A 70,545-nucleotide genomic window follows, 5' to 3' on the forward strand; every position below is an offset into this window, starting at 1 on the left:
CAACCACTCTTGTGCCACTTGAGAGCATGAATCTGAGGGTAGGGAAGGGGTTGAGGTGAGAAGAAGGAAATGAAGATTAAAGGCATAAAGTTTATTAATAGCATCCCTTCTTCCCCATTCCCTAAAGAAACAAGCTGCTGCTGTACAATGTTGCTCTGCAAGCACAGCTTCTGCCACATCCCTTTGCTCTTGCAAATCATGATCTCTTTGGACATGAGGCTAATTGGCACTGGGCTTTGCCTGCTGAGGATGAAGGGCAACAGGGCATAAAAAAAAGGCAGATGAGTTCATGTTATATTACCATGTTGGGGTTTGCCTGTTCTCAGACACATTCAAAAACTTAAAATAACTTTAACAGTGAAAAAATGCTGTGAGGAGCACCTCAGTGAGTCTCAGGGAGCTCTGCTGAGCTCATGGTGCTGCAGTTACTGCAGGTCAGGCTGGGACAACTTCCTCTTCTTCAGGAGGCTCCAGACATGCTTTACTCATGATCTTTGATGGCTTGTTATTAAAACTGCAGAAATAATCCATTCTCCCTCCTATTAATCAAATCAGAAAGAAGGTCAGCTGAGTTCGTTTAGATCAATCTCGAGTGAGCGTTTCTGGTGGCTCCGTTTTCTCACCAAAACGAAAAAAATCTTGCCCCGAAGTCATTGTTTGAAGCCATCCAGGAGGGCTCCACTGTGCTTGGGTTTAGCCCTGCTGTCTGCAGGGCTGCTGGAGCTGTCTGCTGACTTAGGGTGGCATTTGCAAGCCTTCTTCTTTAAATCAAACCAACCTATTCATCACTGGATAAATGACTGAGCCCACCATGCCCTTGAGTGCTCTTCCCTTCCTAGCCAGGGATGCCCAAGTGTCACCCAGGGTCAGCATGTGACTTTGGCATCATGTGCTCTTGCCCCAGACAGGCAGAAAGGCAAATGGATGATTTCTAGACAGCTAGGAGAATTCTCTTCCAAAAATACATTAGAAAGTCTTCAGCTGCCACCCAGGTCTAACTTCTTGTGAGAGAGGAGGAGCAAGGGGTCAAGAACGTGAGTGAAGGTCTGGTTCTGGCCGCCTACGTTTCTGCCACTGTAATGTGAACCTTTCCATCTAGCCTGCCAAGAAGCAGGGCAGTTAGGGTGCCTTGTTGATTAAAAAAAGAAAATAAAGGTCCCATTAGACACATTTCAATTAGGGACTGGGTTAGGGATCTCACTAACCTTTGAAAGTCAGATGAACTGGAAAGGAAAACATGTTCTTCCTAGCAGCCTGCTCTGATTCCTCTCCACTAACAATATCCCCTGTGGCCAGACCCTTCACCCCAGGACTCCTGCCTAAGGGATCTTAAAATTCCTCTTGATTGATTTCAGCAGGATGAGGTTCAAGACCCTTAGCCCTTTGCCCAGTGGAGCAAGGAGCTGGTCCCTGAGCTGCTGCCGAACACTTGGGTGCTGCAGTGGGACTCATCAGGCCCCAGGACAGCATATTCCTAGCTGTACCCAAAGGAGAGGACATTGTGTTTTGTCCTTGCAAGAGGCTGTTATGAATGGTTTAGTTTCAAGAGAGCTCAATTAGATCTGAGAACTCTTACAAAGGCTTTGTTCCTAATTAAGGCTCAGAGACTTTGCGGCAGCCAAAAGACAAATGAATGCCGAAGAAAGAAGCAAACAGCAGTGGACGTTTCCTTGCTCTCCTCTCTGCTGCTTATTAGCTGTGCCCTGTCCTGTACCGAGTACTTCAAGTCCTTCACTCTATACTTCCAAGGCTGTCAGGTCTTTCGTGTCTCCGTGTCTTTCAGTGAGGAAGCCAAGTAGCCAAAGGCACTGTCCTGTTGCCTCTGGGAGCTGAGAAGTTCTCCAAACTTTGGAAAACAAAGGTTACTGCACCTGAAACTGCCTTGGGGGCCACCACCATGCTTTCAGTCTCCTTCCAAGGTCTGCAGGAGATCAATCCTTGCCAGTGACTTCTAGCTAAGCAAGATAATGAAACCCTCGGGACATCAGACTGGCAGATGCTTCTTAATGGGACCTGACTGTCCTGAGTCCTGAGAGTGGCCTGGTTTCTTGGGGATTACAGTCAGCCTTAAATCAACTTTCATCTCAGCTGAACGTGGTCACCAAACTCAGGTCAGCTCTTGGGATGGATGGACTCTGTGTGTGCCACTTGGGTGCTCTCTGCAAGTCCTCCTAGCTCCCAGCACTGGTACTGGCCCCAGGGCTGCCTTTCTGCAAGGCAAAGTAAGACATTTGACTTTCCTTCTCTCGTTTTCCCCAGCTATAAAAATAGACCTCTTGATGGGACAATCATTAACAAGGTAATTAAATCAGGCCTTGGTCTTTGCTGCTTTGTTTGCAGGGACTCAGACCATAATTCTTGCAAGTATGGGTCAAAGAGGAGCCAGTAATAAGCAACTGTGCTCTCCCCAGGCCTAAATGCTGGCCCCCCCAAGTCCCAAGGGAGGACTCTCCTGTTGATGAGTGAGTGATGTGAGGTTCCTGAGCTAAATCCTCTTTCCAGGCAAAGCAACAGCAAACTGGCTGCTGGTTCCCTTGCCAGCTGTAAGCAATGGTTTTTGCCCTTTGGGACCAGTCCCATGTCCTGTCTCAGCAGCCTATGTGCAGGTGCAAGGCTGGATCCAGTAAGGGGTTGGGTCGGTCTCCCCCCTCCTTGTCTTCCAAGCCCCTGTGCCACCTCCCTCACGTGTTGTTTGTCCCAGGAGCAGGTGACAGCTCACATAATGCCAACTGGCAGGTGACCACAGGAAATGCAGCGTGGGTCACGTCTCTGCAAGCCAGGCTCAGCCTAAGTCTCCCAAGATGCGTCACTAAGACTCTTAGGGCTAAATCCCTCAGGCCTGCTAAGTGCAGCAGGCAGCAGCCCTGCAGCAGGGATGTGCTCGGCCCCCAGCTCGCTGCATTTAGAGTCAGAGGATCACAGAAGGGTGGGGTTGGGTTGGAGAGGACATTTAGAAGTCACAGAATCACAGAATCAACCAGGTTGGAAGAGACCTCCAAGATCATCCAGTCCAAGCCATCACCCAACCCTAACTGATCAACCAGACCATGGCACTGAGTGCCTCATTCAGTCTTTTCTTAAACACCTCCAGGGACCTTGACCCCACCCCCTCCCTGGGCAGCCCATTCCAATCTCTCTCTCTGTGAAGAACTTCTTTCTAAGATCAAGCCTAAACTTCCCCCTGCACAGCTTCAGACTGTGTCTTCTTGTTGCTGGTTGCCTGGGAGAAGAGACCAACCCCCACCTGGCTACAACCTCCCTTCAAGTAGTTGTAGACAGCAACAAGGTCTCCCCTGAACCTCCTCTGCTCCAGGCTAAACACCCCCAGCTCCCTCAGCCTCTCCTCATGGGGCTTGTGCCCCAGACCCCTCACCAGCCTTGTTGCAAAGTCATCTAGTCCAACCCACCTTGCAGTGAGCAGGGACATCTGCAGCTAGAGCAGGTTGCTCACAGCCTTGTCCAACCTGACACTGAATGCTTCCAGGGATGGGGCATCCACCACCTCTCTGTGCAACCTGGGTCAGGGTCTCACCACTATAAGTGTAAAAATTTTCTTCCTTATACTGAGCCTAAATCTATCCTCCTTTGGTTTAAAACCATCACCTCTTGTCCTGTCACAACAGGCCCTGCTAAAAAGTCTGTTCCCAGCTTTCTTAGAGACCCCTTGGAGTACTGAAAGGCCACCAGAAGGTCTCCCTGGAGCTTTCTCTTCCCCAGGCTGAACAAGCCCAGTGCCCTCAACCTGTCCTCACACCAGGGGGATTCCAACACCCACACCCTCCTCTGGATCTGCTTTAACAGGTTCATGACCTTCTTGTGCTGAGGACTCCAGAGCTGGACACAGCCTACCAGAGTGGAGTAGAGGGGGAGAATCACCTGCTGGCCATGCTGCTTTTGATACAGCCCAGGCTACAGCTGGTCTTCTAGACCACTAGAAGGTGGTCTAGAAGCTGGGCTCATACCCAGCTTTTCACCTACCAGTACCCCCAGGTACTTCTCTGCAGGTCTGCTTTCAATCACATCATCCCCCATCCTGTAGTGCTACCCAGCTTGTCAAATCCCTCATCACAAGCTCCCCTTAATCAGGACTTTGACTTTTAGGAGCTCAGAGCAACGGGGAAGATTTTACCTTTCCATGCTTGAAAGCAAGGTGTGCAGGTAGGGAGCAAAACCCTGCCAGGCTGCCTGCTGTCGAGGGGATGCAACCACCCAGCAGCCTCAAGATGGTCATGATCTGAGGAGCCTGGCTTAGAAAAACTGCCTCTTGCCCAGCAGCAGGGCTTCACACTGCTCCAGAGGCAGTCAGAGGCAAGGAAAGGGAGAAGGGACAGGAACCTGGCCGGGTCCTGGGCAGGCGGGGAGGACAGCCTGCCTCCCTGTGCCTGTGCTGAAGGGAGGCACTCTGAGGGCGTCAGGCTGGCATTTCAGTGGTGGTTCTCCACAGCTCCTCATTTGCAAAAAGACCAAGCTCTACTCAGGTATCTCTCTCCCAGCCTGCCTGGTGTTTCAGGCCAATTGTCCCCGTGTGAACCCAGCCCTCTCCTAACTTCATGGTTCTCGTTTCTTGCCAGTCAGGTCCCAGCCACCAGGCCAGCTCATGCTTGTCTCTCTTCCTCTCCTGGGATCCTGTCTCACCGAAACTGGTCTCACCAGTCTCCCTCTGGATTTCCTGCCTGTCTGAGGCAGGCTGTCACACACGTCCTGGGCAGGCTTATTGTCTTTTCCCTTCCCTTGTACACAGCACCAGGGAGCTTTGCCTCCTCCCAGATCAGAGACAGGACACCACATCCCCTGGCAAGGCAAGCAATGTCACCTCTCTCCAAGGTGAGAGGGATGTCTTCTCCTTGCTTTCCCCATGAGAAAAAGACAGGAATAACATCCACACCCACCCGGGGCAGAGCAGACAGTGGCTGAGTATCGCCCTGCTGCCCACAGCAAGGTGGCTGTAACCAAGGGCGTTGGTGGATGGTGGCTTTGGAAACATTTAGTAATCGGTACCAGAGACAGCAAAGAGCTTTGAGGAAAGCTGAGAGCCCTCCTTGCACTGCTCATTGAAACTCCAGTTCCTGGGAGCCAAGCAGCTGCCCACTGGCTTTGCAGGCAGGGCAAGGGCAGGCAGGGGAACAGGCAGTGCCAGCCCCCTGCCCACCCTCCTGCAGACACCACACTCAGCCCCCCAGCTTGCAGTGGGGTGCCCTGTCCTGCTCTGAGGAGCTGTGGCCTTTTTGGGCCAGTGCCTGGTGGCTGCAGCACACCCAGCCAGGCTTTGCTCCTCTTCTCCCCAGCGCCCCGTGGCTTTGCGAGAGCAGCAGGCATCTTTGTGGGGTGGGCTGGAGACAGCATGGGAGGGTGTGACAAAAGTCATGCTTGCTTCTCTCCTGATGGCTCCTCTGTTACACACACTGCTGCTTTGCTGGGCCATGGCTTGGTTTCTGGGAAGGAGCTGGAGCAAAAAGGGTCACAGTATCACAGTACATTAGAGGTTGGAAGGGACTTCCAGAGATCACCGAGTCCACCCCCCCGCCAAAGCAGGATCACCTGGGGCAGTCTGCACAGGAGTGAATCCAGGTGGCTCTTGAAAGTCTCCAGAGAAGGAGACTTCACAACCTCTCTGGGCAGCCTGCCCCAGTGCTCCATCACACTGTAAAAAAGATTTTCCTCATGTTGAGCTGAAACCTTCTGTGTTCTAGCTTGTACCTTGTCTTGTTGTTTCTTGTCTTACTACTGTGCACCAGTGAAATGAGCTTGGCCCCCTCCACTTGACACCCACCCCTCAGATAGTGATAGACATTGATCAGATCCCCTCTCAGTCCTCTCTTCTCAAGACTAAACAGCCCCAGGGCTCTCAGTCTCTCTTCATATCAAATGCTCTTCCATTCTTGAAGCTGGCCTATAGAAGATAGAGCTGCAGGGTCCTGCTGAAATGTCCCTGCTTGAGACCAGCTGGGTGAATTTATTATTGTGATTAGGACATTGTTCACATACTTGGAGGTGAGTTTATCCCATCTGAAGAGGATGAAGCAGAGAGGAGATCTAATTACTGTGGGGGGCTGGTGAGAAGGTGGAGCCGGAGTTTTCTTGGAGGCACATAGTGAGAGGCAAAAGGTGGAAGTCACAATGAGGGAAGTCCTGGTTAGAGAGATAAAAGTGTTCACAGTGGGAAGGGTAAGGCCCTAGAACTGGTGCCTGGGGAGGCAGTGGGATCTCTGCTCTGGAAAGATCTCTAGCTCAGCTGGAGCAGCCCTCAGCAAAGGTCAGCCTGGTTCTGAGCAGGGGCTAGACAGGAGGCCATGGACCAGGTCCCTTCTGCCCAAAGCTGCTTTGTGTTTCTGTGATCCACATTGTCCCTGTCCATCAGATATTTCCAAGACTAACCTGTGGGTTTACTGATACACCACATCACTGAGGTTGCTACAGTGCTCATGCCAGTGGAGCAGTGTTGGAGTCAACCCCTAAAACAATGCCCTGAACCAATCTGCAGGATCTCAGCCTCCAGCACCTCCCACAAGTCCCCCAGGCAGCTGCAGCTCAGGGCAGCACTGGAAATGATGAGACTTTCAGGTAGGCTTGTCAGCCAAGGTGTCTAACATGCACCTTGAGCTGTGGTAGAGGCTCATCTCCCCCTTGCCAGAGAGGGAGATGACTGCAGAGAATTTTGGTGGCTTGAAGACTTTGCAGTTTGGTTTCTGTTCCCCAGATGAATATGGGAAACTGAAACCCAGGTGCTGCAGTGCTGGGCACAGCTGCACACAAACATAAACTGTTCCATCCATCTGCACATAACAAACCCATCCTAAAGAGAGGAGATGTGTCTCCAACCACATGGGCCAAGCTGTGGGTTGGTTGTTGTTTTTTGGGGTTTGTTTTGGTTTGGGTTTTTTTCCCCTTTTTACAACAAATGGAAGTAGAGCAGCAGGCTGATTTCAGGGGAGAGAAAGGAGTGGGAGGGAGAATATCACATCCTATTTCCTCTTTTAAGCACTTGGCAAGGGAGAGAACTTTCCATTCCCATCTGGCACAAGCAGACTAAACACAGGTTCCTTTCTGATAGCCATCTGCACTCTTCTGCTACCTTTTCCCATCAGTCTTCCGCAGGCAAAACACAAACCTGAGAACTATTTAAAGATCCTTGGACTTGGGGGAGGGTAACCAAATGATCCTTTTTAGTTACCTTCTTTCCAAGTCACCGCGCAGCGAGTGCCAAGCCAAACAATAAGCTGGGTTAATCAGCAGGCTCAGGACATGAAAGCATCTCCATTTCCTATTTGTGAATGCACAGATGTTGTTTATCTTGGATGGCCCTTTGTTGGTCCCCTGGGATTAAACCACAGACCTTTAGGTGAAGCCTGAGTGATTGCTTTTCCAATGAAGCAGCCTGCAGCAAGGCCTGGCCAACCTCATTGCTGTCCCAGCCTCCTCCCTATCTCTCTTTGCTGCTTTCTCTGCTGGTTCAGGGGCACCTTGCAAGAACTGGGGGAGTGCTGTGGTACTGCTGCAGACCTGGGTTATCTCTGCAAGGCCCTGCCCTAGGCACACCCTCAGCTTTGTGAGGCTGATAGCTCTCAAGACACAGGCACTAGCAAGGCTGGGCTAACCCAGGCACTGATAAAGGAGAGAAGCTTCCTTGCAGACACAGATGTGGTGCATGACTCCTCTGGAACTCTATGTTTATCCAGACAGTCCCACCTTGCAAGGCCAGCATGATATTGGCCAGGTGGGGAACACTACATTTCAAGCAAGATGCTGGTTTTGGTTATCTGGTACTGCCATGAAAGACCAGACCTGAGCCCTCTCCCATCCCTTGCTTCCAGGCACCACAGCTGAGTCACAGGTTTTGACTGGGACAAGGGGTAACAGGCATAAACTTGAACACAAGATGTTTCATGTAAACGTGAGGAAGAACTTGTTCAATTTAAGGGTGACAAAGCACTGAACAGGCTGCCCAGAGAGGTGGTGGTGGAGTTTCTGTCTCTGGAGATGTTCAAAACCCACCTGAGCATGTTCCTGCATGACCTCCCAAGGTGAACCTGCCTTAGCAGGGGGTTAGATGAGATGATCTCCAGAGGCCATGTCCAACCCCTTACCATTCTGTGATTGTGTGACTGTGTCCAACATACTCCTGTGAATCTGTTGGCTCCACCTGTGAGCAGACTTGGCCCCCACACGTCTTATGGTACTGAGAACCTGTGGTTCACAGACAAGTGAGTAGGATGATTGCTCCTCCATACAAACCAAGATGCTCTGAGGGCATCACCTGATGCCAGCTCCACTTAGCTTGATCAGCCCTGAGAAGGGTGGCTGTTAGTCCTCCTGCCTGCTTATGTAGGCTTTGATTTCAAGTGAAGAAGGCCATGCCTGACAAGATGGTAGAGAGTCCTGTTGAGCAAACCATCCCACAGGGGTGGTCATGCATCACAGAGGTGTTGGTGATCACAGAATAGTCAGGGTTGGAAGACATCTCAAGGATCATCTAGTTCCAACTCCCCTGCCATGGGCAGGGACACTCCACACTAGAGATCCTTGCACATGGGGCTTGCAGAGCATTTTAAGAAGCTGCTTGTGGGATGAGTGATGCTTCTTGTAAGGTTGGTTGTGACTGTGCTTGCAACCAGCTTCCTCGGCTGCCAAATGCTCTTTTTCTTTCTTTCTTTTTTTTTTTTTTTTTTTTGGGGGGGGGGGGTGGGGTGCAGGGGGGAGGGATAAGGGGGAGGGGGAGTGGGAACCGAGTCATGGTGATAGTTTTCCATATTGCAGAGACACCCCAACTGCAAGACAAAGCTGGTGGTGGCTGAGGCTGTGTTTGGGAAGACACCTTCCCACCCACAAACCCTCTGGTGCCGTCTGCTTACTAAACGGGAGTCCCCTCCCCAAAAGCTGCGTGCAGGCTTTCTGCATGAGCTGCGGCACAGCCAGCAGCTCTATGGCTGCTCTGTCCTGCACTCCACAGGAACCAGGTGCCCACAGCTAGGGCCAGGCTGCAGCTGCTTCCCGCAGTGATGCTGCAGGGCTGCGTGTTCCCGGCAGAGAGCGTGTCCCGCACACGCCAGCGAGCGCAGACTGCATCACACACAAAGGGGAGGAGGAGGAGAGTCATGGATCCAGACCTCGGCAGCCAGCTGCTTTGCCTGCTCGCCAGGGCTGCAGATGCAGCTTTAGTGCTCCTGACGCCAGCCCAGAGTGACTCAAGACCTGGGCAAGCGTCAGCCTGTGCCACTGGTGCAGCTCTGGAGGCAATTCCCTCCCCCCTTTCCCCCCAACATGCTTCCTGCAGGAGTTTGAGTGCTTAAGTTTCAGTGGCAGGTAGGGAGGCTGCTCCCACTTATGGACATGGGGTGGGATGGGGACCACCATGCATGCAGGGTACCCTCAGCAGCTGGGAGCAGTACCTGGACAGCAGGGCAAAGTCTGTGGAGGGGCTCCCTCGGTGCAGTTGTGCTGAGGTTGGTGAGCAGAGGATTTGTCTTCTCATTTGTGGCACGACTGAGCTGTATGATTACCATTTTACAATAGGAGTGGCAGGTTTAACACAAAGCCTGCCCCTTCCCCTGCAAGCTGACCAGATGATGCAGCCACCAGAAGACCACAGCATCACAGAATGTTAGGGGTTGGAAGGGACCTCTGAAGATCATTGAGTCCAACCCCCCTGCCAGAACAAGACTATAGAATCTAGCACAGGTCACACAGGAAAACATCCAGATAGGTCTTGAAAGTCTCCAGCCACTGGGCTGCTTCTTGGCCATGGGAAATACCCAGAGCCATGTAAAACCCACTGCAGTGGGGGGCCTTGGTGGAAGAAGGGGTTAAGCAGTGCAGACTGTCCCATCCCCATGTCTGTAACCTTATGGCATGTGAGAAGCTGAGGCCAGGGTCCTTTCCCTGCTGCTTTGGGAATGGAGGAGATATGTGGTTATTCTGGGCAGTGGGTCATGAAGCAGGGAGCAAGGTGCCTCACTGGGAGCAGGAACCCTTGACCCCATTGGGGCCAGGTTGGAAAGAAGGGAAGAGCTGCTGCTGAGCAGGCACAGGGCTGCAGGGCTGAGCCTCCTGAGCTATTCATTCCTCGAGTCTCCAAAGACACAATTGATCCCTGTCTCACTGAGCTCTGGGGGCAGAAGTCAGAGGGATAACTAGCCTCTGCTCTTAAGTAGGAAGCTGAGGATCTGATGGGATTAATTCTTGCTCCTTGACAAGATGTAGGTCTTTTTAGGTCAGAGGTAAGGTCAGTGCTGAGCATCGTGGTTTGATTTAACAGGCACCAGTAAGCAGCTTTCATCAAGACTAGGATGGGACAGACTGATGACCATGCAGGACCCCCCTGACTGTTGCACACAATTATGTGCAGGAGAGGGCATGGACACCAGCATCACAAAACATGTGCAGTCAGGGTCCCTCTCTCTCCAGCAACAGGAGCTGCTCCCTGAGCCCAGAGGTACCATCACCTCCGAGGAGCTGGATGTCAGAGAGGAGTCAGCACATCCTGGTTCAGGTGTTCTGTGCCCCTTACCTGCTCAGTGGCTGCAGCTCTTCCTGTTCTGCCTTTAAAAGGCTTTCATCCAACACAGTTTACAGTGAGGGTGGTGAGACACTGGAACATGTTGCTCAGGTTGGTCATGGATGCCCCCTCCCTGCATGTGTTCAGGGCCAGGCTGGATGAGGCCCTTGAGCAACCTGGTCTGGTGGAAAATGTTCCTGCCCATGGCGAGGGGTTGGAACGAGATGGTCTGCAAGGTTACTTCCAACCCAAACCATCTGTGAATCTATGAATGGCATCCTGGGCTGACCTCACCTGCAGTACTGAGTCCAGCTGTGGGACTGCAACCCAAGGGAGACAAGGACCTGCTGGAGTGGGTTCATAGGAGGGTCACAAAGATGATCAGAGGGCTGAAGAACCTGTGAAGACAGGCTGAAAGAATTTGAGCTGTTCAGCCTGGAGGAGAGAAGGCTCTGGGGAGACCTTAGAGCTGCATTTCAATATCTGAAGGGGACCTACAGGAAGGCTGGGGAGGGACTGTTCAGAAGGGCTTCAAGTGATAGGATGAGGGGCAATGGTTTGAAACTGGAGCAGGGCAGGTTTAGGTTGAAGATCAGGAAGAAGTTCTTTACAATGAGGGTGGTATAATATTGGAACAGGTTGCCCAGGGATGTGGCTGAGGCCCATTTCCCTGCAGACATTCAAGATCAGACTGGATGTGTCCCTGTGCAGCCTGATCCAGTTGGAGGTGTCCCTGCTGACTGCAGGGCTGTTGGACAAGATGACCTTTGAGGGTCTCTTCTAACCTGGTGCAATCTGTGAATCTGTGATGACTCACTGGAGTTTGGGGCTCAGTGCTGGCTAAGAAACTGTCCTTCTAACTTCACTAAACTTTCAGCACTGATTTTCTCTCCTCAGTCCTTTCAACTTTTCTTAACAAAGCTAACCCTACTGGATAAAGTCTTGGGGACTACCTTGCACCCACCATGCTTTATGATGGGGATGTGGTGGTTTACCTGCACTTAGAGCAGCCAAAGCCAGAGCATTGGCTCAGTTATATTGGGACAGATGTGTCTGACATGGATAAGTTAGTCCTCTTTCTGTGCAAAAATAGCATTACTGGTGTGAAAGCTGCTTTGTGCTATTAGAGCAGCAGTGGAAAGCTGTGTTGGTTAATTACTGCAGCAGAGCCCAACAAGTACCACAGCAGAGATGAGATCCTACAGAAGCAACGAACTCTCAGCTCCCCTGTGTTTTGGTGCCTTCTTGATGGTGGAGGTAACATGGTGCTTCTCTCCCTCTTGAGCAAAGGCCTCATATCTGCATTTCTAAGCCCCCACCCCCCACTGTCTTCTTAGTGCTAGCAAGTGACCTGTCAGAAGTTGGGAAGGGGTACTGTTACCTTGAAGGTCAACTCTTCTCAGGGAAATACTCATCTGACCATCAGACCTGAAAAAAGGGAAATAAATACCATGGGACACCGTGTTAAAAATAAATAAAAACCTAAACCTGCTAATAAATAAAGCCCCGGCATAATGCAAAAGTGAAATGCAGTGATTCAGTAAAGGACTCAATTTTTGAAATGAAAACATTTTTTTCCACAGACCAATCCCAGCCAAAATGCATTTCACTGCCCCTGACAGAATATAAATATCAACCCAGACACTCTTTGTTCCTAATGTGTCCTTTTGTATTGGCATGATCTGGAGACGTGCTGAGAGCTCGCATCTCCTGCTGGCTTCCTCACACTGCTGGGTCCTTGGTGCATCCCCAGAGCAGACCAGCAAGGACACCTTCTGCTCCCCTGAACGTGGGGCTCTGCTACGTACCCACTCTGCTACAGAGCAGATCTCCTGGGAGTCTTCTCAGGGTTCAGCAGGATGGAGATGAAGCTTCCTTTTGCAGGAAGCTGAAGGAGGTGCTAGCAGGACATCTAAGTGGTGTGAGATCCCCACCAAACCCCTATACTCGTGGGGGTTGGTTTGGAGCCGGATTCTCTGCTGCTCAGTGGACTTCACCTTATTGTAGAATGGCTGTGAAACTCTGCCCTTCTGATGGGAGCAGTGGGCAGAAAGGAGAAGGCTGGGGGTGAGTTAAGATGATGCTGTTTCAGCCCCTTACTTGTGGTCTTCAAGAAAGAAACCTCCCCAGGCAATTGCTAGTGTTTTAACAGCACAGAAAGCCAGGGAACGGATTGATTTCTACCCCCTTCCTCTGCCCCTTTTCCCATCCTCCAGGATTTTTCCGCTGTGTCCACACAGACAGTCAGGGAAGAGCTTTGCAGGTGTCGCCTTCCCCTTGTCCCCATCATGGAGACCAGCCCCGAGTGACAGACGTGCCTGGGAAGCCTGTAGACTACATGGGGGCACGTTCAGGACCAGGTGTTGGATGAAACACTGGCCAGGAGGGACGTGGAGCCAACGAGCCATGCTATCTTTAGCAGGCAGAAGAGAAGTGAGGACGGCTACGGAGAAAGCAGGGACATCAGATTTTAGCTTTCTCGAGCCAGAAATGTGACCATGTCCTCTGCCCTTTCCTCCCCTCCATCACCACCTTCCACTCTTCTCCCAGTTACCTCCAGCAGCTGTGTCAGCAGCAAAGGCCCCAGGTCAGTAAAGCCCTTAAGCACAAACTTAATTATTGGGACAAGCTTAAGGGCTTTGCTGAATTGGGCCTACAGAGCTGGATGGAAACCTGCAGAGCCACCCTGGGCCAGCCTGGCATGGCTCCTTCTTTCCTGGGGGTCAAAGAATCACAGAATTGTTAGGGTTGGAAGGGACCCCAAGGATCATCCAGTTCCAACCCCCCCCCCAACATGGGCAGGGATACCTCACACTAGAGCAGGTTGCTCACAGCCACATCCAGCCTGGCCTTAAAAACCTCCAGGGATGAGGCTTCTACCACCTCCCTGGGCAACCTGTTCCAGTGTCTCACCACCCTCATGGGGAAGAATTTCTTCCTGACATCCAATCTGAATCTACTAATTTCTATTTTTGCTCCATTCCCCCTAGTCCTATCACTACCTGACACCCAAAAAAGTCCCTCCCCAGCTTTTTCGTAGTCCCCTTCAGATACTGGAACTCCACAATAAGGTCAACTTGGAGCCTTCTCCAGACTGAACAGCCCCAACTCTCAGTCTCTTCTCATAGCAGAGGAGCTCCAGCCCTCTGATCATCCTCATGGCCCTTCTTTGGACACATTCCAGCATGTCCATATGTAATAGGGGCTCCAGAACTGGATGCAGTACTCCAGGTGGGGTCTCACCAGAGTGGAGTAGAGGGGGAGAATCACCTCCCTCGACCTGCTGGCCACACTTCTCTTGATGCAGCCCAGGTCAGTGTCAGATAAACCCAGAGGCAATACTGCAATAGCATATGGTTTGGACCATATAGCTTGGAGCAGCCCAGTCTAGTGGGAGGTGTCCCATGGTGAAGGTGTTGGAACTAGATGATCTTTAAGGTACATTCCAACTCAAGCCATTCTAGAATTTTTATGATTCCATATTTAATTCCCAGCTGGGTTTGTAGGATCAAACCCCTCTGCTCTGCCAGCCACATGCATCCTTTTGGCTTCTTGACACAGGACACTAGCCTCATTTTTCCTCTCCACTCCCCAGCCTGCCTTCTAACCAGGCATACAGGGCAGGGTGGCTGTGCCTCCAGTGGCTTTTTCTTCCAAGCACCATCTGGAAGTCACTGGGAAATGTGATGCTGTGTGGAAAGTGGCTGGAAAGTATGACACTGTGTGAGCCTATTTTTTTTTTCCCAAGGAAATAAATAGACCATGCACTGCAGGCACAGAGAGGAGAGGGTTCGTGCTGGGTCAGGCGCAGGTAGGGCCATGCAGGGCCAGCCTGGAGTTGATCTCAGTGGTACTCACTGCCTCTTAGGGAGCTGTTGGGCAGTTAGCTGTTGCTGGGCAGCACATAGGGCATCCTCTGGTGATGCTACAAAGATGGTGAGGGGACTGGATCATCTCTCTTAAGAGAATTGGGTCTCTTTAGTCTGGAAGTGAGAAGACTGATGGGGGGATCCCATAACTGCTTATAAATACTTAAAGGATAGATGTCAGGAGGATGGGGCCAGGCTTTTTTTGATGTGGCCAGTGACAGGACAAGGAGTAACTGACAAAAACTTGAACATAAAAAGTTCCATCTAAACGTGAGGAAGAACTGCTTTAATTTAAGTGGAACAGGCTGCACAGAGAGGTTGTGGAGTCTCCATCTCTGGAGAGCTTTAAAACCCACTGGATGCGTTCCTGCGTGACCTTCTCTAGGTGAACCTGCTTTGATGTGGGGTTTGGACTAGATGATCTCCAGAGGTCACTTCCAACTCCTACCATTCAATGATTCTGTGATTCTGTGCCACTACAAAGGTGTCAGGCTGTGGGGGGCAGTGGTTTCAACTTGTCCATGCGAAGTATTTATAAGGGGACTGTGAGAAATGGGGGAGCAAAGCAACTTACTCCATCCTGCACAGGAGCTCCTACACCTGCAGGTACCAGAGTTGGGGAGAGACTAACTTACCACTGCCCTCTTGGCTGAGGAGTGTGGGAGGGAGCTTTAATGTCATGGGTGCTGGCTTGGTGGGGGGTCAGAAGAGCTGGAGTTTGAGGCATGGTTGCGGCAATGGCCTGGATTCAACTATTTCAAAGGGTACCAGCTGGTCAAATCGAGCCCCAGATTTACATTTGTTAAAATAACTTCTTGCAACACATTAGGCTCGAGAGAAATGTTTCCATGGTTTTGTTTTTAAATTCCAAGTGGGAAGAGTTTATTTTTTCACTAGGAAACTTTCCCTGTAGGATTCGTGAGGCTGGCTGGGAGACAAGAGCCAACAACCTCCGCTCCCAAACGGAGCTGACCCCAGGGCTGACCCTGTGCTGGTCACGTCGCCTCCTGCAGCCTTATTTACCCCCTCCCTTGGCCACCAAAAAAAAAACAAAAAAAAGGAGGTGGCAACACACATGGCCCTGTGGCTCTCATGTCACTAGCCTCTGTGGCTGTGTGGATCCAAATCTGGACAAGAAGTATGGCCACATTTGCATGGTTGAGGGCAAATGCAATGAAAACTTTTACACTGTGAGCAGGTTAGGGGAAAACCTTGGGGAACAGCATCCTCCCCTCACCCCCTCCAGCAGTTTTATTTCTCTGGTCATGCTCAAGTGCCTTCTGTGGGGTTAGTGATGGTCTGTTCTTCACCAGCATATTGCTCCTGCCAGGTTGCTGCCAATTCATAATCATAGAATCATAGAATTGGCAGGGTTGGAAGGGACCTCAAGGATCATCCAAGTTCCAACCCCCCTGCCATGGGCAGGGACACCTCACACTAGAGCAGGTTGCTCACAGCCACATCCAGCCTGGCCTTAAAAACCTCCAGGACTGAGGCTTCTACCACCTCCCTGGGCAACCTGTTGCAGTGTCTCACCAACCTCTTCCTAACTTCTTCCTAACATCCAACCCAAGCTGTAAAACTTCTTCCTAACATCCAATCTGAATCTACCCAGTTCCAGTTTTGTTCCATTCCTCCTAGTCCTATCGCTACCTGACATCCTAAAAAGTCCCTCCCCAGCTTTCTTGTAGGCTCCCTTAAGATAATGTACAAAGGAACTGCTGCCATCTCTTGTTTGTCTTCTGCTGGTTTATAGAGACTCATAAAATTAACTTAAAAAAATAACAACAACAAAACCCCAAAAGTCATGAGGGCTCATCTGGTTTCAATCAGCTCAGCACCCTGGAAATGAGTTTACTGCAGCTGAGAGTCCAAGTGTGGCTGTTTCTGCTCCCAGGTCACCAGGTAGTCCCAAACATTTAATGAAAAAACAGAGCAAGTGAAACAGGGGTCTGGGGACAAGGTGAGATGAGGAAAGAAGTGGCAAGCAGGGCAGGCTAGGCTCCATTTATCAGGACTGGCTGAAAACCAAAGAAAAAAAAAAAGACAATTTGAAGTGCTTGCACCTTGATCCCCTCAGTGGAGCAGAGGAGGGGCAGAGTGAGTGGGTTCATTTTCACTTGCAATTAAATACTTCGATCTGATCCCATTTTACCCTCTCCTCTTGTGTGCTGCTTCATGGCTGTGGAGCCACAGACAGCAGGAAACTCCTCTTGCTTTGCCCCCTGAGAGGAGTGAGAATTTGACTTTCTAGGATCTGGGATGTAATGAAAACTGAGTGGTTTGACACAGGGATGAAACATTTCTAAGTCTCTAATGTAGTCATGCTCTTGGAGAAGAGTTTTCTGACCAGGAGTAGGCTGCCCAGGGAGGTGGTTGGAGTCCCCATCCCTGGATGCATTTAAAGGTGTTTTAGATGTGGAGCTTGGGGATATGGTTTAGGGGTGAACTTTGTAGAGTAGGGTCAGTGGTTGGACATGATGGTCCCAGAGGTCTTTTCCAACCTGAATGATTCTGTGATTCTATGGATTTCTAAGGCAGTGGCTCAAGGCTTAATGGAGCTCCCTCACTTTCAGCCCAGACATTGATTAAAGGCTTACCTACAAGGGAAAGCTTGTTCTTACTAAGAGCAGAAGCTACAACAGCTTCTCCTGCTCTGCTTCTGTGGCCCTTCCTTGGGGCACGCAAAGAAGGAGGTACAGCTCATTTCAGACAACTCCCCTGCATGGAGAACACCTCCCCAGGGGTTAAAAAGCATCTCCCTGTCCCTGGGATACCAGAATGCCTCCACAAAGGATGGCCCAAAGATGCAGCATTCCTGGTATGTGGTGCACACCTCACCCAAGAAACATTCCACTTCAGGAGAGGGGGCTGCAAGCTGCCTCTGATCCACCCCAGCAGAGTTGATGGAGACCCCAGGAGGGGTTGATGGAGACCCCAGGAGCTGTGCTGTCCCTTTCAAAAGGCCCTATTAACACACCAATGGTTAATCACAGGAATAAATCCCGTGGTGGCTTAGAGCCCAAGTGAGCAATAAAAGCACCGATCCCCAGGCCTCCCGACGGGAACTGGTCAGGAGCAGGACTGATGTTCTCACCAAGTCACTGGGAAGTGTACCACACCCTTGGCATATTCACATCCCAGGGATTTTTGTTCCTTCCCCCCTCCAAAAGGCCCTTCTCTAGGTAGAACCTCGACTATGCCAGCTGGGATGGCAAGGCAGGCATCCAGGCGAGATAGGTTGAGCTGAGCTGCTTTTTCTCAGCAGTGGCTTTCGGAGCCATGGAGGGTGGACAGAGGGGAGGGTGAGCCCCAGTCCTGGTCCCTAGATCTCTGTCAGGGACTTGGGTGTATCAAGAATTAAACAAGGAAGGGAAATCCTTGGACCTCAAGCCCTGCCAAGTGGAGGAGGGCATTTAGAGAGACAGCTTGGTGTACCTGGTGCAAGAAGGACTTGGTGGGCCACGTGGGTTTTCATTGGCTTTTATTTGGGTATGGAGAAGAGCAGGAAATCCAAATCTGCAGCAAGTCTGAGGGAGACAGGCAGGCTTCCTTCTGGTGAAACCACCCCAGCAAACTGAGCTATGGCCACATCTCATGCCCTGTGTTCCAGGGCACTTGGGGAAGGCTGTAACAATTGGATCAGTGTCACCCAAAGCAGCACCCTGCTCCCTCTCCTCCCAAAGTGCTCTCCCAGACCTGCCACATACTATCAGGCACTGACTTGGGCCATTCAGTTTCCAAAAAATCTTAGGGCAGAAATCAGCACAGCCAGCAAGGACAGGCACCTATGTGCAGGGTATGCAGCAGGTCATAGAATTGCTTTGGTTGGAAGAGACCTTTAAGGATGAGTAAAGTGATTTTGCCCCTCTATTCTGCTCTCATTAGACCCCTGGAGTCCTGCATCCAGTTCTGGTGCCCCCAACATAAGAAGGACATTGAACTGTTAGAGTAGGTCCAGAAGAGGGTCACAAAGCTGATCAGAGGGCTGGAGCACCTCCCCCATGGGGACAGGCTGAGGGAGTTGGGGATGTTCAGCCTGGAGGAGAAGGCTCTGGGGAGACCTTACAGCAGCCTTCTAGTATGTGAAAGGTGCTACAGGAAAGCTGGGGAGGGACTTTTTATAAGGGCTTGTAGTGATAGGGCAAGGGACAATGGCTTTGAGCTGGACGAAGGAAGATTTAGACTGGATATTAGGAGGAAATTCTTCATAGTGAGGGTGGTGGAACACTGGAACAGGTTGCCCAGAGAGGTTGTGGATGTCCCCTCCATGGTGCTGTTCAGGTTGGAACAGGCCTTGAGCAATGTGATTTAGTGGAAGGTGTCTCTGCACATGGAAGGCAGGTTGGAACCAGATGATCTTCAAGGTCCTTTCCAACCCAAATCATTCTATAAATCTATGAATCATTGAGTTCTACCTTCAACCACAGACCACCATGGCCATCAAACTCCACTCCAAAGTGCCCTGATGTTTCTTGAACACCTCCAGGGATGGTGACTCCACCACCACCCTGGGAAGCCTGTTCCAATGCCTGACCAATCTTACAGGAAGACATTTTTTTCCTGATGTCACAGAATCACAGAATGTTAGGGGCTGGAAGGGACCTTGAAAGCTCATCCAGTCCAACCCCCCTGCCAGAGCAGGAGCACCTAGGGCAGATCACACAGGAACACATCCAGACAGGTCTTGAATATCTCCAGAGAGGGAGACTCCACAACCCCCCTGGGCAGCCTGCTCCAGTGTTCTGTCACCCTCATAGTGAAATTTTTTTTCCTCATGTTTCCATGGAACTTCCTATGCCTCAACTTCCACCCATTGCCCCTTGTCCTGTCATTGGGCATCACCCAGCAGAGCCTGGCTCCATCCTCATGTCCCTGTGGCCAAGCCAGAGGAATGCAGGGGAGACATTTCCCCAACCCTTTGGAGACTTGGTTGTCTTCGTGCACCTCTCCCTTGCTCCAGACCTCATTGTCAGGAGGCTAGGTGGGAGCAAGAGGGCTGTGTGCAGAGTCCACCCTCGGAACGTGCAGCGTTACTGGTGGCCCTTTGCGACCAGCTCACCCACACCCACCTGAATTTCCAGGCATCTGCAGGGGCTAGCTCAGCTCCTTCAGATTCCTTTTAATCTGGCACAAAGCAGCAGCTTGCTGAAGCCTGCTGTAAAACACCCACAGAGGCTCCCATTATAGAGCATGAATCTAAGAAGATTAAATGACCCGGTCTGAGGAATCACATGCACGTATGGATGTACACACCGACACACAGTCTGGAGGTGGGAGTGGAGCTGAGGCCAAAGCTTCCCTGCAGAAATGCTGAACCTGCATTTGCTGGCACTTCAAGCACAGACATGGACACGAGGTGAGCAGCAACTACATGTTCAGTGCCAGAAGGTGCAGCACGGCGACTGCAAGAGGAGTTTGTAGCTTTGTGCCAGTTGATTAGCCTTGCTGGGAAAGCCACAGAATCAAGGAATTGGAAGGAACCTCCAGAGACCATCCAGTCCAACCCCCCTGCCAAAGCCAGATCACCTAGGGCAGGTTACACAGGAATGCATCCAGACAGGTCCTGAAAGTCTCCAGAGAAGGAGACTCCACAACCTCTCTGGGTAGCCTGCTCCAAGTGCTCCATCACCCTCACCATAACGAAGTTTCTCCTCATGCTGAGGTGAGACTTTCTGTGTTTCAGCTTGTACCTGTTGCCCCTTGTCCTATCACTGGGCAGCACTGAAAAGAGTCTGGCCCCTTCTTCTTGACACTCAACCTTTAGGTCTTTGTAAACATTGATCAAAACCCCTCTCAGCCTTCTATTCTCCAGTCTAAATAACCCCAGAGCTCTCAGCCTTTCCGCCTAAGATGGATGTTCCAGTCTCTTTCTCATCCTTGTAGCCCTCCCTTGGAGTCTTTCCAGTAGTTCCCTGTCCCTCTTGAACTGGGGAGCCCAGAACTGGAAAATGATATTCCAGATGAGGCGTCACCACGGCACAGCAGAGGGATAGGAGAACCTCCCTGGACCTGCTGGACACACTTTTCTTGAGGCACCCCAGGATGCCATTGGCCTTCCTGGCCAAAAGGGCACATCGCTGGCTCATGGTCAATTTGCTGTCTACCTGGACTCCAAGGCCATTTTCCATGGAGCTGCTTTCCAGCAGGTCAGCCCCATACCTGTACTGGTGTAGGGAGTTATTCTTGCCCAGGTGTAGGATTCTACACTTGTCCTTGTTGGATTTCATTCATTTTTTTTTTCTTTGCCCAACTCTCCAGTCTGTTCAAGTCTCACTGAATGGCAGCACAGCCACCCCTCCCAGTTTGGTATCATCAGCAAACTTGCTGAGGGAGCGCTCTGTCCCTTCATCCAGGTCCTTGATGAAGATGTCTAAGAAGTCTGAGCAGAAGCATGGAGCAAGAGGTGGCACAAACCCAGTCCCTGTGCTAAACTTTACCTGCCAGCGTTCAGCAAGGTTCTGCTCTCTGGGTGAGAAAGGAAGGGAATGCAGCCCCCAAAGCCACCAAGCACCTCGCAGCAGCCTTGGTGGGCCTGGCTTATCCCATGGCCAAGAGCAGTGCCCAGCAGGCACCTGCTCAGGATGGACCGCCTGGCCCTTTGGAGGCTGCATGAGCACCAGCAGGCAAGGCTTCAGCTGGGTTTGGGGTGCCCAGGCCTTTCTCCAGCCATTCAGTGTTGGAGGGGAAGGCAGGAGAGTGGCTTCACCTCCATCTTCACAGAGAGAGACTGACCATTGGAATGGGCTGCCCAGGGAGGTGTAGGGGTCAGCATCTCTGGAGGTCTTTAAGAAAAGACTGAATGAGGCACTTAGTGCCATGGTCTGGTTGATTAGTTAGGATTAGGTGATGGGCTGGGCTTGGTGATCTTGGAGGTCTCTTTCAACCTGATTGATTCTGTGATCCGCCCAGGCAGCAGATGGATTCACCTTCTCCTGCACCTCCCCATGACTGATTCACAGCCACTTTGCTAAATATAGCTCAGCCTCTTGAGGCTCCTCACTCCGCTTCCACTCCAGTTACAGCTGCTGGGCACAAAGGGGACTGGGAGGCCACTGCCCCCTCCCTGGGCCACAAGTGTGTGCGCCAGGTGTGTACCATGTGCGCGGCTGAGGGGCAGAGCCAGCCCCAGGCCTCCAGCGGCACCAGGCAAGGCTGACCGCCAGCCCCGGTCCGGGGGATGCTTGGGGGTGACACGGTCGGCCGTCAAGAAACGAATCCCCTCCGCGCACCGGGAGCGGCCGGTGTGAGCCGAACCGTGCTGTGCCGTGCCGTGCCGTGCCGTGCCGAGCCGAGCGCGAGGACACGCACCCCACCACCCCGCTCCCCCCGCAGGCGGCGCAGGACGAAGCCATTCATGAAAATGGTGACGTCAGGCGGGAGGGGGAAAGGAGGGGGAGGGGGGGCGAGGCCGGCACCCGGCACCGCCTCCCGGGGCCATTTAAGCGGCGCGGCGGCGGCCGCGGGTTTAGAGCGGGAGGAGGCGGCACTAAGAGCGGGAGGGGTAGGCAGCCTCGGGCAGCATCGCGACATCGTCCCGCAGCAGCATCCGCTGGTGCCGCTCCCCCCCAACCCTCCAGGGCGCGGGGTAGCCTCCGCCGCGACTTCATGTCTGTGCTGTGTCCCCTGCCCTGGTGAGTGGGCGCTGCCCCGGAGGGCCGGGGGTTGACGGAGGGGTTCGGTTGGGGAGGGTGAGCTGCGGATCGTGGCCCCTGGACTGCTGCCGTGGTGGGGCTGGAGCGGAGCTCCCGTGTTATCTATTGGGGTTTTAGACGCCCGGGTGTGTGCCCCGGGAGGGGAGCCTTGGGACGTGGTTGTTCGGAAAGCGAGGCAGCGGCGGTGCCCGGGATGGAGGAGCTGTGGGAATTGTTTTTTCCCGAACTGGAAGTGCCACCAAAGGTTGTAAAAGCATAGCGGGACCCGGTGCCCTGCGCTCCGCCACTGTGGCGATCCCGGAAGGTGGCAAACAAGCCGGCTGCAGCTGAAGCACAGCAGTCTACACAGAAAAGAAAGAAAGAAAAAAAATTCACGAGCAGTAGCTCCCCCCAGCCCACCGCCAGCTCTTGCATTTATTTACTCTTCTTTTATTTTTTTTTTTCATTTTCCCCCTTAGAGGGCAGAGCTGGGGGGACTTAAAAGTGAACTGGAGCTGCCGATGCCTCTGGAGGTGTTCCTGAGCTGTGTCCTCTTGGGGAGAAAGTCCGGGAGTTGCTCTTAGGGACAGGGATGCAGCGCTGCTTTAACGAGGTTTTTTTTTTTCCCACCCCTTTCCAGAGGGGGAGGGGGCAGGAAGGAAGGGACTAGAAATAGACGGCCGACAGCCTCTCCTGTTGGCTTCTCTTTCTCGGTGCTGCTCCAGCCTTGCCCAGCCCTCCTTGACCCCCTTGCATCTGTCCTTTGTTTCTAGCTCTGATTACCTGAGATCAGCTGAGATGACTGAAGTGATGATGAACACCCCAGCTATGGATGAGATTGGGCTAAGCCCCCGCAAGGACGTGCTGTCGTATCAGGTAAGTGCTCTTGCTGGCTGCTTAGGCTTAATGCCCGATGGAATTGCCTAGGCTGGACTTGGGAGCTCAGGCTGAGGTACCTTTCCATAAGCCTGACCTAATAGCAGGTCTTGCTGTAGTGAGAACTAGTCAACAGACTGGAATGCTTGCTTGGCAGGAGCTACCTGTCTAAAATATCCCTGGGTATCAGGCTGACTTAGCAGGGGGCTTGTTTGTGAAGGATTGAGCCCCTCACTCAGCATCCATGGAGGCTTAGTGGGAGACAGGAAGCTGGAAGAAGGGTTTGCACCACTCACCACATGAGAGGTCTCTGGATCTCTGTCATACAGCAGTCAAGTCCTCTACCTAGAGAAGGGAGCTATTTATACCTCTCTTCAATTCTTTCTGATCTATTTCTTGGTCCTTCCTGACCGAAGGGCCAGTTTGAGAGGGTTAACAGCCTTCTGTAAGGTAGAGTGAAGCAGAGACAGTTCAAACACACCTCGAAATGTCACTGGAGGTATCTGTCTGAAGGCATGGGATGCATTCATTCTGAAAGTTCTGGAAAATGTAATTGGTTGTTCATCTCCAGATCAATGACTGGAGCGACAAGGTGGTCTTAGAAACTAGCTTGAGCCTTAATCCTTTAGCCTCAATATCCCTTCACTTTTCTAGCTTACAGTTAATCAAAGGATGAGTTGTGCATCTTAGCCTGCTAGGTCCATGTTATTACTCTTCCAGGAGACTTGTTGATGAGATTTAACAAGGTGCTGAGCACATGCAGATGACTGGCATCTGGGCTGTGCATGGGCTCTCAGCAGCAGATCCCCATGCAGGGCTCTTCCTTTGCAGATGTTACACAACCTGCACTGAGGCAGTTGTTCTAAGTGTGCCTTCAGATGAGGTGTGCTGTTGTGTGCTTGTGTGTTTTCATCTGGGGAAAAAAAAGGAGCTACAAGGCAGTAAACGTGCACTGAAGCATGAAATCAGCTGAACTTCAGGCCAGATCCTAAAGCTGAGGAGAGGAAAAGGGGGATGGATGCGTTGCTGCTTTTTTGGGGTCAGAATTCTGCATCTGGTTGGTGCAAGATGTTTGGTTTACAGCCTGTGTGTGGAAATAGCTGTGCTGTGCTTCAGTGCCTGAGTTAGTGGAAAGCATGTGGCCTCTCTTTCCTCTCCTGTGGAGGTGGTGTACAGCAATAAGAGCAGTGGTTAAACCTGAAGCAATTCAACTAGCCTGCATGAGATGCCTTTTAAGGGTCACCATATGGAAAGCCTTAACCCAGTCAGGTCCAACACCTCTATTTGCCTATCCAAATTTTCCAGGGAGAAGCAGAATCTAGGTGCCTTGCCGGTTCTAACTGTTGCTTCAGGGAGGTTTATTCCCCAAGTGCTGATGACCTTGATAAGTCTTAGGCCAAGTAGGGAACAGGCCTGTTCAGTTTTGAGTGTATCATCTGAACCTGAAGGTGTGAGTCATAAACGCTGACGACTCATATCTATGCAGGGCTTCTGCATCCTGGATATCTTCTCTGTAGTCATCTAGTCATAGATGACTTTATTTTTTATTCAAATGCCTTGATGAAAGCCAAACTGGTGGCAGCAAGGGCTGAGATGTTGAAATGGAAGATCTTCATGAGGCACTAGTGGTGTGGGGGCTGTGTATGAGGTCTGCCTCTAAATCAGGTTAATGAAAAGAGGATTGTGGAGCAGGCTTCAGCCTTCCTCCTCTGGCTGCTGGGCAGAGAATGTCACAGTGTAGGTCAAGGTAAGCTGAAAGCATCCTTACAGGGTTGAAAACTGAAGTTTAGACCAGGAAGGACGCATTTGATGTGAATGACACTATAAACTCTTTGGTCTACCTCAGACTGGCACTTTGTGCTTCCTCTTGCTGATGGTGTGTGGGAAATTGCATGCTAGTTTGAGGGCTGGTGTGCAGTAACTTAGAAGCAGACAGGGCTAATGGAGCATGACTGCTCCTACACTGAGGCTCGTTGTTCTAAGCTTCAGCATCTTCCTCCACTCATCAGCAGAGCTGAGTAGCCATGATGTGAGTGTATCACCCCTTGGCTGGCTATGAGAGGCAAAAAGAAAAGGGGAGCCAGAACTGGGAGAGGCAAGCTCGTAGTTTCTCTTGTTCTGTACCCAAGTGGTACAACTTGGGATTTATTTTACTGCAGAGATGGCCTCAAACTGTTCCCTTCTGGCTGTGTAGAGCTGGGACTGCTTGCTAGTTGGTCCATGGGATGCTAGCTGTTAGCCTGAGGGCTTCACCTGCCTCTGTATGTGGACATGAAGCTGTCTGGACCAGAGGAGATGGTACAGCAGCATTGCTGGAACTGTACAGCACATGGGTATTTGCTGCAGACAAATGTCCTACCAACAGTACTGCTTCAAAATATTTTTGTCTTTGCTCAGTTTACTTCCAAGGAAGCAAATAAACTCATGCCCTGAGTATAAACTTCAGCAGTCTGATTCCTCTGGGCCATGGAGTTCACTGATCTTCAGGGTTCCCATCTGCCTTGCTGGTTATGGAGGGAACTTGGTTTGTCAACTTTCTCCTGCTGCCTCTTCCACCCCCATGCCTCTGCTCATGCTCTGGGGGGTCTGTCTAGCCACCAGCTGAAGGTGTGAAGCTTGCTGGCCTTTGGTGGGCAGGCCATCACTGCTGCCCTTTAAAGGACTGATGAGAAAGCTCAGGCTGCTGGAGTTGTGTTGGTGGTGACGGAGCTGCCCGTGTCGGCTGAGTGGTTTGTGCAGTTTCCCTGGGAAATGTGCTTCCTCAGCACAGAGCTGCTGCCCTTTCTCAGTTCAGCACTAGCAAGCTCCTCTGCTCATTTCAAAACCTTTCTATGCAAAGCAGCTTTGTCCTCCTGTGTTTACGACATGAAGCTGCTCTGAGCCTCCTGAAGATGGCTCAGCTGACAGATTTTTTTTTTTAAATTTTTTTCCCAAAAGGCCTGAGCAGAAGTGGAGGGTGAAATTCAGGCATGAATCTCAAAACAGGGTGGCATAGACAAAACAGAAGATGCAGCTGAAGGGATGATGTCATGCTGGGTCTTGTGCCTGCAGTGAAGAGCTATTTCTGGATCTTTAATAGATGTCCCATAATTCCCATGGGACTTACTAAACAAAAAACTCATTTATATGCAGCTGATGGCTCAAGATACCCCTGCTACAAACAGATGTGCCTTTGGAGGGCTTCTTGTGCTTCCTGCCTGCCAGTCTTCAGGGAGCCAGTCCCTTTTCCCCTGCCACTCAGAGCTAATGTACTGCTTTGTATCAGTGTGAGTGTACATGCTTGCTGCTTTCCAGCCCCTACATGTACCTGTTCTCATCAGCACTCAGCCACCTTGTCCTCTGATGCCATCTTGCAGCAGCATGAAAGGGGCTACTGAAACCAAGGCTGAATTCATCATTTCATGGAGCTTTTGTCAAAGCTGGACCTGAATCCTGCCTTGCTTCTTGGAAGTGGACTGGGGGCCTGAGTGCAACTGAAAACGCTTTGATGCCCCAAGTGCTTATTCTGAGCAAACAGTGTCCTGAGTTGAGCCTGCTCCCTGGCTGCAGACCAGCTCTCTGGCCAGCTTGCTGTGACCCTGGAGGACTTTGGGCTACCTTTTAGGACATATGGCTTGTGTGGAGGCTGAGCTTGCCTCATGCCATCAGCTGGAGTTTGGTTGTCATGGGGAGCTTGAGCTCTTTAAGTCATGATCACATCATGCTGGGATCTGTCTAGGTTAATCACAGCCACATCTAGCTGTGAATCATGTCAGGCTGACTGAGCCTGGGTAAACAGGCTTAATGCTCCCTCCAGTGACTGTCACAATCACAGAATGGCTTGAGTTTGAAAGCACCTTGAAGACCATCTAGTTCCAACCCCCTGCTGTAGGCAGAGACACCTCCCACTAGACCAGGTTGTCAAAGCCTGCTCTTAAACACTTCCAGGGACGGGGTGTCCACAACTTCTCTGGGCAATCTATTCCAGTGTTTCACCATCCTCACAGTCAAGAACTTCTTCCTAATGATTCACAGAATACATCTGGTTGGAAGAGACCTCCAACATCATCCAGTCCAACCCTTGACACAGCACTGAAGGGTCAATGCTAAACCATGTCCCTAATGTCCAGCCTAAATCTACCCTGTTCTAGTTTAAGTCCACTCTCCCTTGTCCTACCACCACACACAGTAGCCTAGGTTGTTTGTCTTGTTGGGATGTGTTTTGTTGAGTGCAATACCTTCACCAGCACCTTCTGAACCACCAAGGAGCTGTGGTGCTCTGTGCTGAGTGGTTTGAGCTGCGTTTGCTGTGTTCCCCCAACTAAACTGCAGGACCAATAAGTTATTGACCTGGGGCTGATGGCAAAGGATGGAAACTGAGCTTCCTCTTGTTGGCTTGTGAGGTGCTTCATGTCCATACAGCCTTCGTTTGTGCAAGGGAAGTCCTGTGTCAGACCTGGTGCTTGCTTGCTGCAGATCTTGAGACTGCAAAATGGTGGGAAGCAAGTTTAGGGTAAGTTGTTCACATAGCACATCTGCTGTAGGGTTAGTGGACAAGAGGAGTGTGCTGAGCTAAAGTGTGTTCCAGGGCCTGGGACCTCAAACGAAGGCATAAGCAGGATATGGGATAAACAGAGCCCAAACTAATTGTGCTTGCAGCTATGCTGTGCAAAAAGTGGCTTCCACTGAACCCAACCCAAGGTAGCAGCTAACTGGAACATCTCTCTGTGTGTTTTTCCTCCCTACCTGATGCCTTCTTATTCTGAATGGAAAACTGTTCACAGGCTCACAGGATGGTAGGGACCTTCACAGATCTTCAAGTCCAACCCCCCTGCCAGAGCAGGACCAGAGAATCCAGCACAGGTCACACAGGAACACATCCAAATGGGGCTGGAAAGTCTCCAGAGAAGGAGACTCCACAACCTCTCTGGGCAGCCTGTTCCAGTGCTCTGTGAGCCTCACAGTGAAGAAGTTCCTCCTCATGTTGAGGTGGAACCTCCTGTGCTGTAGTTTCTATCCACTGCCCCTTGTCCTATCCCAGGGTGCAAGTGAGCAGAGCCTGTCCCCTCCCTCTTGACCCCCAGCCCTCAGATATTTATAAACATTTCTTAAATCCCCTCTCAGTCTTCTCTTCTCCAGACTAACCAGCCCCAGGGCTCTCAGCCTCTCAATGTTATGATGTATGAAGTTCCCCTGCCACCATCCCCCAAGACAGGGCAATCTGTCTGTGCTTGGAGAGTTGTCATAGTTCAGAAACCTGAGTCACAGGCTGCTGTGTGCCATGCTAGCTAGAGCTGGGTTCCAAGTCATGCCTGCTGTGTGAGCAAATGTGTGTTAGCAGCTTAGAGCTGGTAAACTCCAGAGAGGCCACCAAGAGAGGATTGAAGTATTCCTAAACAGAGCTTTGCAATGGCACTAAAGTTTTATTTAAAGACTTTAAATGCTGGTTTGGGGGTTGGAATATTGGCTTGGTCCCACTAGTGTGGAAGGAGAAGTGATCCATGTACATCAAGGGGTGGACCTTGCACCTGAAGTGGTATTCCTCTCAGAGCAGACTTTCCAGCCATGTCTGGTATTACCACAGTGAAGCAAAACTTTCCACCAAACCACTAACTTAATTTGGAAAGCTCTCATTGCCTTGGTCTCTCTGTCATACAACTGAAATAGTTTTCAGCCCCATGAGAGAGGAGAGAGGCATTTTAACTATGGGTGTTGGTATGGAGTACAGATGTGGAAGTTGTTTTGAATTTGCAAGTGTCACTTGGATTGTGGTACTGCTGAGCTAATCCTCCTACTGGTCTGACATTTCTCTTGCTTTTGGTGTTACTCTCTGAATGCTGAGAGGGCTATAAGCCTTCCCCAGGGCAATGAAAACTTTCCATTCTTGTTGCCAAGACTTCATCCAAGGATGGCAGAGCAGAGCAGAGCATAGCATCTGAAACAGAGGCAAAACATCATCTTTCTGAAACCATTTCAAGCTTTTTGTTTCAAGTTCTGCTTTTCACTACCCCTTCCAGCTGCAAGGCAAGAGTTTGGTTGGTTTGTGTGTGACCTGGATCAGTCCTTGAGGAGAGCAGCTCTCAAAATATAATCTGGAGAGGCCTGTGTAAACCAGTCTTGCTGTGAGTGAGAAGCTGTGTTGAGTAGTGTAAGGAGTGACAGACATGTTCTCTGTGGGGTCTCAGGGTGTTGGATGTCTCTATGGGCCAGGAGCTGGGGCTCTGTGGAACCAGTTGCAGCCCCTTATGCTGTATCATGAGGGGGAGGAAATTGCCTTTGCAGGGCTACTAAGTTTGCCTTTAGGTAGCTTTCAAAACCTGTTGGTGGCTGTCACTTGTCCCCCATCAAATGACCAGGTCAGCCAGAAGTAGGCATCTGTTTCAGCTGTGTGTAAGGTGGGTCCCTCTGATAAACAGGGGGGAGAAGCCAGCTCCTTGCTGCTGGGCTCTTTGGGTGGTGGGCAAGTGCAGAGTCTTCTTTTCCCATGCCTGAGCTGGGTGATGTGAGCAGAAGGGCTTGCAAGCAGATTTCTGCCAGGCAAGCTGTCCTGACTGCTGTGCAAAGGGGTCTGGGCTGAGGAGCTGCATTTCTAATGGGAACCTTGCTGCAAATTTTTTTTTTAGAGTCTGGGGATTTGTTGTTTTTTTTTTTTTTTTTTTTTCTTCCCATTGTCTAAATCTGGAGTGGGACCAGATTTAGACAATATATGGGTCCAGCAAATGCAGTGTGGGACAGCAGCAAGTTGGTGTTTGCTTATCTTTCCCTTGAAGAGTCTAGCAGTGGAGCTGATTTGGGAGTGAGTGAGGAGGCCACTTGGGGTTAACTTTTCTACCTGGCTTCCCCAGATGTGCAAACAGCCTTAATCTGAAACTCTTTGTTTTTTTCTTTCTTTTTTTTTTTTTTTCCTTGGGTGTCTGTGCTCTGTGCCTGCTGTGTCACCCTGCTTGTCACATGTGAAGGAAATCTGCCTTTGTGTATTTTTTCCATCGACTGTCCACACCCCTTGAAAGTGCAGTTGCAACATCTTGCTTCATGCTGCCTCAACGATTAAAAAGCATGACTTAGTGGAAAAAAGCCTGACCTTCTTGGGTTTGGCCTGTCCTGCAGCTGTTTGGAGATAAGATTATGCTAGGGTGGTTTTTCTTTTTTATTATTATTATTAAAAAAAGCTGCACACCACATTTCAGGGATATTTGTTTGTAAGGAAATGACTACTACTTAGTTTCTGGGGGGGCGGAAAGAAAAAGAAAGCTTGGCAGGCTATTTTCAAAGAAATGGCTCCAATTTGACCTAATGTGCTTCAAATGATAGCAGCCAAAGGTTAGTTTAATTATTATACTTCTATTTTTCTTGCACAGGAGGCTATTTTCATGACATTATCAGCTTATGTAACCTCCTGAACTACACTTCTTTTTTTTTTTTCTTTTTTCTTTTTTTTCCATTGCAACCTTCTAAACCATGTAAGGGGGTATTTTTTTTCCTATCCTGGGTTTAGATAACGAGTTGATGCTTAAGAGGCACCAACTCTACTTCCAGTAATGCACCACGTGTCTGAAACTGCCATTGTTAGGCCAAGCAGAAGCCACAGCAGCAGTGGCTGGGAGTGACTAATAGCAAATAGCTCATACTGCACCATCTGCCTTCGTGGATGTGCTCAAAGACCTTGCTCCTCTGCATTTGAAAAGCCTCTGGATGGTGAGCACTGCTGTGGGAGCTGGGCTCCAGCTCCACTGTCCCCAGGACCAGATGGAGGAGTGCAAACAGCCCCTGTGTTGTTTCACAGTATCACAGTACATTAGAGGTTGGAAGGGACCTTCAGAGATCATCAAGTCCAGTTCCCCAGCCAAAGCATCACCTAGGGTAGTCCACACAGGGATGCATCCAGATGGGCCTTGAAAGTCTCCAGAGAAGGAGGCTCCACAACCTCTCTGGGCAGCCTGTTCCAGGGCTCTGTCACCCTCACTGCAAAGAAGTTTCTTCTCACGTTGAGCTGAAATCTTTTATGTTCAAGTTTGTATCCATTGTTCCTTGTCTTATCACTGTGTACCACCAAAAGAGCTTGGCCCCTTCCACTTGACACCTACCCCTCAGGTATTGATAGCCTTCAGTTACTTTGCCTGGCTTAGCATCAAGTTGCAACCTGATGGCTTTCTCAGGTTGGCAGCCTGGCTGCCACAGAGCTCTGGATGTGAGGGAGAAATCTCTTCAAATCACAGAATGCATTTAAAGTTCATCTAGTCTGTGCTGCTAAAGTTCATCTAGTCCCTGTGCTGAGCAGGGACCTCTGCAGCTAAATCAGGTTGCTCAAAGCCTAGTCCAGCCTGGGATGTTTCCAGGGATGGGTGTTTCTACCACCTCCCTGGGCAACCTGCTCACAGTGCTTCATCATGACCATTGTGAAATGTTTCTTCCTTATACCTGGCTTAACCTCTCTTCTACTTTAAAACCACCACTCCTTTTCCTATCACAACAGGCCCTGCTGAAAAGACTGTCCTCATCTTTCTTAGAAGCCCCATTAGAAGGGGTTAAGGCTGTGGTTAAGAGCTACTAGGCTGAAGAACAAGTTGGAAACATGTTCCACTTTGGCATTTGGGCCAGGGCTTCCCAAGGTAGTGGGTACCTGCACTATTGGCACGAGGAAAGCAATGCTTTTGAGCAACCTGGTCTAGTGGGAGGTGTTCCTGTTCATGGCAGGGCATTTGGAACAAGATGATCTTTAAATGTCCCTTCCAACTCAAGCCATTTTATGGTTAATGCTCAGGGCTCCTGGGTGGGGAACCTGCTTTTGTAACTGGAACCACAAGTATCCAAGCAGATCAGATTTTGCTCTCAAACTGAGGCTCCCATGAGCAGTGTGCCTCTCTGAGGATGGCAGTGCTGTTCCCTGCAAGGATGCTGTCAGGGCTCACTTGAATGCAGCTGGTGCTTCAGAAGCAGTGCCTGCCTCCTCACCCCTTCCCCAGCCTTGAGGGGAAAATGCATCTTGTTGTTATCTGTCTTCTTTGGGGTGTTTAAATGCAACTGCACTGCGAGATGGGACACTGATAAAAGTGTTTGAAAGGAACTAGTGGTAACTGGTTAAGCTTCTGGTTACCAACCAGAGGACCTGTTGTGGCAACTGATTCTTGTCACCCAGCAGCTCTTGTCTGCATGAGCTGGGGTTTGATGCTGTTCCCCTAGTAGGGTATCCCTACAGGTGACAGCAACCTGTCCTCTTCACATGGCAGTTGAGTCAGGCAGAGCTCCTGCTCACATTGCACTGGCAGCTTCTCCTGCAGCCATGCCTTTGCCTCAGCTGCCAGCAGGATCCAAGTGTGCATCCCGGTGGCACTGGCCTTGGGCCTCCTGTAGTGTGTGAGCTTGTGCATCCCCAAGGCAAGCTAGGAGTGGGAGGGAAGGGGTAAGGAGCTGTTCTGTACACCTTTAGGGGACTGGAGATAAGGAGGAGTCCTCCTGTTCCTTGTGTGAGGAATATGGTGCATAATTGATGGCTATGCCATAGGCTTCTCCAGCCCAAAGAAACAGAGTTCAGACTCCAACCCTTCCATCAAATGAGTGTCCTCCTGCAGAGTTTTGCTGTAGATGTATGGTAGCTGTAGCATGCAGAACACTGCCAAAATTCTCTCTCAAGTGCAGCTGAACTTATCCTTCACTCTGGTGCTGTGGCCCTAGAGTGATACCAGACACAGAGCCTTGCTTCAAGGATCTGGAGCTCTCTAGCACTGGGTTACCATGTGCCTCCTCTCCTTTCTAGCAGCAGAGCCTGGAGCACAAGCCTGTTCTTGACCAGTGGCAGGAAATGAGATCTCAGATTCTCTGCTTGAGGTGCTCATGAGTTTGCACACTGAGCTCAATGCAAAGAGGGGTGGTGGTAGGGGGGGTGAGGTGTTTGGATGAACATCCAGAAGGGCAGGTGCCTGTTCGCTGAGTGACGTCCAAGCAAGCATGTGCTTTGGAAGCCTCTTGGGCAGAGTGCTTAGTTCCAGTACCTAGACATTAGAGAAGCTTATTTTTAAGGTTGAGAGTCTTCCCATCACTCAGCAGTCTGCTCTTGTGTCCAGACTAGTCTGCCTTAAAGACCCAAGTGCTTTGAGGGGGGTGTTTTGGCCAAGACTGCTTCAAGTGAGCTTTACTGCATTGCGATCACTCGCTACAACTACCTGAAAGGACCTTGTGGAGAGGCTGGTGCTGGTCTCTTCTCCCAGGTAATTAGGGATAGAACAAGAGGGAATGGCCTCAAGCTATGACTGGGTAGGTTTAGACTGGACATAAAGAAAAAAGTTTTCCCAGCAAGAGTGGTCAGACATTGGAATGTGCTGTCCAGGGAGGTGGTGGAGTCCCCAAGCCTGGATGTGTTTAAAGGTGGTTTGGATGTGGTGCTTGGGGATCTGGTTTAGGGGTGAACCTTGCAGAGTAGGAGTTATTGGTTGGACTTGGTGATGCTGAGGGTCTTTTCCAACCTGAATGTTTCTGTGATTCTGTCAAGACAGCTCTTTTGACAGGCTGTTTCTTGGCTCTTTCAGATCTTCCCTGATCCCTCAGACTTCGACCGTTACTGTAAGCTGAAGGACCGCCTGCCCTCCATCGTGGTGGAGCCGACGGAGGGCGATGTGGAGAGCGGTGAGCTGAGATGGCCACCCGAAGAGTTCCTCGTGCAAGAGGAGGAGGAGGAGGAAGAGGAGGAAGAAAACTGTGAAGATGCAAAGAAGGACAACAAGGAGCAATAAATGGCATCTGAGGGAAAGGCAAGGGACTGCACCCTTCTGAAGGAAGAGCCACACTTCTTTTGAGAGTCTTTTTAAACAAACAAACAAAAAGACACGAGTTCAGTTTTGCACCTGCGAGATCTTAGTTTTTTTGTATTCTCTGTATTGAGGACTGAAGCCCTCCGGTGTCACCAGACCTCCTGAGGAAGGAAGTAACGCAGAGAAATGTTTGCTGTTCTCAAGATCATTATCTGTGTTTCTCTGAGGTGGAGGCAGCAGTGAAATTCCAAACACATGGCAGAGGGTGACCACAGGAGGACTTGCTGGAAGGGGAAGCTCGGGGAGGGGAAGGAAAGTTGGAGGCGGCAAGCGGGAGCTGCCTTCGGCTGCAAGCATGAGAACAGGGCTGTAATGTCTCAGATTTGCCTTTCTTACAGCTTCCATTTTGTGTGCTGGGAGGTGGAAAGGTGTCCATAGCAAAGCATGGCTGAATGCTCTACCAACCAGGGTCCTGTAGCACCTCCTAGTGTGACGTGAGTGTCCGTAGGAGCTAGTTGGGTTTCTTGCTCTCGCTGTTGAGCCTTGTTTGCCAGCCACTTTTCCCAGAGCTGTTTCCTTCCCTTCTGTTTGCCTTTAGACCCTTCAGTGCTGAACAGCTGTATTTGCAGGATAATGTTAGGCTGCTGCTTGTCATCTCTGCTGTCAGGCCCTAGTTTATCTTGCAGGTGGCTAGCATGAGGTAATGTCCATCAGATGTCAAGGCGCTTCTGTCTGCAGCAAGAGCTCATGTGGGTTTGAACACCTTTGGATTATTTCTCTCCTATTTGCCAGGCTTGCTGAGGTTGGTCTTGTCTTATACAGCACCTAAACCCAGGGGGTGGAGGTTCCACCTCTTACCTTGGTGTACTCGAGGTGTTAGGTTTTGTGTCTTCAACTCGCTGGTCAATGGAGCTTTAGAGGGCTGGGGTGGGGGAACTCCTCCAGCTTGGCACTGTGCATGAGAGGTTGGTAGGGGTTGTGCGTGGTGGGGAGTGCTGCCAGCCCTGGAGGCAATTTGAAGATGAAATGTCAGATCTAGTGTGGATCACCAGTGGCAAAGGGGTGTTTGCAGGAGGGAGAGAATGAGCCAGGTGTCCTGAGACAAGGTATGTTTTCTGCTTCGTAGCAAGGGTGAAACACTCATGGGTGTTTTAATGAGGTGCAGACTGGCTTGTGAAGCCTGTGGTTGTCTTCTTCACCATATCCTGCTTCAAGGAGAAGCCATCTGTCTCTGGGGAGGCCAGTCTGCTGCCAGACAGGCTATAACCCACTGCTTTCCTGGAGAGGGGTGATCTCGCAACTTTGGGGACCAGCTTGGGAGCCAGTCGATCTTGGGATAGGAAGAGAACAGTTACCATCTAAAACCAAATCTGGGATCATGGAAGAGAAAAAAGAAATGTCAAGGCCTTAACCAAACTTTCATAATAATCCCAATGCCACCCTCCCCCCCATTTGCTTACAACTGGTTCCATTTGTCAAGCCGACTCGGACATGTGTGTATTTGTATTTTTAATACCTCATGAGTAGCTCAACGCTGGTGGGGGGTTGGGAACTGCTTTTAACCTGTTGGCAAGGGTTGTTTCAGTCTTGTCTTGCTTGTGTTCAAACATAAGGGCAATAATTTATCAGCTCTGCATCACTGATGATCCAAGGCAGGTTGGAGTTGGGGGAAGAGGAGTTAGCACAGAGCAGGAGAAAATTCAGTGTTCCTCCGCTGTGGCTGGTCTCGAGGCCAGCAGCGCAGACCTGGCTATCCGCGCTCCCTGCCCATCTTGATGGACAGCTGATCACCCAACGGTGTCTTGATGTGGTGATACCATTTTCTGTAGTGCTGGATCCAGCTGTTGTACCTGTACCACTTGTTCTAGTCTTGCTGTCTTACTGGAATGAGCTTGTACACCTGCATACCAGCCACTCATCTTCTTTCTAAGTGTTAACTCTCTTGGTCTCTGTCTGTACCACCAAGTCAAAGCTCTCTGTCCAAGATATTACTGTGTGGGCAGCAACGAGATGGCAATCCTTGGACTTCAGACCTGCTGTCTTGCCCTAAAGACTTGCATATTTCTGTCTGCATCCTTTATTTTAATTTTTTTTTTTTTCTGGAAGTATTGTGTATATTTCTTATTTGTCGTTGAACGTATCTAAAGAACAAAGCACTCCAGTAAAAAAACAAAACCAACCCAAGACAAAACTCCTCTTGTTGTATGATATACATTCTATATTTCTGTAATTCTTTTTTGAGCCTCAGGGAGAAGCTAGCATTTTTTTCAAACTACATTTTTGTCACTGTGACAGTTGTAAATAAAGTTTGAAAATGCTTTCCAAATGCACTGGCCTTCTGTTCTTGCTGCCCAAGAGGCTCGGCGATGCCCTTGGGGTGTGTGGGTGACCACCTTGCCAGTGATGCCAAGTTAGGTGGAGTGTTGATCTTCATGAGGGTAGGGAGGCTCTCCAGAGGGACTTTGGATAGATTGGATCGATGGGCCAATGTTAATGACAGGTGGGAGTTGGTCTCTTCTTGCAGGCAACCGGTGGCAGAAGGAGAGGACACAGTCTCAAGCTGCACCAGGGGAGGTTTAGGCTTGAGGTGAGGAGAAAGTTCTTCACAGAAAGAGTAATTGGCCAGTGGAATGTGCTGCCCAGGGAGGTGGTGGAGTCACTGTCCCTGGAGGTGTCCAAAAAAAGATTGGATGTGGCACTTGGAGCCATGGTTTAGTTGTCAGGTGGTGTGAGGTAATAGGTTGGACTTGATGATCTCTGAGGTCTTTTCCAACCTGGTTGATTCTGTGATGGGATAAGCTTCAACAAGGCCAAATGCCAGGTCCTGCACTTGGGTCACAACAACTCCAAGCAACACTACAGGCTTGGGGCAGTGTGGCTGGGAAGCTGTCTGGGAGAAAAGGACCTGGGGGCTGTAATGGACAAGCAGCTGAATATGAGCCAGCAGTGTGCCCAGGTGGCCAAGAAAGCCAAAGGCATCCTGGCTGGGATTAGAAATGCTGTGTCCAGCAGGAGCAGGGAGGTGATTGTCTCCTTGTACTCAGCTCTGGTGAGGCCACACCTTGAGTGTTGTGTCCAATTTAGGGCACCTCAATATAAGAGAGAGGTGGAGGTGCTGGAGCCAGTGCAAAGGAGGGCAACGAAGCTGGGGAAGGGTCCAGAGAATAAATCTGATGAAGAGTAACTGAAGGAGCTGGGGATGGTTAGTTTGGGAAAGAGGAGGCTGAGGGGAGACCTCATTGCTCTCTACAACTATCTGAAAGGACCTTGTGGAGAGGTTGTTCTGGTCTCTTCTCACAGGTAATTGGAAGAAGAGGGAACAGCCTTAAGCTGTGACTGGGTAGGTTTAGACTGGACATTAGGAAGAATTTTTTCCCAGCAAGAGTGGTCAGGGATTGGAATGTGCTGGACAGGGAGGTGGTGGAGTCACCAAACCTGGATGTGTTTAAAGGTGGTTTGGATGTGGTGCATGGGGATCTGGTTTATGGGTGAACCTTGTAGAGTGAGGTTTTTGATTGGACTTAGTGATGCTGAGGGTCTTTTCCAATCTAAATGTTTCTGTGATTCTGTGAAAACTGAGCCCAGGATTCAAGATGTGGTCTCCCCAGTGCTGAGTGCATGGGCACAATCACTCCCCTGTTGTTGCTGGCCATACTATTGCTGATGCAGGCCAGCATGCTGTTGGCCTTTTTGGCTACCTGAGCACATGGCTGGCTCATGTCCAATTGTGCCAAGGGAGGTTTAGGTTGGATTTTAGTCAAAAATCTCTTTGCTGAACATTGGGACAGGCTCCCCAAGGAGGTGATGGAGTCACCATCCCTGAAGATGTTCAAGAAATGTGTGGCCATGGCACTTTGGGATGTGATCTAGTGGCCGTGGTGGTGGGTTGATGGTTGGACTGGGTGGTCTTAGAGGTCTTTTCCAACAGAAATGATTCTGTGGCTCTGTGATGGTAAGTCTGGCCCTGCTGTATGTTGTTAGAGTCTCAGCCAAGCTACCCAGGGTTGTCTGCTTTGTCCATTTTGTCTCTAGAGGTCAATCCTTTATGACCAGTTGGTCATCCTTTGCCACACACCAGTGGCTGCAATGCTACAAGTCTCTGTGCTACCAGAGGAAGCCCTGAAAAGAAAAGACCTGAGTGTGATTCTGATCCTGCTTGGTACCAAGGCAGTGTCCTGGGTACAAGATTCTGCTCACGCCAGGATTCAATCATTCATGTTGTGTACATAAGGTGATTAAATTTTCCCCTGAAACCAGGTGGTGAGAAGCCAGTGCCCTGGAATAGCCCTATCCCTCAGATACATGGAGAGAAGTTGCTGTGCTTTGGCAAGCAGCAGAGGCTAATCTTACCCAGGCAAACAAGCTGGGCTGCAGCTGGAGTGCTGTGTTTACACGAGACTGGCTTGGATACACCAACTAATGACCCTCAGCTTTCATGCTGGAGCTGAGGCCATGCTCAACCTTAGCCCCACAGTTCAAAGATGAATTATGTCCTGCTCAGCCTTTGTGCATGTTTTATGCCATAGAAACATAAATGCAATGTCCAAGCTTGGCCCTCCTCTTCCTCAACCAGCCTCTAGCTCAGGAGCCTTGATTTCTTTCCCTCCTTAGCCTCGGAGTTATTTCCCTTGTAGAAGCTGCTGTAGCATTTCTAGGGTGAAGTGCTGGTCTGAAATGGATGAAAGTGTTCAGTCCTGCCCCAGAATGTTTCTCATTGCAGTACAGCACTGGTGAGGGAAGCTGTAAACTTGTCTGCTACTTCCACATGCTTCTCCCAAACAGGTTTTTCAGGCTGGTGGCAGAGTGAAGCCTCTGGGTTTGTTTCCTGATGCACCTTGCTATTTTGGGGCCAGACCAGAAGGGCTGGCCTCTGAGCGGGGCTCACTCTGCCTGGGGGTCAGTCTTGTATCCTATCAGCCTGCAGCACTGCTGGCACCAGAGTGATTGTCCGTGGCTCAACCTGGAGCTTGGCATCAGAAATGAAAATGGGTTTCTGCTCAATGGGTGACTCTGAGTCACCCCAAGAACTTGATGTGTGGCATAAGGACCCCTTCCCTTTGCACCTTTAGCACTGCAAATGGGGAGCAACCATCCCCTGGGATACAGATTCCCTTAGTGCAGGTCCAAGTCCTGCTCTAGTATAACCATGCTCATCCTTTGTGCATGATCTTCCAGCTGCCAGGCAACCTGTTGCCTTCCCATTTTAGTCCCTGTAGGAAGCTCCCAGCAGCCATGGAAATTCATCCCTGTGATGCTGATATGCTTTGAGATGCCTTGAAGCACAATCAAAACCAAGTCCCCCGAATGAGAGCCTAGTTACCTGGAACAAAGAGGACAGCAAGGAGCAATGGCCTGGAATGCATGTGGGCTGAACTCTCAAAAAGCAATCCTGGGCACCAAGCATCTCTGTATGGCCAAGAGCAGTAAATATCCCTAAATCCTTGCTGGAGGAAAAAAGCTCTGGGCATTTCATGGCTCAAATGATGCAGAGATCGGGACCTGAGAGAGACATTACAGAATGTCTGTCCAATTCCCCCACAGCTGACAGCATCTTGGTCTCAGCTCTGGTGGGGCCACACCTTGAGTGTTGTGTCCAGTTTAGGGCACCTCAGTATAAGAGAGATGTGGAGGTGCTGGAGCCAGTGCAGAGGAGGGCAAGGAAGCTGGGGAAGGGCCTGGAGAATAAATCTGATGAAGAGAGACTGAAGGATCTGGGGCTGATTAGTCTGAAGAAGAGGAGGCTGAGGGGAGACCTCATTGCTGTCTACAGCTACCTGAAAGGACCTTGTAGAGAGGCTGGTGCTGGTCTCTTCTCACAGGTAATTAGTGATAGAACAAAAGGGAATGGCCTCAAGCTATGACTGGGTAGGTTTAGACTGGACATTGGGAACAAATTTTTCCCATCAAGAGTGGTCAGGCATTGGAATGTGCTGCCCAGGGAGGTGGTGGAGTCACCAAGCCTGGATGTGTTTAAAGGTGGTTTGGATGTGGTGCTTGGGGATCTGGTTTAGGGGTGAACCTTGTGGAGTAGGGTTCTGGGTTGGACTTGGTGATGTTGAGGGTCTTTTCCAACCTGAATGATTCTGTGATTCTGTGATCTGTGTAGATGCAGCTGTGCTTCCAGGATGTGTTGCAAGTGCCATGTCCACCCCTGTTTTTGGGGTCTCCAGGTGCAAAGCAGGATTAAAAGGTAGGCATGGGTGGATTCCATTGTGTGTTCAGGGTTTCTTTGCCTGAGCATGCTGGCACATGCTTGAAGTGTGCCAGGGCTCCCTGCAGCAGAAGGGCTGCTTGTGAAGGCAGGGAGCATCCCTTGAGCTGCAGCTCTACCCAGGCTCTCCTGGAGGCCAGCAGTGTCAATATCATAGTGGCATTTGCTTGTCCATCACTGTAGTTCAAAAGGTGTTTCTTTTCTACAGCTACAGCTATCATCCATCTTCAGGAAGGGCTGTGCAAGCCTGCCTGGAGAGCAGCTCTGCTGAGCCAAGCTCAAAACAGGTCACAGCAAAAAAAAAAAAAAAGTTTGTGAGTGTTGTTTTTAGGAGGGGAAGGAAGAGGTTGCAGGCCCAACACCTAGGCAGGAGCAGAGGACCTTGTTTCACCCAGGAAATGCCTAGGACTGGTGGTGGTGGTGGTGCCATGTGTGTGAAAATGAGGAAGGGCACCATGGGTGGCTGTCAGCCAGGGGCAGGAAGGTAAGGAGGGTGGGGATGGAGTTGCATGGTGTGATAGCAGGGGACTGTGCTGTCAAAGGTCCTTTGTGGCTCCATGGGTTTGTGCCTGAAGGGCTGCAGCCAGAACATGCCCTGGGGCACTGTCCCCCTATACAGCTCCTCCCACCGACCTGGGGGAAGTTCACCTGGAAGCAGGAGCGAGTGGGGCTCAGCTTTGTCATGCTCAGCTGCTGGCCATGGCACAAGCTGGAAGCCTGGGGTAGCTGCTAACAATGTCCTGCTGCAGTTTGGGTGGCAGAACTAGAGACAGACCAGCTGGGGAAGAGCTTCAGAGCTTAAAGAGCCTGAAATTGCCTTGCTAATGAAATGCCATCAACAGGAGTTATTTTGGTGGGGATGAAGCATGAATATAGCCACTCCTGAGGCTCTGGTTCCACCCCAGGAGACATGGGTCATTGCTATCTGGGGCTGGTGGGAAGTCCTGGGAGATGAACTGATCTCCAGGCTGTATGAGAGAGAGTTGCAGCCTTTACCCTTTGGTCCCAACTTCCCTAGAATGACGCTGAAGAGGAAAGGAGTAGGCTGAAGGCAAGAAAAGGGTTTCTTTTTATTATTGTTTCAAATCAGACTCTTATCCTGACAACAAGGAAGCTTTCTCCCTCAACCCCCTTTATCAGTCATAGGTGGTTTGTTTTGTGCTTTTTCCATGTTAAAACAGAAAGCCCAGCCCTGTACTTAGGGTCAGGGGCCTGGACTGTGCTCACTGAAGATAGCAAAAGTAGTTGTGCTGTTCAGCCTGGAGAGGAGAAGACTTACAGCAGCCTTTCAGTACCTGGAGGGGGCTACAGGACAGCTGGGGAGGGACTTTTTGCAAAGGCTTGTAGTGATAGGATGGGGGCAATGGATTGAAGCTTGAGGAGGGCAGATTTAGACTAGAGATTAGGAAGAAATTCTTTCCAGTGAGGGTGGTGAGACACTGGAACAGGTTGCCCAGGGAGGTCATGGAGGTGCTCAAGGCCAGGCTGGATGATGCCCTGAGCAACCTGATCTGGTGGAAGGTGTCCCTGCCAATGGCAGGGGGTTGGAATCAGATGATCTTGAAGGTCCCTTCCAGCCCCAACCATTCCATGAATCTATGGAAAGAATCATAGTCTAGAATCATAGAATGATGTAAGTTGAAGAAGCCCTTTAAGATCATCCAGTCCAAACATTCTCTATCAAGGCTGGTGCTAAACCATGCTCAACAGCACCACGTCTCTGCAGCTGTGAAACACCTCCAGGGATGGGGATTCAACCACCTCCCTGGGCAGCCCATTTGGGACTTTGAGAACCCTTTCAGTGAAGAAGTTTCTTCTAATCTCCCATCTAATCCTCCCCTGGAAGAGAAGCAGTGGCTGGTGGGCCAAGCCGGCAGAGCCCGAAGAGGTGAACCTCTGCTGACCGCAACAGGCAGCTCACAACAAGAGGCATAACAATGTCAAAGACAATGTTTTGAGAGCCCTGAGGGGTGGGAAGGCAGAGGGAGGAGGGAAGCCACAAAGGAAACATGCACTGAGCCCTCCTTCACTGCCAGAGCTGTAACCACACCGGGTTACCGTGGCAGCGACCATCAGCTTCATCTGATAAAAACAAGCAAGGAAGTCAAGTGTTCGAGAGGCAGAGGAGGTCAGGAGCCAAGCATGAAAATGTCACAGTAGCTTTGCTTTTATTGTCAATGTTGCCTTCTTTATTCTGTACCCAGCCAGCTCAGAGGCCCAGGTATTTCCTGCTCCAGCAGTCCCAGAGGGTGTCCTGCTGCTTAAGCACCTCTCTCGCACACATCCTCCTGACCCGGGTGGCCACAGGCTGCCCTGATGGGAGCCACACCACAGCCCACAGCTCTGCTGCGAGCTGCAGAGGGGGAGCAGCAGCAGCTGGAAGCACTGCTGGGCTCACATCATGGGGATCAAAGCCCAGAGTGGTCACTACCACCCAACAGCCTGCTCCTGTTGTGCTCTGTGCTGGGAGAAGCAGAGCTGGGGTGAGGAGATAGAATCATAGAATGCATCAGGTTGGAAAGGTCCCTTGAAGGTCATCTTGTCCAACCCCCCTGCAATGAGCAGGGAGGGTAGCCTTGTGGAGGAGAGAAGGTCCTGGGAATCCTGGTGGACAACATTATCCATGGGGCAGCAATGTGCCCTTGTGGCCAAGAGGACTGATGGGATCCTGGGGTGCATTAAGAGGAGTGTGTCCAGCAGAGCCAGGGAGGATCCTCCTCCTTCTCTACTCTGCCCTGGTGAGACTTCACCTGGAATATTACACCCAGTTTCGGGCTCCCCAGTTCAAGAGGGACTGGGATGCTGGAGAGAGTCCAACAGAGAGCTACCAGGATGCTGAAGGGACTGGAGCACTGCCCTGTGAGGAGAGGCTGAGAGCCCTGGGGCTGGTTAGTCTGGAGAGGAGAAGACTGAGAGGGGATTTAAGAAATGTCTATAAATATCTGAGGGCTGGGGGTCAAGAGGGAGGGGACAGGCTCTGCTCAATTGCACCCTGTGATAGGACAAGGGGCAGTGGATAGAAACTACAGCACAGGAGGTTCCACCTCAACATGAGGAGGAACTTCTTCACTGTGAGGGTCACAGAGCCCTGGAACAGGCTGCCCAGAGAGGTTGTGGAGTCTCCTTCTCTGGAGACTTTCCAAACCCATCAGGATGCATTCCTGTGTGACCTGTGCTGGATTCTCTGGTCCTGCTCTAGCAGGGGGGTTGGACTTGAGGATCTTCGGAGGTCCCTTCCAACCCCTAACATCCTATGAGCCTGTGATCTCCAACTACATCAGGTCACTCAGGGCTTCCCTCAGGATTGACCTTGAATGTCTCCAGATAGTTCAGGACTGCAGCTTTCTCCATGCAGTGCCAGGGTATGGGAGAAGTGTAGCTGTAGCACTGGGGTTTAAAACTCTTGCCCACAGGTTGTCTTGCAGGAGCATGAGCCAGGTAGGTTACAATCAGCTCAACAAATGTTTGTGAAGCACAAGTCTTCCTGAGCGGTGCCTGACGACTCTTTTCCACTGTGGTTGTTGCCAGTGCTGCGGTTGTCAGCTTCACAGAATCACAGAAGCTTCACAGAATCAACCAGGCTGGAAGAGACCTCCAAGATCCTCAAGACCCAACCCATCACCCAATCCTGACTAATCAACCAGACCATGGCACTGAGTGTCTCATTCAGGCTTTTCTTAAACACCTCCAGGGACCCCAACCTCACCCCCTCCCTGGGCAGCCCATTCCAATCTCTCTGTCTGTGAAGAACTTCTTTCTAAGATCAAGCCTAAACTTCCCCCTGCACAGCTTGAGACTGTGTCCTCTTGTTCTGCTGCTGGTTGCCTGGGAGAAGAGACCAACCCCCACCTGGCTACAGCCTCCCTTCAGGTAGTTGTATAGAGCAATGAGGTCTCCCCTGTTTGCTTGGGATGCTGCCTAGAAGGGTGAGGACCAACCCCTGCTTCAAGGAGAGCTGCAGTGGGATTTCCCCCACTTCAAATGGTGCCTGTTTGGTGGTCAGGGCTGCAACAGGCCTGACATCCACAGGTTGGAGATGAGTTGGCTGAAGTGGGATGGTTGGGCAAGCTGCAGAGGTGGAACTGCTCACCATGCACTTTCAGGTAGGGAATCTCAGCAAGATCCCAGCGTGGTGGGGATTGGAAGGGACCTCTGGAGATTATCCAGCCCTGCTAAAGCAGGGTCACCTAGATAACACATCTAGGTGGGTTTTGAAAGTCTCCAGAGAAGGTGACTCCACAACCTGCCTGGGCCACCTGGTCCAGCACTCTTCCACCCTCAGAGGGAAGAAGGAAACCCTTTCTGGTGTGGTGAGAGGGCATCTGTGTGCATGTGGGACTCACCTGCAGCCCCACTGCCCTCCTGTGCTCTGGCTGTGCCCTCTGCACATCCCTTTCCTTGCCACATCCTACCCACACTGGTGGGTTTCATTGGCTATGCTCCAGCCAGGATGCCCTCCCAGGAGGGGGAGGCAGAGAGGGTTTTAGAGCAGGGTGGTGAATGTAGAGCTGCTCCCAGGAGGGGAGGCTTGACAGGAGGTTATCAGTCCTCACCAGGCTCAGCTGCTCCGTGCTGGGCTTCTTATCCCCTGCACTCAAGGACAAAGGGACTTTGTAGTGTTGGATCTCATGACCTCTCTCTCCATGGGTGCTCAGCTGAGCTGAAAAGGGATTTGCCCAAATCCGCAGCACTCAGGTGCCAAGTCCTTCCTGTTCATTCACAGGGGGCAGGCAAAGGCCATGCTGTACCCACCCCACCCCACTGCACAGCCCAACCATGCTCCTGATGGACTCCCTGGCTGGCCTGGCCCTTCCAGAGCCTTTCTGAGCCATCCAACACATGGTTGCTGCAGTGCTTCACAGATCACATCGTGCCCATGTCCCTTCACTATGCAGCATCCTTTCTAGTTTTTCCCAGTGACAGTCCAAGGGATATCTCCAGGGCTTCCTCCTCTCTCTGCCTTGCTTAGTCTGAGCAGCTGAAGGTCTGTAACCATGACTGACCACTGCAAAATATGATTGGTCACAGGCTGCATGAACTACAATGCTTCAGTGAGGATTTAGTGCTTTATAGGGACTTGATAGTGCACCCTCAGCAAGTCTGCAGAGTGACACCAAGCTGAGTGGTGAGGTTGATGTGCCAGAAGGACAGGATGGCATCCAGAGGGACCTGGACAAGCTGCAGGAGTGGGCCCAGGTGAGCCTCATGAGAGTCAACAAAGCCTAATGCAAGGTCCTGCACCTGGGTCAGGGCAATCCTCCATGTCTGGGGGATGGTGAAATTGAGAGCAGCTCTGCAGAAAAGGACTTGGGGTTGCTGGTGGATGAGAAACTGGACATGAGGCAGCAATGGGCACTTGCAGCCCAGAAGGCCAGTGGCATCCTGGGCTGCATCAAAAGAAGCCTGGCCAGCAGACCCAGAGAGGTGGTTCTGCCACTCTGCTCTGCTCTGGTGAGACCTCATCTGGAGTACTGTGTCCAGCTGTGGGGCTCCCAGCACAAGAGAGACATGGAGTTGCTGGAGCTGGTCTGGAGGAGGGCCACAAAGATGATCAGAGGTCTGAAGCCCCTCTCCTAGGAGGACAAGCTGAGAGAGTTGGGATTGTTCAGCCTGGAGAAGAGAAGGCTCTGGGGACACCTGATAGCAGCCTTCCAGTACCTGAAGGGGGCTTCCAGGTAAGCTGGAGAAGAACTTTTTTATAGGGGCAAGGAGTGATAGGACAAGGGACAATGGTTTTAAACTAGAGCAGGGTAGATTTAGATTGGACATTAGGAAGCTCTCTACTATGAGGGTTCTAGAACACTGCCACAGGTTGCTCAGAGAGGTGGTGGAGGCCCCATCCTTGGAGGTATTGAAGGTCAGGCTTGATGTGGCTCTGAGCAACCTGCTCTAGTTGGGGATGTCTCTGCTTATTGGAGGGAGGTTGGACTAGATGAGCTTTAAAGGTCCCTTCCAACCCAGTGCATGATTCTATGACTTGCCATCAGTGATTCCAATACCTTTCTCTTCCCACAAACCTCAGACATTTGTCTATGGGGGAGGTTCCTGGTGTGATGAAACTGCAGTTTTAAGGAAGTGTGATCAGAAGAAATCTCCAGTGCCACTGCTGTTGGGAGAGATGATTTATTTGGCTGAATTTCACCCTGGGATCCACCAAAACTCTCCTAGTGACAGACCCTGGGATGCCACCTCCCATCCTGGTAATGGGCTGCTCATGCTGAGCTGCCTCCATCAAAATGCAAACCTGGGTGTCAAGCCTGAGAGAGTTGTTTAATCTCCCCTTGTACTCCAGAGAAGGAGGCCAGCACCTCCAGAAGGTGATTCATTTTAACAGCCTCTCTGGAAAGAATTACTTCATGGAGGTCCTTTGGCTATTACCTGCAAGAACTATGTAGATTTTACGCCTCACTGCCTGGTAGCTGAAGATACCATTTCACAACAGGGTGAACAAAAAATAACCACTGAGGAATGGGAAGAATGAGGAAAACAGGTCAAGAGTGTGCAATGGAGGTGGAAGGAGAGATTGCAGGGACAAGCTTGTGCCACCTGCCATGCTGCTTGAGCTGCTTTAACTCAAGAGAGGAGGTGAGGGAAGAAGACAGAACCAGCCTCTGCCTCCCAGCCAGCTCCAGTCCAGGAACACTTTCATTCCCACTCACAGCTGCCCAGCCTGTGGACATCCCACTGATTTCAATCATGCTGAAAGCCAGGCACATGCTGGAGATGCTACCTGGTGTAGGTGAGAGTTTTCCTGAAGTGTGACTACAGAGCACAGGGCTCCCCTTAGGCTGGAAAATGCGGTTCGAAAAGCATCACTCCCCCTTGGGTTTGCAGATTGTAGGGGGCCTGCCAGAAAGCTGGGGAGGGACTTTTTACAAGGGCTTGGGGTGATAGGATGAGAAGAAATGGATTGAAGCTGGAAAAGGAGAGATTTAAGGTGGGTATTAGGAAGAAATTCCTTACAGTGAGGGTGGTGAGACACTGGAACAGGTTGCCCAGGGAGGTGGTTGAGGCTCCATCCTTGGAGATACTCAAGGTGAGACTTGATGAGGTCCTGGGCAACCTGATCTAGTTGAGGATGTCTCTGCTGACTGCAGGGAGGTTGGACTGGATGAGCTTTGGAGGTCCCTTCTGGCCCGGACCACTGTATGACTCTGTATTTCCTCAGTGTTTTTCTGTTCCCTCACATGCCACTCCAGGTCCTACCAACAGTGCCTCACTGGGGCAGGTTGACTGGACAGATTTCAAGGGGATACTGATCTTTCAACCTCCTTTGGCAGGGTCCTGCAACCATTCCATCCCCTCAGGGAAGAAAGTATGGAGCCCACCAGCATGCTAGAAAATATCTCAGCTTCCCCTGTCCCCTCATGAAAAGCAGGCTTTGAAACCTTTTGGAGGCTGAACACTTATGAGCTAGCAAACTGCCATTCCCCCTCCATCTGGTTGGAAATGCAGCAGTGTGTGGCAATGCACAGGTAGTAAAATGCTTTGTGAGCAGAGGAGATGAAAGCCTCTGTGAAAGCAGGGCAGGAGAAGCCAGGAGGGCATTTGCACTTTGCATCTGTGAGTGCCTGCCCACCTGCAGCTAGTGAGGGAAGGGAGAAAATGCTGCCTCTCAAGTTTTATTTCATGTCTTACCTGCTATGATCAGAGGGCTGGAGCACCCCTCCTCTGAGGACAGGCTGAGAGAGTTGGGGCTGTTCAGCCTGGAGAGGAGAAGGCTCCAAGGAGACCTTAGTGCAGCCTTCCAGTACCTGAATGGGGCCTCCAGGAAAGCTGGGGAGGGACTTTTGATAAGGCCTTGCATTTATAGGATGAGGGGCAGTGGTTTGGAACTAGAGAAGAGTAGGTTTAGATTGGGCATTAGGAAGAAGTTCTTTACTCTGAGGGTGGTGAAACACTGGGATGGGTTGCCCAGAGAAGCTGCAGATGCATGCCCCTTCCCTGGAGGTATTCAAGAGCAGGCTGGATGAGGCTTTGAGCAGCCAGGTCTAGTGGAAGGTGTCCCTGCCCATGGCAGGGGGGTTGGAACTGGATGATCTCTAAGATCCCTTCCAACTCAAGCCACTCTATGATTCTGTGATTTACCATGCTATATAAGGACCCAATCTGGAGCTAATTCAGTGTTCAAGTGCTTCAAATGAATAATAGAATAATAGAATTGTTTTGGATGGAAAAAATCTCCAAGATCATCAAGTCCAACCACCAACCTATTTTCTAAGTGGCAAAAGGAGCAGGGGTCTTCTTAGTTAAAATCTGGTTATACAAGCAAGCATGTGTAAAAGCAAATTACAGCAGAATCACAGAACTGTTAGGATTGGAAGGGACCTCAAGGATCATCCAGTTCCAACCCCCCTGCCATGGGCAGGGACACCTCACACCAGAGCAGGTTGCTCACAGCCACATCCAGCCTGGCCTTCAAAACCTCCAGGGATGAGGCTTCCACCACCTCCCTGGGCAACCTGTGCCAGTGTCTCACCACCCTCATGGGGAAGAATTTCTTCCCAACATCCAATCTGAGTCAACCCATTTCTAGTTTTGGGCTTGCAGGTTTAGGACCTTTTCCTCACTTGGCTGCCTGGATCCTCTGGACAAAAGCAAGCCTTGGGCAGTGACTGCCAAAGCTTTGCCTGTAGCCAAAAGGCAGTGGAGGACTGGCAGGGGGGCAGGTTACAGAGAGGAGCTGATAACAAGCTGACTTTGCTAATTACTGCTTTTAAAGTCCAAAGGCACTGGAAAAAATGAGCAAAGTCCCACTCTGCCCAGTGAGGAGAAGGAGAAAGCATGCTGGAATGTCTGAGTCACTGCTCTGAGCACTCCTAATTACACACAGAGAGATTTTGTGTCCTGCCTTCTGTGTTACACACGTGGAGGGATGCTTGGGGAAGCCTGGTGCCTATCATTACCTGTGGTGTTTACCAAGGAGGTGTGAGGCTGGGGCAGATGACCCAGTGGGCTGTAGTTAGGAGGTTTGCTGTTGTTGTTGAGTTTTGGGGTTTTTTTTTTTGCCTTTCTTTTGTTGGTGATTTTCTTTTGTGGGTGGTTGGAGGCTGGGGCAGATGATCCAGTGGGCTGTTGTTAAAGGGTTTGTTGTTTTGCTTGTAAACCCAGTCTCATTTGCTTTCAACTGGGCTGGGCTGGGCTGGCAAACTCAATGTTGGGGGGAATTTTCAACCCACCACAAGCATCTGTATCAAAGGTTTGGATGAGGGGGTGGAGGGCAGCCTCAGTAAGTTTGCAGACCACACCAAGCTGGGTGGGTGTGACAATCTGCTGGAGGGCAGGAAGGCTCTGCAGAGAGAGCTGGACAGGCTGAATTGGTGGGCTGAGGCCAATGGTATGAGATGAAGCAAGATCAGGTGATGAGTGCTGCACTTGGGCCACAATGACCTCATGCAATGCTCCAGGCTTGGGGAAGAGTGGCTGAAGAGCTGCTCGCTGGAGAAGGACCTTGGGCTGTTGATGGATGGCAGGCAGAATATCAGCCAGTGTGTGCTCAGTTGGGCCAAGAAGGCCAACAGCATCCTGGCTTGCACCAGGAACAGTGTGGTCAGCAGGTCTGGAGATGTAATTGTCCACCTCTACTCAGCACTGGTGTGATTGTCCACCTCTACTCAGAACAGGTGTGATTGTCCACCTCTACTCAGCACTGGTGTGATTGTCCACCTCTACTCAGCACAGGTGTGATTGTCCACCTCTACTCAGCACGGGTGTGATTGTCCACCTCTCCTCAGCACGGGTGTGATTGTCCACCTCTCCTCAGCACTGGTGTGATTGTCCACCTCTACTCAGAACAGGTGTGATTGTCCACCTCTACTCAGCACTGGTGTGATTGTCCACCTCTCCTCAGCACGGGTGTGATTGTCCACCTCTACTCAGCACTGGTGTGATTGTCCACCTCTACTCAGCACTGGTGTGATTGTCCACCTCTACTCAGCACGGGTGTGATTGTCCACCTCTCCTCAGCACGGGTGTGATTGTCCACCTCTCCTCAGCACGGGTGTGATTGTCCACCTCTCCTCAGCACAGGTGTGATTGTCCACCTCTACTCAGCACTGGTGTGATTGTCCACCTCTACTCAGCACGGTGTGATTGTCCACCTCTACTCAGCACGGGTGTGATTGTCCACCTCTACTCAGCACTGGTGTGATTGTCCACCTCTACTCAGCACGGGTGTGATTGTCCACCTCTACTCAGCACTGGTGTGATTGTCCACCTCTACTCAGCACGGTGTGATTGTCCACCTCTACTCAGAACGGTGTGATTGTCCACCTCTACTCAGCACTGGTGTGATTGTCCACCTCTACTCAGAACAGGTGTGATTGTCCACCTCTACTCAGCACTGGTGTGATTGTCCACCTCTACTCAGCACGGGTGTGATTGTCCACCTCTACTCAGCACTGGTGTAATTGTCCACCTCTACTCAGCACGGGTGTGATTGTCCACCTCTACTCAGAACAGGTGTGATTGTCCACCTCTACTCAGCACGGGTGTGATTGTCCACCTCTACTCAGCACGGGTGTGATTGTCCACCTCTACTCAGCACTGGTGTGATTGTCCACCTCTACTCAGCACAGGTGTGATTGTCCACCTCTACTCAGCACGGGTGTGATTGTCCACCTCTCCTCAGCACGGGTGTGATTGTCCACCTCTCCTCAGCACGGTGTGATTGTCCACCTCTACTCAGCACTGGTGTGATTGTCCACCTCTACTCAGCACGGTGTGATTGTCCACCTCTACTCAGCACTGGTGTGATTGTCCACCTCTACTCAGCACAGGTGTGATTGTCCACCTCTACTCAGCACTGGTGTGATTGTCCACCTCTACTCAGCACGGGTGTGATTGTCCACCTCTCCTCAGCACTGGTGTGATTGTCCACCTCTACTCAGAACAGGTGTGATTGTCCACCTCTACTCAGCACGGGTGTGATTGTCCACCTCTACTCAGCACGGGTGTGATTGTCCACCTCTCCTCAGCACTGGTGTGATTGTCCACCTCTACTCAGCACTGGTGTGATTGTCCACCTCTACTCAGCACTGGTGTGATTGTCCACCTCTACTCAGAACAGGTGTGATTGTCCACCTCTACTCAGCACTGGTGTAATTGTCCACCTCTACTCAGCACTGGTGTGATTGTCCACCTCTCCTCAGCACGGGTGTGATTGTCCACCTCTCCTCAGCACGGGTGTGATTGTCCACCTCTCCTCAGCACTGGTGTGATTGTCCACCTCTACTCAGCACTGGTGTGATTGTCCACCTCTACTCAGCACGGTGTGATTGTCCACCTCTACTCAGCACAGGTGTGATTGTCCACCTCTACTCAGCACGGGTGTGATTGTCCACCTCTACTCAGCACTGGTGTGATTGTCCACCTCTACTCAACACTGGTGTGATTGTCCACCTCTACTCAGCACGGGTGTGATTGTCCAACTCTACTCAGCACAGGTGTGATTGTCCACCTCTACTCAGCACGGGTGTGATTGTCCACCTCTACTCAGCACTGGTGTGATTGTCCACCTCTACTCAGCACTGGTGTGATTGTCCACCTCTACTCAGCACGGGTGTGATTGTCCACCTCTACTCAGCACAGGTGTGATTGTCCACCTCTACTCAGCACTGGTGTGATTGTCCACCTCTACTCAGCACGGGTGTGATTGTCCACCTCTACTCAGCACTGGTGTGATTGTCCACCTCTACTCAGCACTGGTGTGATTGTCCACCTCTACTCAGCACGGGTGTGATTGTCCACCTCTACTCAGCACTGGTGTGATTGTCCACCTCTACTCAGCACGGGTGTGATTGTCCACCTCTACTCAGCACTGGTGTGATTGTCCACCTCTACTCAGCACGGGTGTGATTGTCCACCTCTACTCAGCACTGGTGTGATTGTCCAACTCTACTCAGCACTGGTGTGATTGTCCACCTCTACTCAGCACTGGTGTGATTGTCCACCTCTACTCAGCACTGGTGTGATTGTCCACCTCTACTCAGCACTGGTGTGATTGTCCACCTCTACTCAGCACGGGTGTGATTGTCCACCTCTACTCAGCACTGGTGTGATTGTCCACCTCTACTCAGCACGGGTGTGATTGTCCACCTCTACTCAGCACGGTGTGATTGTCCACCTCTACTCAGCACTGGTGTGATTGTCCACCTCTACTCAGCACGGGTGTGATTGTCCACCTCTACTCAGCACGGGTGTGATTGTCCACCTCTACTCAGCACGGGTGTGATTGTCCACCTCTACTCAGCACGGTGTGATTGTCCACCTCTACTCAGCACTGGTGTGATTGTCCACCTCTACTCAGCACGGGTGTGATTGTCCACCTCTACTCAGCACTGGTGTGATTGTCCACCTCTACTCAGCACGGTGTGATTGTCCACCTCTACTCAGCACGGGTGTGATTGTCCACCTCTACTCAGCACTGGTGTGATTGTCCACCTCTACTCAGCACGGGTGTGATTGTCCACCTCTACTCAGCACGGGTGTGATTGTCCACCTCTACTCAGCACTGGTGTGATTGTCCACCTCTACTCAGCACTGGTGTGATTGTCCACCTCTACTCAGCACGGGTGTGATTGTCCACCTCTACTCAGCACTGGTGTGATTGTCCACCTCTACTCAGCACTGGTGTGATTGTCCACCTCTACTCAGCACTGGTGTGATTGTCCACCTCTACTCAGCACTGGTGTGATTGTCCACCTCTACTCAGCACTGGTGTGATTGTCCACCTCTACTCAGCACGGGTGTGATTGTCCACCTCTACTCAGCACTGGTGTGATTGTCCACCTCTACTCAGCACGGGTGTGATTGTCCACCTCTACTCAGCACTGGTGTGATTGTCCACCTCTACTCAGCACGGGTGTGATTGTCCACCTCTACTCAGCACGGTGTGATTGTCCACCTCTACTCAGCACAGGTGTGATTGTCCACCTCTACTCAGCACTGGTGTGATTGTCCACCTCTACTCAGCACGGGTGTGATTGTCCACCTCTACTCAGCACGGGTGTGATTGTCCACCTCTACTCAGCACTGGTGTGATTGTCCACCTCTACTCAGCACGGGTGTGATTGTCCACCTCTACTCAGCACGGGTGTGATTGTCCACCTCTACTCAGCACGGGTGTGATTGTCCACCTCTACTCAGCACTGGTGTGATTGTCCACCTCTACCCAACACGGGTGTGGTTGTCCACCTCTACTCAGCACTGGTGTGATTGTCCACCTCTACTCAGCACTGGTGTGATTGTCCACCTCTACTCAGCACTGGTGTGATTGTCCACCTCTACTCAGCACGGGTGTGATTGTCCACCTCTACTCAGCACGGGTGTGATTGTCCACCTCTACTCAGCACTGGTGTGATTGTCCACCTCTACTCAGCACGGTGTGATTGTCCACCTCTACTCAGCACGGGTGTGATTGTCCACCTCTACTCAGCACGGGTGTGATTGTCCACCTCTACTCAGCACTGGTGTGATTGTCCACCTCTACTCAGCACTGGTGTGATTGTCCACCTCTACTCAGCACGGGTGTGATTGTCCACCTCTACTCAGCACTGGTGTGATTGTCCACCTCTACTCAGCACGGTGTGATTGTCCACCTCTACTCAGCACTGGTGTGATTGTCCACCTCTACTCAGCACGGGTGTGATTGTCCACCTCTACTCAGCACGGGTGTGATTGTCCACCTCTACTCAGCACTGGTGTGATTGTCCACCTCTACTCAGCACGGGTGTGATTGTCCACCTCTGCTCAGCACTGGTGTGATTGTCCACCTCTACTCAGCACGGTGTGATTGTCCACCTCTACTCAGCACTGGTGTGATTGTCCACCTCTACTCAGCACTGGTGTGATTGTCCACCTCTACTCAGCACGGGTGTGATTGTCCACCTCTACTCAGCACGGGTGTGATTGTCCACCTCTACTCAGCACTGGTGTGATTGTCCACCTCTACTCAGCACGGGTGTGATTGTCCACCTCTACTCAGCACGGGTGTGATTGTCCACCTCTACTCAGCACTGGTGTGATTGTCCACCTCTACTCAGCACGGGTGTGATTGTCCACCTCTACTCAGCACGGGTGTGATTGTCCACCTCTACTCAGCACTGGTGTGATTGTCCACCTCTACTCAGCACGGGTGTGATTGTCCACCTCTACTCAGCACGGGTGTGATTGTCCACCTCTACTCAGCACGGGTGTGATTGTCCACCTCTACTCAGCACTGGTGTGATTGTCCACCTCTACTCAGCACTGGTGTGATTGTCCACCTCTACTCAGCACTGGTGTGATTGTCCACCTCTACTCAGCACTGGTGTGATTGTCCACCTCTACTCAGCACGGGTGTGATTGTCCACCTCTACTCAGCACGGGTGTGATTGTCCACCTCTACTCAGCACGGGTGTGATTGTCCACCTCTACTCAGCACGGGTGTGATTGTCCACCTCTACTCAGCACTGGTGTGATTGTCCACCTCTACTCAACACTGGTGTGATTGTCCACCTCTACTCAGCACGGGTGTGATTGTCCACCTCTACTCAGCACTGGTGTGATTGTCCACCTCTACTCAGCACTGGTGTGATTGTCCACCTCTACTCAGCACGGGTGTGATTGTCCACCTCTACTCAGCACTGGTGTGATTGTCCACCTCTACTCAGCACTGGTGTGATTGTCCACCTCTACTCAGCGCTGGTGTGATTGTCCACCTCTACTCAGCACGGGTGTGATTGTCCACCTCTACTCAGCACTGGTGTGATTGTCCACCTCTACTCAGCACGGGTGTGATTGTCCACCTCTACTCAACGCTGGTGTGATTGTCCACCTCTACTCAGCACTGCTGAGGCCATGTCTCAAGTACTGTGTTCAGTTTTGGGCCCCTCACTACAAGAAAGACATTGAGGTGCTGCAGTGAGTCCAGAGAAAAGGAACTGATCTGGAGAAGGGTCTGGAACACAAGTCTTATGAGGAAGCACTGAGGGAAATGGGGTTGTTTAGTCTTCAGAAGAGGAGGCTGAGAGGAGGCCTCATTGCCCTCTACAACTACCCGAAAAGAAGTTGGAGCCAGGTGGGGGTTGGTCTCTTCTCACATGCCACAAGTGGCAGGACAAGAGAAAAGAGCCTCAAGTTGTGCCAAGGGAGGTTTAGGTTGGATATTAGGAACAATTTCCTTCCTGCAAGAATGGCCAGGTGTGGGAACAGGCTGCCCAGGGAGGTGGTGGAGTGACCATCCCTGGAGGTATTTAAAAGAGAAGTGGATGTGGTCCTGAAGGACGTGGTCTAGTGGTAGTGGCTTAGCAGTAGTGGTGGAATTGTGAGCTCTAGGTGAGCAGCTGGTTGTGGTGATCTCAAAGGTCTGTTCCAACCTCAGTGGTGTCATAGTTCCATGATTCCAAGACCAAATTCAGGTGACTGTATAAGTCAGAGCATGGCTGGTCCCTGCTGATGGTGAGCCCTTCGTGAGACCAAAGGAGGTCTGAGTGGGACTCTGGTGCATCTGGGTGGTGCATGCTGGAGGTATGGCCACCCCTCCAAGAGGCTGCTGCTCTGGTAGGTCCTGGTCCATATCTGCCAGCTCTCAGGTGCTCAAAGGCACTCAGAATGGCCTAGGCACAGGTTCCCATACACCTCCATGGACTTCCTGGGCAGTTCCAGGGTGACAAACAAAGAGGCTCTGCTATGAGCCAGGTTCCCTTGGAGGCACGTGGACCAGTCTGCACTGTGAGGTGTAAAGATGCCCTTTCACCAGGTGACCTCCTGGATGCTGGTCCCCAGGCTGTGGGTAGAGCTCAGTAGCAGAGGCAGTGCCAGCCCCCATCATGAGGCAGGCTGACAGCACTTTCCCTGGATTGCCCTTTGCACCCTTCTGAATGAGCTTTCCTTGCAAAGCAGCCAGAGCAATTAAGGAGCTGAGGCCTCACTGCCCAAAAGGAGCACACGACAGGGCTTGTGATAGGGAGCTGCTGCCTCCAGCACAGTCAGCAGGCACAGGCACCAGGCTCCTGCACAGTGTCAGGCTCTGGAAAGATCCAGCATGGAAAGAGTTAGCAGCTGGGTTGCATAACTCCTTTAACAACTTGTTTTGTCATAAGCCATGTCATAAACAGGCAGCAGCAGGGGGAGGAGGATGGGAAGGAGGAGGAGGATGGAATGCTCCTCATCACCTCTGCAGGCTGAGGAGGCTGTAGGTCATTTGCTGGATGGTGACTAATGTTGTTATCTAATTTTTTCCCCCCTTGAAGTGGCAATGCTTCATCTGTGCTTTGGCCTCTTCATCCTCTTGTTCAAAACATGCCTGATTGCCTTTTCCTTCACATCCTGCATCACCCTGAGATGGGAGGGAGCCATGGGGCAGCTCCCACGCTGCCCAAGGCTCTTTCTTTCATGGAAATCACCTGGTTGGAAAAGACCTGAAGGTCACTGAGTCCAAGGTAACCTAACATCTCCCTGCACACAGCTGTTAGACCATGAGCTTAAGCTCCTTACCCAAAGGTCTTTTAAACACCTCTAGGGATGGTGACTCCCTGGGCAGAGGATGTGCAGCCCCACAGGGGTGAGGGGAGGTATCTGTCTGGAAAAAAAAAAAAGGCACTTTGGGAGTTTAGGCCTCCAGGTTTGTATCCTCTCCAGCAAAGCTGGCAGCACCTACAGCAAGGCCCTCCACCCTCCTCCACCAAAATGCCCTCAGCCCACAGGCAGACACATCAAGAGAGGCCAATGCTGCCCTGCAAAAGGGTTTGGGTCTGTTCTAACACAACCTGTGAAAATCAAATCTGTTGGGTGGACTGGCTTTCTGTGGCCCAGGTCCCCAGCAAACAGCAGTGGGGACCCTGTGGCTGCCCAGCTCCTGGAGCAGAAAGTGGCTATTGACCAGAGCTGCTCCCTACTGCATGGGGGTGAAGAGACAGGCAATTAGTCACCTGTGCTCTGGCCAAGCTCTGTGGAACCTGTTTGGCAAACTGGTGTCCTAGGCTGCTTGGTCAGGCCTTGGAATGTGCTGCCCAGGGAGGTGGCTGAGTCCCCAAGCCTGGTTGTGTTCAAAGGTGGTTTGGATGTGGTGCTTGGGGATCTGGTTTAGGGGTGAGCCTTGTAGAGCAGGGTTCTGGGTTGGACTTGGTGGTGCTGAGGGTCTTTGCCAACCTGACTGTTTCTGTGATTCTGTGTGCGTAGACCTCCTCCTGGGCCTGGCTTTCCACTGCACCAGGCTATTTTTTTGTTTTTTTCAGAACATTCTTATTTTCCATCCTGTGATGGAGCTGGTAGCTGCTTATTAGTGTCACTGTCACCCTGAGAAGAAGAGATGCAGCCAGGCATGGGTATCAGCAGGAGGGCTGATGGTGCCTTGACTGAGCTTCTGCTTTCCAACAAAGTCCTAGGAGAGCAAGAGTCAAGGGGAGGGCAGCTTCACCCACTGGCAGTTACACATGCAGGGACATGCCTGTGCATGTAGGAGCACCTTGCCCTCTGGTGTCTGCACACACCTATGCTTGGGGATGGGTACCTGGGCAAGTTCAGTCAGCCCACTGCTAGCCATGATGTGTGAGCCCCTGCCTGCAGAGTCACTGGGTCTTCCTTCTCCTCCCCATGGTGTAGCAGAGCAAGGCAGGCCTGGTTTCTAATGCGAAAAAAAAACATCTAAGCAGTTTGAATTGCATTAGGAATGACCTGAAGTGTAGGAGCTGATACACAGGTAAGAATAAAAGAAAAAAATTAAGAGCTTTCTGGAAAGGGCACCCTAGGGCCATTTGGTAGATCAGAGAATCATAGAATTGTCAGGGTTGGAAGGGACCTCAAGGATCATCCAGTTCCAACCCCCCTGCCATGGGCAGGGACACCTCACACCAGAGCAGGTTGCTCACAGCCACATCCAGCCTGGCCTTAAAAACCTCCAGGGATGAGGCTTCTACCCTGGGCAACCTGTTCCAGTGTCTCACCACCCTCATGGGGAAGAATTTCTTCCTAACATCCAATCTGAATCTACCCACTTCTGGTTTTGCTCCACCTCCCCTAGTCCTATCACTACCTGACACCCTAAAAAGTCCCTCCCCAGCTTTCTTGTAGCCCCCTTCAGATACTGGGAGGGCACAATAAGGTCACCTCAGAGCCTTCTCTTCTCCAGACTGAACAGCCCCAACTCTCTCAATCTATCTTCATAGCAGAGGAGCTCCAGCCCTCTGAGCATCCTTGTGATCAGTGGCATGAGACAAGCAAGGAAGGGAGGGAAGGGGGTCCCTCTCCCAGCTCTTCCATGCTTTTTCCCTTTTGGGAAAGCATTGCTTTTTGTATTTTCCACCCAAACACTTTTCTCAGCTGCTACCCCAAGCTCTGAGCCTTTTACTCCTCTCTCTGAGGGGGCTCAAACTGTCAGCCTGGATGCAAAACAATGCTGAGGACACTGAAGGAGCTGCAGCTCCTCCTGCTTCTGGAGGGGTAAGGAATCCCAATGGGTGGCTGCTGCCTGCCCTTTTGGGGAATTACTTTACAAGTCAAGGAGTAGAGCTGCGAGAGGTGGGTGAGGGTGCAGGAAGGGAGGAAGCCTTCCTTTTAAATGAGCATTTGAAGCTTGGGGCTGTGCTTGTGGGAGGGGAATGGAAGTGTGTGTGGGGGGAATCTCATTTTTAAGTAAGTGCCATCCCACCTCTGCCTTGTGCCACTGTCCTGCACCCCTCAGTAACAGCCTCCTCACTACAAAGCAGAAGGGAAGGGAAAAAAAAAAAAAAACAAACCTCAAAGAAAGAATAAGAAGAGATGTGGGAAATTCTCCAGATTCTTTCCGATGGAAAAAATGTCTCCACTTATCACTGGGTGTCAACAGCAGCAGACACCTGTGTTTAAACACCCAGTGACAAAAGGGAACATGAAGCCTCTGCTGCCACCTCCCCACACGTACAGGGACACCTCTCCATCAGCCTGGGGGGTGGTGGCCAGCCTCTAAAAGCCAGGCTCAGAGGAGGCAAAGCTGGCAGCATCCAGCGGTCAGGAAACGCCTGCAGCCTGGCTGCCCTCTGCCACCCCTGCCTTGCTTACACTGTCACCTCCTTACCCCTCCTGCTCAGAGTCACAGCATAGTGGGGATTGGAAGGGACCTCCATCTAGTCCAACACCCCCCCCCAACCAGAGCAGGGTCACCTGGAGGAGGTTGCTCAGGATGGCGTCCAGGTGGGTTTTGAATGACTCCGGAGATGGAGATTCCACCACTGCCCTGGGCAGCCTGTCCCAGTGCTCCACCACCCTCACAGTAAGTTCCTACTCATGTTTAAATGGAACTTCCTATGTTCAAGTTGTACCAATTACTTCTTCTCCTGCCCCTGGGCACCACTGAAAAAAGCCTGGTCCCATCCTCCCAGCACCCACCCTTGAAATATTGGTAAGGGAGATTCCACCACCACCCTGGGCAGGCTGTCCCAGTGCTCTTCCACCCTCACAGTCAGTTCCTACTTATGTTTACATGGAGCTTCCTATGTTCAACTTGTGCCAATTACTTCTTCTCCTGCCCCTGGGCACCACTGAAAAAAGGCCTGTCCCATCCTCCCAGCACCCACCCCTGAAGTATTGATAAGCATTGATAAGCTCCCCATCTCAGTCTTCTCCTGGCCAAAAAGCCCTGGGTGTCTGAACCTTTCTTTGTTCTAGTCCCCTAATCATCTTTGTAGCCCTTTGCTGTATCCTCTCAAGCAGTTCCCTCTCTTTCTTGAACTGGGCAGCCCAGAACTGGGCACAATAATCCAGATGAGACCTCACCAGGGCAGAGCAGAGGGGCAGGAGAACCTCCCTCAACCTGTTGGACACTTTCCTCTGGATGCACTGCAGGATACCACTGACCTTTCTCAAACTCTTGCTTCATCACATGCAGGGGGAAACTCTGGCACTCACTATTCTCCCAGCTGGACAGCCTGCATGGGAAGGTCAGGGAGGAGGGTGAAGGATGTGGTGGTCAAGCAATGGGTACCCTTGCACGCTGGGGGTGCATGGACTCTAGATGCTAGGTCTGTGCTCTGGCAATGGCAGCTTATTTGCTCTTGTGGTGCCACATCGTGGCCCCTGGCTCTGGCACGCTTAAGCCATGTGCTGCCCATCTTCACCTGCTGGGAATGCCAGGCACTTCATGTAGTTGCCACATGGGGATTTCTTGGCCAAGCCAGCAAAGCTCCTGCGCTTCCCACTGGAGGGGGCCCAGCTCTTTTTGGTGGTGCACAGTAGTAAGACCAGAAACAACAGGTTTGAGCTTGAAGGGAGAAGATTTCACCTCAATATGAGGAGAAACTTCTTCATAGCGAGAGTGGTGGAGCCCTGCAGCAGGCTGCCCAGGGAGGTTGTGGAGTCTCCTTCTCTGGAGACACTCAAAACCCACCTGGATGCATTCCTGTATGGACTACCCTAAGTGATCCTGCTCTGGCAGGGGGGGGTGGACTTGATGATCTCCTGAGGTCCCTTCCAACCTCTAATGTACTGTGATGCTGTGATCCATCACTGTCTCTGGTAAGCTGTACCCATGAAGCAGCGATCAGAACCTAAACTCACTTTCTCCCATTCCCTTCCTTCCTTCTCACAAGCTCTTGTCCATGAAAAAACACCAAAGTTTTTTGGAGGGAAGAGGACCTCCAAACATTACAGAAGCCTTTTGTTTTCCAGATTCTATGCAATGCTAAGGTGTTGGGAGGAAGCTGCTACCACCTGACAGTCTTGTCAGGGGAACACCTACTTCCCTTCCTTGGGTCCTCACCCATTTCCTGGGTGATCATCAGCAAGCTGCTCATCTTCTGCAGTAACTGCTTAATTAATGCTTTGTTTCAGCTTGATTCCTACATGCGAGGAATGGAAATAGTAATAATGGTAATAATAATAATAGTAGTAGTAATAATAGTAACAAAACCACCACCATCACTACTACTACTACTACTACTACTACTACTACTACTACTACTACTACTAAATAACTTCTTCACTTCTTCACTGTGAGGGTCACAGAACACTGGAACAGGCTCCCCAGAGAGGTTGTGGAGTCTTCTTTGGAGACTTTCAAGCCCCATCTGGATGTGTTCCTGTGTGACCTGTGCTCAACTCTATGGTCCTGCTCTGGCAGGGGGGTTGGACTTGATGATCTCTGGAGGTCCCTTCCAACACCTGACATCCTCTGATTCTGTAATAATAATAAAAATGATAATAGTAAAGATGGTTAATAATAATAATGGTGATGATAAAGCAGCCTATTCATAGAGGATGCAGAAGCAGCCTGCACATGGCCACGCAGAGATGAGTGAACACCAATCACAGAAAGGTTTGGGTTGTAAGGGAACTTTAAAGGTCATCTTGCCCATCCCCCCTGCACTTGAACATACACCAGCAGGCACCATGCCCATCATGTTTGCTCCAGCATTTCTGTTGCTGCTGGGTTTCTCTTGGCTTTGTTAGTGGTAATGATACTAAGACGTTTTCTGAACAGTTTTTAAACAAAACAAACAAAAAAACCCCAAAGACAAAACCTCTCTCCTGCAGTCAAATTTTTCATGCTGGGAAGATGCATCTTGGTTAAGATCCGTGCATCCCACAGCACCTGAGCCACCAGAATGGAGACCTTTGGCTTTCATCTGCTTCCAAGACCTTGTTCATCCTGGTTGATGCTTGTTACCTAAAGGGTTTGGATTTGGTGTGCTGTCATTCTCAGAACCTCTTACAGCAATGCAGATGGTCCAGAGGGGGAAATGGATAAATGTGGTGGGTTGAAGGGTCTGGAGAACAGGTTTTATGAGAAGCAGCTGAGGGATAACTGGGATCATTTAGTCTGGAGAGGAGGAGGCTGAGGGGAGACCTCATTGCTCTCTACAGCTCCCTGAAAGGAGGTTGTAGTGAGGTGGGGCTTGGTCTCTTCTCCCTAGTATCAGGTGATAGAATGAGGGGAAATGGCCTGAAATTGTGCCAGGGGAGGTTTAGGTTGGAGATGAAGAAGAAAATTTCTTTCCTGAAAGAGTGGCCAGGCATTGAAACAGGCTGCCCAGGGAGCACCCTGGAGGAGTTAAAAAAAAATCTGTGGACATAGCACTTCTGGACTTGTTTTAATGCCCATGGTGGTGTGAGGTTGATGGCTGCTTTCAATGATCTCAGAGGTCTTTTCCAGGCAAAACAATTCTATGATTCTGTGAAATGTTCTCTGAAAGCAGAAGTTCTTCCCCAGCACAGGTTTCACTATTTAAAATGGAACTTCTTTGGTCCAGCCCCACCACACAAATGAAGAAGGAGTCCTGCTTTTGATAACAGAGTTGAAAACAGTGATAGATTTAGCTGTATCATTTAGAGAAGTGGGGTTTGTTGTTTTCTCACATTATCCAACATTCCCCCCCCCCAAATCAAGCCACTAAACAGCACCCTCTAAGCACTGCCTAATTCAGCATCATTTGGTGCCTGTAATGCTGCAATTACTCTTCAAGGCTCATTTGCTTCAAGGTCTTCAGGCTGCAAAGTTCTGGGAGCGTGGTTAGTTGACTTTCAGGAATGTCTGCTCTCTGGCAGGGGCTGGAGAAGGAAGGAACCCAAAAGAAATGCATGCAAATGCAGGGACAGAGCAGGAACTTGAGAGGAATTTCAACATAGAGATACCCACAGGCCAGGGAATCATAATTGTTCAGGGCAAACATGGCCTTGCCAACAACTATGATTTTTATCAGGAGTCTCCTCGTTTCCAGAGTGTCCTTAAAAGCCCAGCTGCTGGAGCCATCCTATTGGCAGGGAGTCTCAGCTCTCTTTTAAATGAAAGGAACATTTACATCCTTTGGGCTTTTGTTTTGTTTTGTTATGTTTTGCTTTGTTTTGTTTTGCTTTGCTTTGCTTTGCTTTTCTTCTCCCCAGCTTAAACCTTGAGAAAGTGAAGTATGCTGAAGGTTGATAAATGCAAAGAAAAGAGAACCCAAGTTGTATTAAAGCTGAGCAGGGAACCAACACCAAAAGAAAAGGTATGGAATGGTTTAGGCTGGAAGGGACCTTAAAGATCATCTAGTTCCAACCCCACTGCCAGGGCAGGGACACCTTCCACTAGGCCGAAAGATTCTTACTCAGTGGGTCCTTTGGAAACACCTCAATGTCAAACCCAAACCTATTGCCTATCTGGACACCTGATGTGCAGTCACTTGTGCTTGACCATCCCAGCTTCATGCTCTGGGCTTGCAAAGGCTCAGGCAGCCTCTGGTAGACCCAGCACAGGGCAGAAGGAGATGCTGAGGCTCTGCCCTTGTCCTTTTGCTTTCTTTTCTCCTGATTTTTACCTCTGACTTGTAGTTCTCCAGCTCTCAGAGGCATTGCCAGCCACAAAAGTGTGCTTGCCCTGGCACCATGCTTGTTGCTTTGCTACTGGCCATGTCAACCTGCTTAGGTTTTCATAGAATCACAGAAACATGAAATTGGTTATGTTGGAAAAGCCCTCTAAAATCACCCAGTCCAACCATCAACCTGGCACCACTATGGCCATTAAACCATGTCTCACAGTTCCACGTCCACACATTCTTGAATACCTCAAGGGAGGGTGACTCTACCACCTCCCTGGGCAGCCTGTTCCAAGGCCTGGCCACTCCTGCAGCAAAAAAAATTCTTCCTGATCTCCAACCTAAACTTCCCCTGGTACAATTTGAGGCCATTTCTTCTTGTTCTATCACTTTCTACTAGGGAGAAGAGACCCAGCCCCATCCCACTCCTATCCCACTCCAACCTCTATTGGGCAGCTGTAGAGAGCAATGAGACCTCCCCTCAGCCTCCCCCTCTCCAGACTAAACCATCCCAGTTCTATTCCCTGCTGTTGGGCACAGCAAGCCCTTACAGTACAGATGATGGTGGCACAGCTCACTGTCCTCCATCCTTTCCACCTCTCCATGCAGTGGCTTAGACCAGCTGGCACTGCTCTGCTGTTCCCATCCAAGTTCACACCTATAGGGATGTAGCTGGCACATGTGCTGCCTATGTTCCCTGGCCTCAGCTGGCACCTGGCTTCCCACTCAACCCTCCCCATCATGAGTATTGTCACAGCTGTTCTTCATAAGGCTTGTGTTCAAGGCCTTCCACCAGTTGCACATCTCTGGACATGCTCCAGCACCTCAGTGTCCTTCTTGTAGTCAGGGGCCCAAAACCTGGTACTTGAGGTGTGGCCTCACCAGTGCCAGCTCAAGTGGGAAAATCACATCTCTAGACCTGCTGGCCACTCTATTCTTGATCCAGGCCAGGATGCTTTCTTGGCCACCTGAGCACACTGCTGGCTCATGTTCAGCCAGCCATCAATCACCACCACCATCTCCTTCCTGTTGAGCAGCTCTCCAGCCACTCTTCCCCAAGCCTGTAGTGTTGCATGGGGTTGTTGAGGCACAAATCCCAAAGTTCCACACTGCATTTTGCTCTTTTTGCACGTGGAAGTAGGAAGTGTTCCAGTTCTGCAGGGCAGGGATGGAGCTGCAGCAGCTGCAATGTGAGGAGAAAGATGTTGAGTTGCTCAAATGTGTCCAGAGAAGGGCAACCAAGATGGGGAGGAATCTGGAGCACAAACCCTATGAGGAGAGGCTGAGGGAGCTGGGGGTGTTTAGCCTGGAGAAGAGGAGGCTCAGGGGAGACCTCATTGCTCTCTACAACTACCTGAAGGGAGGTTGTAGCCAGGTGGGGGTTGGTCTCTTCTCCCAGGCAACCAGCACCAGAACAAGAGGACACAGTCTGAAGCTGTGCAGGGGGAAGTTTAGGCTTGATCTTAGAAAGAAGTTCTTCACAGAAAGAGAGATTGCCCGTTGGAATGGAATCCCTGGAGGTGTTCAAGAAAAGCCTGAATGAGGCATTCAGTGCCATGGTCTGGTTGATTAGTTAGGGTTGGGTGATGGGCTGGACTTGATGATCTTGGAGGTCTCTTCCAACCTGGCTGATGCTGTGATTCTGTGCTGTTGAACATGACAGCAAAGTTTTGCAGTCTGGGCCCTTTTCTGCACTGCCAGGAGCTCTTTGGAGCACTGAATGCTGTGTGGGAAGGACTCCTATGACCTTCATGCAGCTCCGAGCTGTGACCCCCTTTTGGTTTTCATCTTTCAGTGAAGTCTCTCTTTCTGCCTGTCTGCCTGCACCATTCTGCCTAAGGTTTGGATTCCCAGCACTGCCAAAACGTCCTGCTGAAATCAAAGGGTGAAAAGAGTTCTCTTTCCAAAAGGATGCACGTTGCTGCTGAGGAGGGCTGAGCTCGCTCTTTCCACAGACAAAGCCCTCCCCACCCCCCACTGCCGGCCCCTCTTCTGGCTCTGAGTAGCTATTAGCCTCAGCCTAAGGAAAAACAGCAACAAATCAGGAAAGCAGAGCTTCCTGCAGAAAGCTCAGTGTTTGTCTGAGTGCTCATTCCAGGAATAAACCAGCTGCTATCCTTGCACACAGGCAGTCGTCTTGGAATTTCAAGAGGAAGTGAAATAGGGAAAGGAAACAGCAACCAAAAAAAAAAAAATTAAAACATCATGCATGACCCCACACCAAAAAGTGTAGAGAAGCAGAAGTTCTCATTCAACAATGTGATTGCTCACTGGGTCAGAAAGTACTGCAGGTGAAGTTCTGGGTCATAGAATCAGTCAGGGTTGGAAGGCACCACAAGGATCATCTAGTTCCCCCCCCCCCCTGCCATGGGCAGGGACACCTCACTCTAGATCAGGCTGGCCAGAGCCTTATCCAGCCTGGCCTGGGTCCTCTGAAGCTGGCTGTCAACATTTGGGGGCTGGATCTTTCTCAGACCAAGCTGTGTGTTGTCTGCCTGCCTCACTTTGCCTAAAACGCTGAGTCTGCTTTCCTGCTGTTCATGGCAGAGACTGAGTCCCAGTCTGTGGAAAAAGCAGTTCCTGGGATGCAAGCAGCACTAAGTCAAGGTGGTCCCACAAGGACCAATGCAGAGAGATTTCAAATTGCAGGGAACAGTGTGGGTACCAAGACATTTTCCACTACCAAGAGAGCTTGAAACAGGGAATTCCTCTTAGACAGGAACTTGCACAGCCCTCCATGCTTTATCATCTTTATTGGGTTCATTCTGGTGCAGCCCCAGGTGTCTCCTGGCACAGGTGAAGAGCATAATCAAGGTGATTTACTGACAGCCCTTAGCCTGGCTGGGCTTGCCTATAAAAGGCTTTCAGCAGCAGCTATGGCTTAGACCTTTTCCTGCTGCCAGGAGCACCATGGCTTCCTCTGGGTTTAGTAGGAATGCTGTGCAACACTGAAGAGCAACATCCTGAGGTAACCTTCCCCCCCAAAATGTTTTTTATTCCTGTTGTGATTCTTGCTGTGAGCTCCTGTGTGTGCGGAAGTTGTTCCTGACTTCCCTTTGCTCCATCTGTTTCACCTTCCAATCCAATAATTGCCTCTCCACCCCAAACTCCTTATGTGAAACTCTGGGTTTCCTCCCTTCTTCTGACCTCTGCTTTGCTCTTGTGGTAGTTCTAGGCTGTGCCTAGAAAATTTCCTCCCAGTTTCTTGAACAGAAAGTGATAGAATGTAAACAAATCACCATAGGGTGTAAAAAAGGAAAATAATAAGGTGGAAAGATGTTGAATTGCTGGAGCATGTCCAGAGAAGGGCAATGAGGCTGGTGAGAGGCCTTGAGCACAAGCCCTATGAGGAGAGGCTGAGGGAGCTGGGGCTGTTTAGCCTGGAGAAGAGGAGGCTCAGGGGAGACCTCATTGCTCTCTACAACTACCTGAAGGGAGGTTGTAGCCAGGAGGGGTTTGGTCTCTTCTCCCAGGCAACCAGCAGCAGAACAAGAGGACACAGTCTCAAGCTGCACCAGGGGAGGTTTAGGCTGGAGGTGAGGAGAAAGTTCTTCACAGAGAGTGGTTGGCCACTGGAATGGGCTGCCCAGGGAGGTGGTGGAGTCACCATCCCTGGAGGTGTTCAAGAGGGGATTGGACGTGGCACTTGGTGCCATGGTTTAGATAGGCATGAGGTTTAGGGTGACAGGTTGGACTCGATGATCTTTGAGGTCTCTTCCAACCTTCTTGATTCTATTCTATTCTAAATGATGCTATTGGAGAGATATCTAACATAAGGTTAGTAATGTGAACTAACTTTCTCTCTTTTTCACTTCCTTTGCTCTAGCAGACACTAGTTCTGGCTTTTGCTGGCTTTGCTGCCCTTGGCTGCATTGCTTTATTGTGGCTAAGTACTAACAAACAGCTCTCTGCTTTTGCTCTTGCCCAGTGTAGAGGGGGAAGCTATTGGTAACCCTCTGGTTTTGTCCAGGGGGGGGGGGTTCTTGTGTTGGTTCTAAATTGTAAATATAGCTAAATATTGTATATTTTGCACATACTCATTGCTTTCCATGTTTTAGGTTGTAGATTTGCTTGTAACATGCAGCTTCATTTGCTTTCCAACTCGGCTGGTCTGGCAGTTTTTTGTTGGTGGGGGGGAATTTCAACTCATCACAGCTGTGCATCCACTTTGGTGTGCATGACCTGGGTAGGGTCAGCTGAAGGGGTGCCCCATCTGCTCCTGGGATGCTTGTGGCCCTGCTGGCATGCTCTCCTTTGGCAGGAGGCTCCTGCAAACTGGCATGACTGTAGTTGGTGCCCTCAGGAGACAGAGTGGCTGTGGAGAAGGGATTGCTTTGGAGCAGCTGAGGAGCTGCCATCTCTTGAAATGCTTTACAGCTCCTCTCTTTTGGTCTCCCATGCCTTTGGAGTGCACTTACAACTTAGGAAGAAACTGTTTGCTGTGAGGGTGGTGAGAGACTGGAATGGGCTGCCCAGAGAAGTTGTGGATACCTCAAGTGGAGGTGTTTAAGACCAGGATGGATGAGGCTCTGCGCAAAGTATCCCTGTCCATGGCAGGGAGGTTGGAACTAGATGATCTTTAAGGTCTCTCCCAACCCATTCTATGATTCTAGTGTCAGAGAAAAAACCTTTCCCTGTCCTTTTTGCTTTTTCCATGGCCAGAAGATGCCTGGGCAGGGAGAAGCTGTGTTCCCAGCTGCCTGACTGCCCCTCCCATGGCAGGAGGTGGGAAATCACCAACCTCCCTGTGCCTTTTGCTTTGCCCCCTGCAAAGTGTCACCCCTGGCAGGGGGGCAGGGCTGGGGCAGCCTGCTGGGAGGGTTTGCTCTCTCTCCCTCTTTCCCAACAGCCCTCCTGGCTGTATGGGAACCATGGGATGATGTGACCAGAGTCTTGTAAATGCTCATTGCCCCTTTGAGGCTGTCCCACCAAACAGGAAACACAGACAGCCCCAGAATAGAAAACCAGTAGCTTTCTGGTGGGTTTCTTCATAATTGTGTTGTAAAACAAGTGTCTGGATTGGAAATTTCATGAGAATTCTTGTTAATTATTAACAGCTCAAGGGTTAAAAAACCAAAACACACACAAAGAAAAAAGGGGTCTGCCCAGTGGCAATGTCACAGAGAGCAAAAAGCTGCTTCACTAAAAATGAAGAAGCTTTCTGCTTCTGTTCCTTTAAAGAAAACCACAACAGCTGCTAACAGACTTTCTACAGGGGTATGTGAAACAGGGTCTGGGTGCCCACAGTCATCTTTGCCAAATGCTTTGGCAGCTCACTGTGTTCTGAGAAGGTAGAAAATCATTCAGTAGCTTCAGGTTTGTTGGGGGGAAAAAAAGAACACAACAACTCAATTTCTAGGTCCAGGCTTTTTAAGGCAGTGGAGAAAAGTGCCCCATGATGGAACTTGAATTTTCTGTACTGTTTCTGAAGGAAGGATGAAGGCAAGTACGCTTTGTGGGACTTAGCTCAAAAGGTTTCTGATGCCCTGTTGGCTTTTAGTGTGCACTGCACCTTTGGTTACAGATTGGTTTTATTTTCAGCTACAGAGAGGTGGTAGATGGCTCATCCCTGGAACCATTCCAGCTCAGCCTGGGTAGAGCTCTGAGCATCTTGCTCTAGTTGCAGATCATAGAATGGTCTGGGTTGGAAGGGACCTCCAAAGGTCATCTAGCTGAATGCCCTCTGCAGTCATCAGGGGCATCCTAACATCCTGTGGTAATGCACCCTCAAATGTCAGATGTCCCTGCTGACTGCAGAGGGGTTGGACTAAATGGCCTTTAAAGGTCCCTCCTAACCCTAAACCATCTCTGATCAGTCCTTGCTCCAGTCCTCAGCAGAGGCTGCTCCCAAACAATGCCACCTGCCAGACCCCTCCTCAGACAGCTGAGCCACTCTGCCCTTTCTTGTGTCCTCCATGGCCAGTGTTCATGAGGTCATCTCCTACCTGGGACTGCTAGATGGTTTTTGGGAAGTGTCCTGGGAGAGCTGGGGCTGGCAAGTGATGTTTCCTATAGGGATGGAGATACGTTGGAAGGGCAGTAGGAGCCTTGGAAGGCTGAACCAGGTGGTGACACTTGTTTTGAGGACAGATCAGAGAGGGGGGTGGGAGGGAGGCAGGCAGGCAACACGTTGAGTACAGCCCCAGCACTTTCAGAAAAATCCTTTTACCCTCCACATTTTGAAGGGCTTTGAGGACAACAAGTCAGAGTGAGCTGGTTGGAGCAGGTCCTCACCTTTGTTCAGTAACCAAGTCCCTTGTGCTGGAAGAGGCTAGAGAAGTGAGTTTAGGAGAAGCTCCTTAGGTTCAACCATGTCCAATGCAAGGTCCTGCACTGAGGTCAGGGCAATACTCCATCTCAATCCATAGGTTTGCTCCATTCCCCCTAGTCCTATCACTACATGACATCCTAAAAGTGTGCTGTGGACATGCTTTAGGCTGCTTCTAACCTGGCAAAGCCTGAAGCAATATACACAGAGAGGACTCAAGCAGTAGCTGGATGGGCTAAAAAGACAAGAAATGATAGAATCATAGACCTGTTGAGGTTGGAAGGACTTTGGAGATCATCAAGTCCAACCACTCCCCTAGAGCTCTCAATCCCACGGCTGCTGCTAAACCAGCACAACTAAACCACGTCCCTCAGCACCACATCCAGGTGTTTTCTGAACACCTCCAGGGATGGTGACTCCACCCCTCTGCGCAGCCTCTTCCAATGTTTGTGGATCCTTTCTGTGAAGAATTTGTTCCTAGTATCCACCCTGAACCTCCCCTGGCCCTCTTTGAGGCCGCTTCCTCTTGTCCTGTCACTTGTTGCATGTGAGGAGAGACCAATCCCCACCTGGCTCCATCCTCCTTTCAGCTAGTTGTAGAGGATGATGTCTCCCCTCAGCCTTCTCTTCTGAAGACTGACAGAATGGAAGTGCATTCACATGGGCAAATCAAACCCTGTTAGTGGTAGCTGGGAGCCTGGACAGTTGGCCAAGATTACAACCAGGTCCTGTCCTGGGAAAAGGATGACTCCATGTGTTGGTGGAAACCACTCTGTGCTCTTGCTGTTGCTACCTTATCAAAATGGTGCTGGGCCAGATCCTGGAAAAATATGTTCCCAAGATGGAGAACTTCCTAGCTGAAGGACCAGCTGGGTTGAAGTTCAGAAAGGGAGCAGTACAAGAACCTTTTCCTCTTCAGGAGGGCACTGGGGGTGCACTGAGAAGGTGGCATATGCTTTTGGTGGACTTTGCAAGCATCAGCAGTGAGAAGGTGTCCAATCTCCCTGGGGGAGGCTGCAGTCAATTGGAGGTGGCAAGAAAGCTGAAAGATTGGTGCCAAGTGTGACAGCATCAGTGGCTGCAGGAAAGGAGTGAAATAATTGGCTTGACCTCAGGGTAGGTGTCAGACAGGCTCGTGGTGGAACACCAGGTGGCTTCTAGAGATGCTGGGACAAGATGTTCAAAAGAACCACTGATGGAACATCTCCAGGAGGGAGCTCTGTAGCTC

General features: G+C 50.9%; 1 protein-coding gene across 1 annotated transcript; it reads left to right on the forward strand.

Annotated features, from left to right (window-relative positions):
* The first annotated feature begins 21,969 nt into the window (after positions 1-21,969).
* LBH (LBH regulator of WNT signaling pathway) lies at positions 21,970-33,595 on the forward strand. Its single transcript, XM_054399145.1, has 3 exons — positions 21,970-21,995; positions 22,769-22,871; positions 33,374-33,595. The coding sequence occupies exons 1-3, from the start codon at positions 21,970-21,972 to the stop codon at positions 33,575-33,577; spliced, it is 333 nt and encodes a 110-aa protein (XP_054255120.1). The 3' UTR covers positions 33,578-33,595.
* The last annotated feature ends 36,950 nt before the right edge of the window (positions 33,596-70,545 follow it).

Source organism: Indicator indicator, chromosome 2 (genome assembly GCF_027791375.1).
Source record: "Indicator indicator isolate 239-I01 chromosome 2, UM_Iind_1.1, whole genome shotgun sequence".
Classification (NCBI taxonomy): Eukaryota; Metazoa; Chordata; class Aves; order Piciformes; family Indicatoridae; genus Indicator; species Indicator indicator.

Coding starts and splice junctions, on each gene's coding strand:
- LBH (XM_054399145.1), top strand. CDS start 21,970: ATGTCTGTGCTGTGTCCCCTGCCCTG. Junction 21,996..22,768: donor GTGCTGTGTCCCCTGCCCTG/GTGAGTGGGCGC, acceptor CTTTGTTTCTAG/CTCTGATTACCTGAGATCAG. Junction 22,872..33,373: donor AGGACGTGCTGTCGTATCAG/GTAAGTGCTCTT, acceptor TGGCTCTTTCAG/ATCTTCCCTGATCCCTCAGA.